Source organism: Osmerus mordax, chromosome 12 (assembly GCF_038355195.1).
Source record: "Osmerus mordax isolate fOsmMor3 chromosome 12, fOsmMor3.pri, whole genome shotgun sequence".
Lineage (NCBI taxonomy): Eukaryota > Metazoa > Chordata > Actinopteri > Osmeriformes > Osmeridae > Osmerus > Osmerus mordax.
In genome coordinates this window covers 17,989,103-18,061,191 of record NC_090061.1, presented here as the reverse complement: position 1 = coordinate 18,061,191, position 72,089 = coordinate 17,989,103, and the positions used below count along the sequence as shown (strand labels likewise).

At 42.1% G+C, this 72,089-nt stretch overlaps 2 protein-coding genes and 1 pseudogene across 4 annotated transcripts; all 3 read right to left on the bottom strand.

Annotated features, from left to right (window-relative positions):
- Positions 1-1,497: 1,497 nt before the first annotated feature.
- Positions 1,498-2,782, bottom strand: LOC136953773 (uncharacterized; annotated as a pseudogene).
- A 10,850-nt stretch (positions 2,783-13,632) lies between these two features.
- LOC136954729 (putative nuclease HARBI1) lies at positions 13,633-14,773 on the bottom strand. The gene is made up of 4 exons (XM_067248369.1): positions 14,512-14,773; positions 14,289-14,401; positions 14,094-14,205; positions 13,633-14,012 (listed from the first exon to the last, which is right to left on the bottom strand). The coding sequence occupies exons 1-4, from the start codon at positions 14,711-14,713 to the stop codon at positions 13,633-13,635; spliced, it is 807 nt and encodes a 268-aa protein (XP_067104470.1). The 5' UTR covers positions 14,714-14,773.
- An 18,365-nt stretch (positions 14,774-33,138) lies between these two features.
- Positions 33,139-64,158, bottom strand: LOC136954169 (F-BAR and double SH3 domains protein 1-like). Of its 3 annotated transcripts, XM_067247743.1 has the most exons (20): positions 64,019-64,158; positions 63,558-63,655; positions 63,019-63,064; positions 61,580-61,653; positions 61,342-61,486; positions 60,312-60,448; positions 60,049-60,112; positions 59,682-59,810; positions 45,203-45,325; positions 44,535-44,630; positions 44,283-44,399; positions 44,095-44,199; positions 40,821-40,982; positions 40,500-40,625; positions 40,283-40,366; positions 37,296-37,464; positions 36,997-37,211; positions 34,262-34,466; positions 34,065-34,123; positions 33,833-33,952 (listed from the first exon to the last, which is right to left on the bottom strand). In XM_067247743.1, exons 1-20 carry the CDS (start codon positions 64,037-64,039, stop codon positions 33,902-33,904), a joined length of 2,226 nt encoding a protein of 741 aa, XP_067103844.1. In that variant the 5' UTR covers positions 64,040-64,158; the 3' UTR covers positions 33,833-33,901. The 3 variants fall into 3 exon arrangements, 1 of the variants encoding a protein (XP_067103844.1); XR_010878089.1 differs by lacking the exons at positions 33,833-33,952; positions 36,997-37,211 and adding an exon at positions 33,139-33,263 and having other exon boundaries at positions 34,003-34,123; XR_010878088.1 differs by lacking the exon at positions 36,997-37,211 and having other exon boundaries at positions 33,923-34,123.
- Between the last annotated feature and the right edge of the window lie 7,931 nt (positions 64,159-72,089).

Below are 72,089 nucleotides of genomic sequence, written 5' to 3'. Positions count from 1 at the left end.
ATGAAGCCTATGGGTTTTTCACTTCCGTCTTCCATGATGTGCGACAGCACGGCGCCGACTCCGTATGGTGAGGCGTCGCATGCCAGCACAAGTTCTTTGTCTGCTGAATAGTGAGCCAGGACTTTTGCTGATTTCAGCAGCTGTTTAGACAAACAAAACGCATCTTCTTGTTCTTTCTTCCAAGTCCACTGAATGTCTTTTCTTAACAATCTGTATAATGGTGCTAGACGTGTGGCGAGATTAGGAAGGAACTTATTATAGTAGTTTAAAAGGCCAAGATATGCTTTCAGCTCAATCACTGTGGTTGGAGGTGGAGCTTCCTCGATGGCTGTTACCTTGCTCAGCACTGGGTGCAGGCCTTCAGCATCAATCTTGTGACCCAAGTAGTCAACCTGGTCTTGCAAGAGTGCACACTTGCTTCTGCGCAGTCGCAGTCCTGCCTCTTCCAGTCGCCTGAGTACCTCCTCCAGCGTGCTCAAATGCTCTTCCAGTCAGTAAAATGTCGTCAAGGTAAACAGCTACTCCGGGCAGGCCTTGCAACAAACTCTCCATTGTTCTCTGAAATATGGCTGGAGCAGATGAAACTCCGAACGGGAGCCTATTGTAGGTGAAAAGGCCTCTGTGTGTGTTTATCGTTAGGTATTTCTTGGAGTCATCATCCATCACGATCTGCTGATAGGCGTGGCTTAAATCAAGTTTGGAGAACCGTGTCCCTCTTGCCAGTGTATTGAACAGGTCTTCTACACGAGGAATAGGGTATTGCTCTAGTGAGGAGGCGCTGTTTACTGTTAGTTTGTAATCGCCACATATTCTAATGGAGCCCTCCGGCTTCAACACCGGAACAATTGGCGCCGCCCACTCAGTGTACTTGACAGGTGTTATGATGTCCTCTTTCAGGAGCCTATCTATCTCCTCTTCTACTTTCGCCCTCATGGCATACGGAACTGAGCGGGGCCTATAGAACTTTGGACGGGCATTCGCAGACACACGGATTGTTGCCTTCATGCCTTTTAACATGCCTAGTTCTTTTTGGAAAACATCCTCATGCTTTGACAGTACTTCCTGTAGCTCATGTGCATCTGTTTTTACATGTTTAATTTCATCCCACTTGAGCTTTAAAGCCTCCAGCCAGTCTCTACCTAACAAGCTAGGTCCAGTGCCCTTCACCACCACTAGGGGTAATGTCTTAATTTGCTGAGCATAGTTTACTTTTACTTCAGAAACTCCCACTACTTTGATTTTTTCTCCCGTGTATGACTTCAGAGACATTTTGCTTTCCTTTAATTTGGGGCGTTTCTTTTCTTTCCACATCTCATTGAATTTATTTTCATTCATAATGCTCACACTGCATCCTGTGTCTATTTCGAAGTGTACTTTCTTTTTATTCACTTCCACGTTGACTTCGAATGGTTTAATTCTCTGCATGGTGAAGGATTTTAAAGACTGTGTGTCTATTCCAATATGTAATGATGGTATTGAATGACACAAATCTGTGTTCTAGAAAGAGTGGTCTGGAGTCGCAGAGGTCCGATAATATCAGCTTTAATGCAGCAGTTGGAAATCAACAAGTACAGAGCTCTGGAGTTGTCTAAGTTTCTCTACCTGCAACAGAGTTTTGGGCTGGTTCACGAAGTCCAACTGGCTATCTGTCCCTCCCCAGCATATATTTATACAGTGCAATTGAAACACAAGTATCAAAAAAGGGTTGAGCTTGTTCTCTCGTGCATCAGGGAGTTGTCTTGCCTACGCGTCCCACCTGCTCGGGTGCCGTCTCCACCCGGTTTCAAGGTTGTTTCTGAAAATGAAGAGATAGAGACACAAAGAACAGACTGCTTCCCACACCCAGTGTAAGACCCAATGTTTAAGCCTGAGCACACTTCTAAGTTCATAACTTTAATAAGCACAATGCATAACTTTAATAAGCACAATATATTCTTTAATGGACGTTTCTGTATTCAGGCATGCCAGTATGAATGCTTCTTCGTCATCAGAGCTATCATCATCATTTTGTCTCTCACACACGTTGTGTGACCTGTGTGGACGGGGTTGAAAGCGTGCGCGCCGCTCTGCTCTGTGTGCTTTGGTTTCACTGGGACAGGCATCATCCTTACTTTTATTCCTACAAGCCTTAGCGATGTGCCCTACTCTCCCGCAGAAATGACACTTGGCATCTTTAAATCTACATCCGGCTGCACTGTGTCTTCCGTGACAACGATAACAATCTCTCTTTGTTTCTCCATTCTCCTCTTGTCTCATTTCCCTCCGTTTTCATGCTGTTACATGCTACGGCCGCCTTTTGTAGGTCTTGGGCATTTTTACTTGCAGTTTCTGCAGCTACTGCTATCTTAAATGCTTTTTCAAACGTCAGGTCTATTTCGGAGAGCAGACGTCTTTGAATCCGGTCGTCATTCATACCGCACACAAGACGATCTCTTAACCTTTGCTCCAGTGTAGTGCCAAAGTTACAGTCATGAGCTAGTCGTCTGGGCTCCGCTACATATGCACTCACAGATTCCGTAGGCTGACGTGAACGCGAGTCAAACACATATCTCTGCACCATCTCGCTTGGTTTAGGATTGAAGTGCTCTTTCATTACTTGTTTTAACTGATCGAATGTTTTCGCAGATGGCTTATCTGGACTCACCAGGTTTCTCATGAGCTTGTACGTTGCTGGACCGACCACGCTGATTAGGATAGCCCTCTGTTTCTCTCCATCATCGATCCCATTAGCTTCAAAAAACTGATCAAGAACCTCGCAGTACTCTTCCCTGCTCTTTTGCATCAAAAGTTGACAGGGTGCCTATCATCATCGTAGTCATCTTTCCGTTTTGCTCGTCACCTCCAGTCCAATAGCACTTTGCACGTTCCTACCATCTGCCACCTGTGGTCATCCCGACGCATCCGACTTCAATCAGGCCCTTTTTTTTCCATCCAGTATCCTCGTCGCCAATATGTGATAACGTAGTGTCCATTAAATGAGGATTCAATCCAGATGATCATGTTCCGTCTTTAATATAAGAACTCACAGAGATTGTGGATGACAGACATCACTCAGGTTGGGACTGCTTGATCTACTGTCAAGGTCTTGACCTTTAGGGTTAACTGTGCCTCCTGCTGGAGTGGGGTGGTATTGCAATAGTATCTATATGAACCAGATGATCACGATACCACAGTTCAATAAGATGTACTTGTGTTTATTAACTGTTTATTAGATTAGTTAGCTTGGCTGATAGAGCTGTGCTGACTGGCTTGCCTCGGTTGCACTCAAACAGTAGTTTGACGACGACTCTTCCCCTGCGCTACATCAGTGCTTGGCCCGGCATCTTCCGCATTAGCTAAGGGATGCTTTGCGTTTAGGTGGTATTTGAGACTGGAAGAACTCCTACAGTAAACTAATTCCGCATAGCACAAGGTGCAAACAACCTTAGTCTTGTCGAGGTTTCCATTGGGAAGCTTCTTAAAAATACATTTTCCCTGTAGCAAACCAGGCGGCTTCATAGCTGCATCCATGTTAGAACGTTACGTTTGATGTGATAATTTCATACACAAGGCATACACACAGGTTCAAAGACTCGTTCTCGCCCTCTACAGTGCAATTCGGCAAGGTATGCATCCGCGCTAAAATATCAAGGTGAAAGTCATTATAGCTTGCGTAGTACAGACCCAGCTCCCAACCCAACTTTGAGAATAGATTAACGGCGATATTTTTTTATCGCCAGATAAGAGTCTCACGTTAACGCGCTGCGTTAACGCCGATACCGGACCACCACTAGTTAAAAGTATTAAAGAATGAAAGATTGAGAAACAGAAAAAAGTTTGAAGTTAGAAAAATGAGTAAATATAGTGATGAAGAGTAGGGTGAATACTGGTAAAGTGGGACACTTTCTGATAATTTACCTTCTGCACAATTTCTTTATTATGATCCAAATGTCTTAGCCCCTCATATGATACCATTTTAAATAGCTTAAGAGCTGTACTGTATTATACAGAATAAAAAAGAAAGAAACATTAAACACAGGATGGATGACTCTTCCTCAAACACACATTGACCCCAAACCACATTTTTCCAGGCGGTACTGTCAAACTGGGACACCTTTCTTGGCAAACTGGGACACAACTCAAACACATTAAATTCTTATTCAAGTGTAGGCCTAATGACACTATAAAAATATAAACAACAATATAACAATATTAACATCACTTTTTTAAGGGAAAGCAGTTTCACCCCCTCCCCCTCGCCTGCCCACAATATTTAATTTAGTTTCATTTATTTCATATACATTTACATATAAAAAGAGAGGAACCTTCATAAACATATCATCTTATAGGCTAACTAATTTCACACAGGTAAAATTTAATTTCAGCTTTTTGTATAGTAGGTTAGTCTACGCGTCAAAACAGCCAGTACAAGTGAATGCCTCCCCATCTTCAATGATGCCATTCTCCTTGCCACACATCTCATGGAACCAGTCCTCGCAAACAATGCACATGATCCAATCCTCTGTCTTCTTGGGATCATTTTCATCAGCAAATTTGGCTTTACAAATGTTGCAAATGCCCTGGTCATCCAAGCTTGTACCCTCCATCTTTCTTTTTTGTTTGTTTGTTTTGTTTTTTGTTTTGTGACAAAACAAAAAACAAAACAATAAAAAGGGAACTAAATTTCCCCCATTAGAATTATTTAAATGACTGTCCCAGTTTGCCAGTAATACCGTGTCCCAGTTTAACAATACACTATTGGTTGACTGGGACAGTGTCAAAATCGCATTTTTATAGAAAGTCGATGATTAATATTAATGATATATATTTTTTAAGTATTCACCATTACATCCCATAACAAAATATGTAACAATTACAAACAATCCATACGTTTTTTATTTTTTATAACCTTAACATTATTTACCTCAGAATGCTATGTCTTTTTACTTACCATCGCGATTCACTGCAAGGTTGTTGAATATGATAAGCCACACCCCCCAGAAGTGATGTCATATACAGGTAACCTATATTTTTTTTATCACATACTTGCTTATGATGAGCTCAGTGTTGATTTTTATGAATGGAAACATTTACATGTAAATATAACAATTATAAAGCTTAACTGTCCCACTTTACCCATTGTCCCACTTTACCAATATTCACCCTATATTGCATAACAGTTATCAATATCATAGCAGACAAAAGTATGTCAGCAGTATGAAGGTGAAAAAAAGTGTTGCTTTGAAACCAAAATGGTGAGACAGTGTTAAAAGTATATCTGTCATTGTTATGCATTGCAATATTTTCTCACGGTTGAAAAAGGAGAAAAAAGAGTGATGAAAAGGGTATCTTATTTAATTTCATAAATGTTAAAGCGTTATGTTAGAGCCATTTTATTTAATTCTAAACCTTTTACATTTTTAAACCTTAGTATTAGTTTGACTTGTACACTTCTTATTTAAGATTCTTATATGTTTAATGTGTGCACCTTCCTGCCACAGTAAATTCCTTGTCTGTGTGATGTTTCTTGGCGAATAAAACCCATTCTGTAAAGTATTAATAATTGAAAGATGTAGAAACAGAAAAAAGTTTGAACAGTGGAACAGTGAAGAGCGTTGGCCAATCGGATTGGTTCCTTGTTTCTTGTAACGTAGCAACTGTTGGTCATTGTCAACATTTCTAACCTAGAATCTAGGTTTTAGGTTCAAGATGAAGGAGAAACTAATCATGTGTGCCTGCACAACCAGTCCTGTTCAGACACTTAATTTAAAGATGACATCAAAATAATAAACCATAGTCCAGGGTTGCCGATGTTGTCGTTGTCCCTGGTGAGTTTTTTAAATTCAATCTCGTCACATTATGTGACTTTGTTGTGCAACTGGAAAAGCTAGCTACTCTAACTCAGAATGCTGCTGCAAAAAAAGCAGAACTATTGTGGGTGGTAAATAAGATCATGCTACATCTAGCCAGCGGATCATTTCTTGCAAGTGTGTCAAAGTGGTATTTTTACAGACTGTATTAACACCGTAGGCGTGAATAATGCATGCATCGTCATTGTCGTCCATCTTTAGCCGAAGAAGCTAGAGAGAGGATGCAATGGGAGATTTCCTACAGTAAGCTAGATAGGCTACTGCTTCAAATTGAAAACGGAGACGATCTTTTGATTAAAGACAAGTTCCTTAACCTCTGTTGTCAATATCGCCGATAAAAAGTAAATACTGTCACGAAGCATTTGTTTGTAGGTAACGAACGATAGACGTATACTAGTTTCGCCGTTCTATGGCAGCTACAGTACTGTATGATGACAGTCGTTGCTAGCGTTGTAAGCACTCGTCACTAGAATGGGCATAACTTTAAAACAAAAGATCATATTTCAAATCTGTCTGCTGTTCTACATTGCCCACACATATCTTGTATTGAAAGTGCTCGAAAATTAGCTTGTCTAATGTATGGTGGACTGAGAAAACATTTGTCAAAGCGGAGTGAGCGGATGTCGTGGGAGAATTCCTACTGTGTTAGATTTACTGCTTCAAATTGAAAACGGAGAATATATTTAGAGTAAAGACACGTTTCTTAACGTCTGTGTTCAATATCGTCAACTAAAAGTAAAAACTTTTCAGTTACGAAGCTTTTGTTGTAGTAACGCCAGCTGCAGTAAACCTTTCGTGACCCCGGTTTGGCTGTTCGTGACAGTCGGATATGACAGTGTTGAGCCTAGATTTTTGCAGATTTCTTTGAAACTTTCTTAAAGAAAAATAATCTAGCTAGATTATGTACACTTTAAATTCAATGTACATACCTAGTTTGGCCAATTTGGTCGATTGTGGAAAAAAGTAGATCCGTTTTTAGTTATGGAGAGCCATCGCGCTAGCTTGGAATTGCGTTATCCCACTCATCACTTCAGTGGTCATAACTTTTAAACAAAATAGTCTATCTTAAATCTGTCTATTGTTCTGAATTCACGACAAAAGTACGCACATTTCATAAGCTCTAACTTATCCTCTATCTTGTAGTGAAAGTGGTTAAAAATTAGGTTTTTTAAAAACGTAATGCAGACGTAGAAGATTTTTGTCAGATTGGCTCCATGAAATCGTCTTGATAAAGGATGATTTGCCTAACATGATCATATAAATATTTACATAATTAAAAAGGCCTAAATCTTGTCTTCAAAATGGTATAAACAGTTCAGGTATATTATTTGAAAAAGTCTGCATATTCAGGCAGGAAAGTGTTAAACAGTGTCAAAGATTGACACGGTGAGAAACAGTTCTGTCAGTGCATGACGTCACAATTGAATTTGACTTGAACATTCTGAACCATTGAAACCCATTCATTTTTTTTTTGCACTTTAAACTTTAATACCTTAAAAACTTTAAAAGTTATCAATGAGAAAAGTAATAGCACACTAGAGCAGTTCAGACTTTATCAAATGAAGTTTGAACGGTGTTTCTAGCTTAAACGGTGTGAAAGGAGTAGGCGACGGAAAAATAGGGAGTCAGGTGGCTGAGCGGTTAGGGAAGCAGGCTTGTAATCATTAGGTTGCCAGTTCGAGTCCCGGCAGTGCCAGATGACGTTGTGTCCTTGGGCAAGGCACTTCACCCTACTTGCCTCGGGGGGAATGTCCCTGTACTTACTGTAAGTCGCTCTGGGTAAGAGCGTCTGCTAAATGACTAAATGTAAATGTAAAAAAGTGGGAGTATGCAGAATAACAATAGTGTTTTTGCTTGCAGCAAACACACTAATAAGTGTGGAGCTCATGTGCATATTCAAATTAATTTCAAAAGAAACTTGTAATACAAAAAAAGTTACTTTTCATGTATACTTTTACTATGTTAAGTTTTATTGTGGTAGGAGTAAAGGAAAAAGTTAAGCCTATTTGGGTGTATTTTGGGCATATTCGATTCGTGTATAGCTCATTTGCATATTAACATTCATTTTTAAAGAACTTGTAATACAAAAAATGTTACTTGTCATGGGTAGTTTCAGTGTGTAAAGTTTCATTTTGATAGGAGTAAAGGAAAAAAGTAGCCCCATTGGGGTGTAATGTTGCCTTACAGTAAGTACAGGGACATTCCCCCCTAGGCAAGTAGGGTGAAGTGCCTTGCCCAAGGACACAACGTCAGTGGCACGGCCGGGAATCGAACTGGCAACCTTCGGATGACTAGCCCGATTGCCTCACCGCTCAGCCGCCTGACTCCTATTTATGCCTTTCATCGCTTTCCCAAAGACCCTGACAGGTAAATTTTGTCGGTAGCGTAATCTTATGCACCTGCTAACTTTAACGTTTTTTTTGGTCTAGTAGTAGGCTAGTAAACTTAATTCCTTCTAGGAACTGCAGGTCCTATCCATAGAAACCAGAATAATGATTTATATGGATATGACAGTAAATTAAAATGAGCTTCTTAAATTAATTTGCTGAATTCATATATTTCATTGATAAATTATTTGTGTATGTACTGTAGGCTAACGTTGTAATGTGTAGAGCTAGCGTTAGGTTACCTCCTGGGAAACGGTCTAACGTTAGGCTATTATAACGTTATATAAACTCATCACTTTATTCTTACCTGTCACACTTAGCCTAATGTAGAGAGTAATATAATTTATAAAATGCTTTAACTTCTCTGTCAATATAAGTTCTTTGCATCACCTAGCGCTGCAGATGTGTACGGAAGTAAGCGGAAACGATTACATCTGTTTTCCGGTTCGAACGCTGGGCGCTCCGCATAACCCCTATACCACCTACATCCACCGGGGCCGTTGCTTCAAGCCGAGGGGCGAGGGGTGGGGGTCTGAGTCGAATGTCCGCACATGGCGGCCATCTTGCTACAGTCAACTCGCTCACCCATAACATTGTGTTGGTGCTACATGTGTAACGACATCTCTGACGTTGATAACAAACCAAACCGTTTCAAAATCGGTTGAAAATTGAGCAAGTTGTGGTCATTTAAAAAGTACATGTAGCACCAACACACTGGCTGTGTCTACTACCGCGCCCTTGTGCACTTCGAGCACTGACTTTCAGTGCTTAGGGCGCTTACACTCACAAAACCAGCAGAATTCAGGGCACTGAAAGTACCCGGATGGCGCACTGCAAACGGTCAAAAAATGCAGTGTACAACGATGGACACTACTCGCCTTAAACGGGCACCATATTGGCTGCGTAGCAGAAGAGGAGGAGCCCTTTCAGCAGCTTTTCATTTCATTTCTAAAATAATGGCGGAGGATATGACTCGCAAGCAGATTTGAGTCCGTCACTTTCGCCTTAGATTCGCAGGTGTCACAATCAGATTTGCGTCCGTCACTTCCTGCCACTTTCTGAACAAAATTAATTCCGCTTCAAACCCCCACAAACATTTTTCTACCTTCTCCACCCTTCTTAACCCACCTCCCCCACCCCCTCCCTCCACCCTGACAGCAGACGACTTCTCCTCCTTCTTTGAGAAAAGAGTCGCTGACATCAGCAGTCGGTTCCCTAAACCCACCTTTTCTACCCTCTCACCCTCCATGAGTGACCCAACTAAATGTCTAAACTCTTTTTCTCCCCTGTCTGAGGCAGAGATCTCTGACCTCATTCTCTCTCATCGCCCCACCTCCTGTCCCCTTGATCCTATCCCCTCCCCTCTCTTTCAAACCATCTCCCCCTCCATCATAACTTTTCTTCTCCATGCCCTAAACTCCTCTCTTACCTCTGGCACCTTCCCCTCTGCCTTCAAACAGGCTAGAGTTACCCCTCTACTCAAAAAACCCTCCCTTAACCCTGCCGTTCTCCAGAACTACAGACCGGTATCACTGTTACCCTTCTTTTCAAAAACAATTGAACGTGCGGTATCTAACCAACTGTCAAACTTTCTCTCTCAGAACAACCTGCTTGACCCCAACCAATCGGGCTTCAAGACTGGCCACTCCACAGAGACTGCCCTCCTTTCAGTCACCACTGCCCTCCAGTCTGACAGAGCGGCTTCCAGGTCATCCGTCATCATTCTGCTGGACCTTTCTGCAGAGTTTGATACGGTTAACCACCAGATCCTGCTCTCCAGACTTTCTGAGATGGGCATCACTGGCACTGCACTCCAGTGGATCTCATCCTACCTGTTGGGAAGATCCTACCAGGTCTCCTGGGGAGGCAAACTGTCAGGCCCTCGCCAGCTCTCCACTGGTGTCCCACAGGGCCACCAGTGGACACCATCCTCTGCCAGTAACCTTGGGGTTACCATGGACGACAAGCTCTCCCTCACGGCCCACATTGCTGCAGTCTCCCGGTCGTGTAGATTCACCCTCTACAACATCCGGAAGATCAGGAGGTACCTATCTGAGCACTCCACCCAGCTGCTAGTCCAAGCACTTGTCCTCTCCAAGTTGGACTATTGCAACTCGCTGCTCGCTGGTCTCCCAGCATGTGCAACCCGCCCTCTTCAGAGGATTCAGAACGCAGCGGCCCGCCTGGTCTACAATCTACCCAGACGCTGCCATGTTACCCCGCTCCTCATCTCTCTCCACTGGCTACCTATCATGGCCCGTATCAGATTCAAGACCCTGGTACTGACCTTCCGAGCAGTGAACGGGACTGCATCCGTCTACATCAAGTCTCTCCTGCAGCCTTACACCCCCACCCGTCACCTAAGGTCTTCTTCAGACAACCGCCTGGTGGTCCCACCGCTCAAGACCGCCCGGTCCCAACACAAGCTCTTCTCCTGTCTGGCCCCCCAGTGGTGGAATCAACTCCCCACCTCCATCAGAGACACTGACTGTCTCTCCACCTTCAAGAAAAGGCTCAAGACGCACTTGTTCCGTCAGTACAACGGTACTTAGGAATGGTTCGCTTAACCCGATGTTAGTTTCCTCAAGGATCACAATGACTCTTGCTTAGAGACTTGTTGCTCTTGTGGTTAGTGGTAACAGATTTAAATTTTTTGTACTCGCTGTGATATATTGTTTTTATTATTGTTGCTTGTTTTTTCCACAGGTACACTTGCACTTATAGCGGTTCATGTTGTTTAATTGTAACTTGTTTAACTACATGCTCTTATGGTTCTTCCCTTTGGCACTTACTTTGGTTGTTCATAATGTGTGCTTCATGTTTTGGCTACTCGCAATGTTTTTGTGGCTATCTTGTTGTTATGATCAGTGACATATATGCACTTTGTAAAGCTCGCTCTTAGAAGTCGCTTTGGATAAAAGCGTCTGCTAAATTAATAAATGTAAATGTAACTCAGCTCTGCCTGCCGTGATCGTGACATTTGCTCTGTAACGGTAACATTTGCTCTGTAATGGTAACATATCTGCAGTCATCCAATTTATCTGCTAGTAATCCGTGTGCGCACATATGTTTTACTTGTGCCATTAATACCACCGTACTACATTATTTTGAATAATCAAATCCAGTAAATCCGTCATGATACCAAACATTTTCGTCTAGTTTGATAGCTAGCTCTAAGTCTCACATGGTCGATGCTAGAACCTTCAGATAGGGTGGCTAATTTGCGGCTGGCGTCAGTAAAATAGGAACATAGAGTATGTTGCCTGAGCTAGAGACAAGTAGCAAGTACTGTTCAAATTATATATACAAATGTGTAGGTTTTCCCGGCTCCAAATTTAGGATTAACTATTAGTTAACTCAGCTGTGGGTCAGGCGAATGCAAATAAAAATTTTAGAGCTAAGTATTAACATTGGAGTGAACTAGTGTTGCACAGTAAACCTGTACTAAAGAGACACTTGCATAGCTTCAGTGTTCTTGTGCATACATAAGAGACAATCACTGCAAAAGAGCTGCAGTTCCTGTGCAGACAGGAGAACCTAGCAGAACGCCATCTCTGTAGCATTCCATCCAGTCCAGAACCCGGGGTCCTGAAGTCTCGACTTTTACGATACTCAAACGATGCGATGTTAATATACCTCTCTGATCTAACGAGTCTGGCTAGCTGTCGTGACCTCTCAGGTGGGCTTTGGCTACGATGGAGAGTTGGAGAGATGGTTGTTCTGCTAGGTTCTCCTGTCTGCACAGGAACTGCAGCTCTTTTGCAGTGATGTTAAGGAGCCTAATGACGAATCATGGTCATAATTATGTTGGCCCATGCTAGAGCTCTTCACCAGATATAGATATGTAGATACATTGTTCAAAAATCTTGGCACATTGTTTTTTTATGGATTTTTTATAGTCTTTAGTAACAGGTCTCCTTAGATGTTCTTTTCTTCATCAAAAAATGACTTGAGTAGTGCAATACATTTACATTTAGCAGACACTCTTATCCAGAGTGACTTACAGAAAGTACAGGGACATTCCCCCGAGGCAAGGAGGGTGAAGTGCCTTGCCCAAGGACACAGTCATTTAGCACAGCCAGGAATCAAACCAGAATCAGAACCAAATTTAATGTCCGTTAATATTACAGGTGAAAAAGTGTTGGAATTGTAATTTAATCAAATACAATGTTCATATAGGTGCAATCCCACAGGCGTGAAGCGCACTTGGCAACAACTGAAAATGAAATATAAAAACGTAATACAAACAGGTAAGGCATATTTAGCCTTTTGGCCTATAGGTTCATGATTGTAGCTTCCATCACTTTGGTATCATATTTGACATACAAAGTGAATATCCTCATTGCCTATTTTATCCTGTAGTGGCGGAAACACACAATGTCCTGTCGCCTGATATCTTGCTTAAATTAACACTGAATTCAATTCAGCAAATAGAAAGAAGGCAGAGGCACGCAAAACGGGTGGAGGGCCACCACCAGCACCTCTGACCTCTGCAGAAGAGCTGGCTCTGAGCCACAACATTGGCCGTCCAGTGGCTGAAGGCATCCCTGGAGGAAGCTCATCAGAGCCAATCACCCCACAGGACACAAGTGCCTACATAAGATGTAAGTATGTGTGTGAATGTGTTTTCATTTTCCACTCTGGTCCACTTCTAGTCACTGATGGTGTAATCCGAGTGGTGGAGCCTCCTGCAAGCCTTTGCACAACGGTACCACTTGTGTGTAGGCCACTCAATACTCCATTATGCATAGTAGTGTTGACTATCCTGAAACAATACCTTTCATCACAGGATGATGATGATGATGATGAGGACACATTGACTGCTGCCACAGATGGGGTTGCAGAGAGGCCTACATATATGGTAGCTACATATATGATAGTTCTCTCTCCATGTACTTTATTTACAGTCTTGGGTGTAATTGTCAGTTTAAAATGTACACTGAAGTGATGAGAGTAATGAATGTAAAAACTAAATGCACAGTCTGATCCTGTTGAACAGAGCATGGATGAGCCTTGCCAGGAGAGGGGTCCATCAACCTCCAAAGCACAGCTACAGACAGTGAGATGTTCAGTAAATGGCAAGTGAATTCTGTGTGTAGAACTGGGATTTAATGTAATCCTAATGTATTCCCAGTTACCAGTTAAGGACTTGTACAAACTCCATTTGTTAAAACAAATGGAGAAAACTGACCAAGAGATGGTGTATTTGGGGCGGAAGATAAAGAAGACGGATCTAGAAATTGAATTGCTAGAACACCATCTGCAGGTGGGTGCATGGTCACAGGTGAGTGAGTGTTAATTGTCAGAACAATATATTAATATTAATTGTTGCATTTCTATTTGTAGGCAATAAAGAAGACAAAATGAAATGGTAATGATTTGTGTTTATTTCAGTGTCAGGGTTGGTGGAAGTGTGTGTGGCACAGTATGTCTCTGACTTCTCTCCCATTTTGGACATCTGCAGGTTGGAGGGGATGGTCGTCCTCAGGGTCGTTTTGTACGGCAGGGTGTTGCTCTCCTCTAATAGTGGCAATATTATGAAGAACAACACATGCCACAATAATATCACATGCCCTCTCTGGTTTTACCCTCAGTCTACGTAGGCACTGGAACCGGGCTTTGAGAATGCCTATGGTCATCTCCACCCGGGCTCTAGTCCTGCAGTGGGCCACATTGTACCACTGCTGAGGGCCCGGCTCAGGGTCATGGTAAGGGGTCATCAGAGTGGGCTGGCATGGGTACCCTCTGTCACCAAGCAGGTGGCCATGAAACTCTCCTGTAAGTATATAGTGGGTACATTGTGAGTGTGGTAGAAGAGGGAGACAAGGGAATGTTATTTGTTCAAAGCTTAACTTACCATTTGCAACTCTGTTGCTCAGGGTAGACTCGCGATATATCCTTGAGTCATGTACCGAGCCAGGCCATTTGGCCTCCACATTTGAGATCAAATGTGCTGCATCACATATAATCTTGCCAGTGCGGAGAAGAGATATTAGCTGCAATATTTTAAAGTTGTGCTGTAGTCTTTATTATTGTAAGACAGTAAATCTACCTGCACATTAATATTGTGGAATGACTTCCTATTCACATAGTCTCCTTCATTAATGGATGGAGCTATGATGGGGATGTGGGTGCCATCAATGCAGCCAATCACATTGGGAAATCCTGCAAAATGGAAAGGATTTACTCATCCCAGTCTGAGATTGCAACATTGTCATTTGCATGATTTCAAATTTCTTCATTGACTTAAACTGAATGTGTGCTACATCAGTCACCTGAAATCATGTGAAATTCCTCTTTGATGGTCCTTAGAGGTTTGTGCCCAGGAAAGACTACGTAGGTCTGCAGTAGGCCTTTCAGTGCCAGGACCACTTTTCTTATGGCTCGGCAGACTGTTGCTTTTCCGAGATGTTCTGCATCGCCAATGTTGTATAGGAAACTCCCGTTGGCAAAGAAACGGAGAGCAACGCATATCATTTGGTCTGTTCTGAGAGCACGTCCACGGTGTGTTACATTAGCAATGTATGGATGGAGAATGTTGGTGAGATAAATTATTGAATGTGATGAAAAACGGTAACGTTCGCGTAGGTATTCATCGGGGAATTAAAGTACATCCAATCACGGTCTTAAAATCCTCTCCTGGCGTAAGGCTATGTGTGATAATGTGGCTTAGACAAATTATTATCTACAGGAGCCACTAGGTGGCGCTAATAGGAATGATGTTAGGTTATCGAGCTTGCTTTGGCAGGTGGTTTTTGGGATAGAAAACGACACATGGAAACTGGAATGAGCAGTCAATAAATCACCTGTGTTCTAGACCTTCCCTGATAATTATTGCATCTCACAAGTGTTCTTTGGAATTATTACATTGGCGACGAGGTGAACAGCTGACGGGAGACGTCAACGTTTTTGCGTTTGTGCGTGCAGACGTCGAAGGAGCTCGTTTCTGGAAGGCTAACGCTGGCTAGTAGTGATGGGTCGTTCGTGAACGATCCGGCTCTAAGAGCCGGCTCTTGAAGGTGAACGTCGGGAGCTGGCTCGCATATCTGAAGAGCCGACTCTATTTTTAATAGATTAATACAGCCTATAAAAACTAAATGAATATGAAATAACTAATTTTAATTGTATTTAAAATAATTGACTAATTCAAAGAACAACAAAAAAATAATTGTAGGCTTAAAGGCGCACACGATCATCCTCACATTCTGTTCCTGTCAATCCTGCATGAGGGAGGGCCGAGACAACTCACACAGTCAGAGAGTAGTCAAAACTCGGAGGAGAGCCATGACAAATCAATGCATTTTTAAAGATATGTGGTTACAGTCGAGTATGATTTAATTTCATAATTTAATTCAAATTGTTTTCACACCCATCATAGTCAAATTCATAGTTAAAACATGTATTTTTTAAAGAGCCGTTCGGGAGCCAAAAGAGCCGGCTCTTTTTGGTGAGCTGAGCCATACGAGCCGGCTCACGAAAAAGAGCCGGAATGCCCATCACTACTGGCTAGCTGTTAGCGGAGTCATGGCTGCCACGGTAGGATCACTATCGACCTTTGATCATCAGACACAGTCTTGGGAAGAATACTGCGAAGTGCTGGGCCATTTTTTCGAGGCGAACAGCATTGATGATGAGGGCAAGAAAAGAGCAATTTTGTTGAGTTCAGTTGGAAGTCAAACCTACAGTCTGATGAGGAATCTGCTTAGTCCTGTGAGGCCGGGAGTGAAGCAATTCGCTGAGCTAGTGGACTTGCTAAAGGCGCATTTCAACCCGAAGCCGAGCGAAATCGTGCAACGGTTTAAGTTCAATTCAAGGAACAGAAGCGGGGATGAAAGTGTGAGCGACTATGTAGCGGCGCTGCGTAGATTGGCACAGGATTGCCATTATGGGGACAACTTAAAGGAGATGCTGAGAGATAGGTTGGTCTGCGGTATAAATAATGACCGTATGCAACTGAAGTTGTTATCCGAGACTGGACTTACTTTTGAAGGGCCATTGGTCCTTGCTCAAGCGATGGAGACTGCTACCAAGGATGTGAGAGAAATACAAGGTAAAAGCGAAGACAGTGCTAATATGACGGGGAAGACAGAGACGGGTCAAGGAAGTGTGTTCCAGTTTGGCACGCGTCAGAGTGATACACCAGCACAAGAGGGGTCCATAAGGCGGTGTTACAGATGTGCAGGAAATCACATGGCAAATGAGTGCCGTTTTCGGGAGGAAAGGTGCCATCAATGTGGTAAACAAGGTCACATAAAAAGGGCGTGTAGGGCAAGATCATCTACCGGAGTGTCTAAACCAAGAGAGGAAGGAAGGCAAAACCAAGGAAAGGTGAAAACCAAGTATGGGGCACATCACATCAGCAGGGAAGCTGAACAGAGCAATGTGGAAGAAGTAGAAATGTTTACAATGTATAGCATGTCAGAGGACATCCCGAAAGTATCACCTATCAAAATAACCTTGAAGGTAAATGGGTCGGATGTGAAGTTTGAGGTAGATACGGGATGCAGAGTTACTATTATGAACAGATCAGAGTACTCAAAGTTGGGAGGCAAGGTCGGAGTTCCTAGCTTAAAGCCTTGCTCTTTACATTTGAAAACATATACGGGTGAGAGAGTAGACACATTGGGTGCAGTTAAGGTGACAGTTAAGCACAAAGAGACATTGACACAGCTGCCTGCAGTAGTTGTGTCAGGCACTGGACCAAATCTGTTGGGTCGGGGATGGATAAAAGAACTACAGTTGGGCTGGGGAACAATAAATAAAGTACAAGAGGTACAGCAGTTGACATTGGAGGAAAAGTTAATGAAACATGAGAATGTGTTCAAGGAGGAACTTGGAACACTGAAAGGCCCCCCGGCAAAAATATATGTCGACAAGGAGGAACCACCAAGATTCTACAAACCAAGACCTGTGCCTTATGCTATGAAGCCAAATGTGGAGACAGAGATTGACAGACTTTTGAAAGAAGACATAATAGAACCAGTTAAATTTTCTGAATGGGCCGCACCCATAGTGCCTGTGTTGAAGCCGGACAATACTGTACGAATCTGCGGGGATTACAAATTAACAGTTAACAGGGCATCCAAGTTAGAGCAGTATCCAATCCCCAAAACGGAAGACCTTTTTGCAACTCTTGCAGGAGGACAGAAGTTCACAAAGTTAGATATGAGCCATGCATATCAACAGATCACATTGGACGAGGACTCAAAGACATACTGTACAGTAAACACACACAAGGGTTTGTTTATGTATAAACGTTTACCTTTTGGTGTCTCTAGCAGCCCTGCTATTTTTCAGAGAACAATTGAGGGGGTTCTCCAAGGAATTCCGCATGTGGCCATTTACCTGGATGACATCCTGGTGACAGGGAGGACTGATCAAGAGCACCTGAGAGCACTAACTGAGGTGCTGCAGAAGTTGGAGACTGCAGGCTTGCGTCTGAAGCGAAGTGAGTGTACCTTCATGGGGAACAAGGCTGTGTTCTTAGGACATAGAGTGGATGCAACAGGCATCCATCCCCTGAACGACAAGGTACAAGCAATTCAAGATGCACCAGCTCCTACTAATGTGACTGAGCTAAAGGCTTATTTGGGACTACTCAACTATTATAACAGGTTTTTGCCAAACCTGTCTACAGTGTTAGCTCCTCTTCACACACTACTGAGAAAGGAGACAAAATGGCAGTGGGGGGAGAAGCAGCAGGCATCATTTACCCACTCAAAGGAACTAATGCAGTCATCAGAGGTGTTGGTTCACTATGATGCAGGGAAAGACGTCATTCTCTCTTGTGATGCATCGCCCTACGGTGTGGGGGCAGTGCTGTCACACCGTATGTTGGACGGGACAGAAAGACCAATAGGGTTTATGTCCAGGACACTGAATGCAGCAGAAAAGAACTACTCTCAGCTGGACAAAGAGGGGTTAGCTGTAATGTTTGGAGTACAAAGGTTCCCACCCATTGATGTGGGTGCCATCAATGCAGCCAATCACATTGGGAAATCCTGCAAAATGGAAAGGATTTACTGATCCCAGTCTGAGATTGCAACATTGTCATTTGCATGATTTCCACAAATACATATATGGCAGGAAGTTTACCATATGCACAGATCACAAACCGTTACTGGCTCTTTTTAATGAAATGAAGGCAGTGCCACAGATGGGTTCTCCAAGAATCCAGAGATGGGCCGTGACTCTGAGGGGTTATGAGTACGAAATCATATACAAGGCAGGAAAGTACCATGGGAACGCGGATGCTTTGAGCCGTCTTCCGTTGCCGTTTACACCCAGCATCAAAGCTCAAGAGGACCGAGTTCTGATGTTTGATGACACAGACCTGGGATTAGTGACATCAGAACAAGTAAGCACTTGGACAGGTAAAGATCCAGTACTGTCTAGGGTCAGAGAACATGTGGTCAGAGGTTGGCCAGCACAGACAGAGGGAGCTGAATTTGCACCATACGCAGTCAGGAAAACAGAGTTGAGCGCGCAAGATGGTTGTGTGTTGTGGGGAGCACGAGTGGTTTTGCCACAGCCAGCACGTAAAGTTACATTACAGCACCTACATCAGAGTCACCCGGGGGTCTCAAGAATGAAAGTATTGGCAAGGAGTTATGTGTGGTGGACAAAAATGGATGAAGAGATTGAGAGTCTGGTTAGGACCTGTACTCTGTCAGGAACACAGGAAAGCTCCAGCAGCGGCTCCACTGCACCCATGGGAGTTTCCCGAGAAGCCCTGGAGGAGATTGCACATGGATTATGCAGGCCCATTTTTTGGGAAGATGTTCTTGATCATCATCGATGCACATTCAAAATGGATGGATGTGTACCCAGTGAATTCTGCTTCATCTATCACTACTATGGATTGCCTAAGACAGAGTTTTAGTAACCAAGGGATACCAGAGATGGTGGTGAGCGACAATGCAACTTGTTTTGTAAGCGCTGAAACACAAGACTTCTTTAGAAATAACGGGATAGTGCATGTTACCTCAACCCCATATCATCCTTCATCAAATGGATTGGCGGAACGAGCCGTACAGACCTTCAAGGAGATTATGAAAAAAAGTGCAGGGGGGAGTATATCAGCAAGGGTGTCCAGGGCATTGTTTGCCTACAGAATAACACCTCAATCGACAACAGGACTTTCACCAGCTGAAATGTTAGTAGGTCGTAGGCTACGCTCCACTCTGGACTTGGTTCTTCCAGATCTAAAAAGGAAGGTGGAAGGTAAACAAAACAAGCAAAAAGAGGACCATGACAAACATGCCAAGGACAGAGGCTTTGCAGAGGGGGACCTGGTCCTTACCCGAAACTTTAGTCAGGGACCTAAGTGGATCCCAGGATTTATAGACTCAGTGACTGGTCCTGTCTCCTTTAAGGTCAGGGTAGGCAATGGCGAAATCCTTAGGAGGTTGTTACTAGTGTTAACTCAGGATACAATGGTACTACCATATTACGTAGACATGTGTTATATTAGTTTAGAGTTTTATATTGTCCTATTGGTTATGGTTTTACCACATGTTCAAATGGGAAGTCCATAGTGATGTCTTAAGGGGGGAGGAATGTGATAATGTGGCTTCGACAAATTATTATCTACAGGAGCCACTAGGTGGCGCTAATAGGAATGATGTTAGGTTATCGAGCTTGCTTTGGCAGGTGGTTTTTGGGATAGAAAACGACACATGGAAACTGGAATGAGCAGTCAATAAATCACCCGTGTTCTAGACCTTCCCTGATAATTATTGCATCTCACAAGTGTTCTTTGGAATTATTACACTATGCAAATTATATTTTGCTCGTAATCGATCGGCCGACCCAGGAAAGGACACCCCATGTCTGCAAACTGTTTCAAGATCCGAAAGTGGGTGGGGATTGCTAGGAAAACGCAGAGTTTTTCATAGAAAACCTGCTAGCGAGCAGGTTAGTTTCACAGCGTAAGTTACCATGGCAACTTACCAAAAGGTTTCGTTACCTCTCTTTCTGGAACGTGGAACTCGGAGTATGCCTCTTTTCAGGGTTAAACAACTCAAAGTTTTCACTAAACCCGCTACTTGGAATACCCCCCAGATGTTATCTCTGGCCTTGACCACACAACAAACAACCATCAACGCCCAGAACATCAGTTGGGGTGAAGATACATAAAGATATGTTTAGCCCGAGAATATATCACAGTTATAAGTTATAGCATATTGTGTGTCCTAAATGATTTCACAGCAGGCTGTTTATCGTAAGCCTGTAAACTCAATAGGTTGGAATGGGCCTGGGTTTTCCTTTATATTGCAGTGTTTGGTTTAGAAAAGGATGGCTATAGCAATAGTTATGTTTATATGTGTACTTATGCAGTGTTTCCTATCATTTTTTTTTGCAGTTGGGGAAGGTCTGTCCGAACCCCTCACCCCCCGCCCATAACAAAGTTCTAACCCTAACCCAAGAATTTGGTTCATTAATCCATTCTGTAGAATGCGTTGTCTTAAGGTTATTGAATGTGTGGCTTTCTGGTAAAGATTTCAATTATTCAAAATGTTTGTTCTGCAAGCTGAAGCCAACGTCCAAAGTATGTATTGACTTTGTGGTATTTAAATAATGAATAAATGTAAATAAAAAAGTATTTACTTTTCATACCAGTTTTGAATGTTTTTTGTAGCAACCAAAACTGCCAGTTTTTACTGTAAATGTTACAGTTCACTTTTAAGTATACTGTTAACAGAAGAACATTTCGACCATATTTTTTACAGTAGATTTCAGGAAACCACAGCTGCCAGTTTTTTACCGTAACTTTTATGGGATTTAAAATCCTTAGGGTATTAATAAAAAGTACATGCATCTTATCCATTTTGAATAAATAGGGTTTATCCTGTAAACCTGCCTATAATGCATTTCAAACAAATAGTCTTTATTAACATAAACCTGCTTTTATGCATTTCAAACTAATACATTTTATTACATTGACAAATACAAATCATATTAAGTTTATTAGTTTGTTTAAATTCAAGTTTATTAGTTTGTTTAAATTCAAACTATGTAATGTAAATGAATGGAAATTCTATATGCAATTAAATTACATAAATCTAAAAGATTAGGCTTAAATATTTCTGTGAGTGATGTTGATGTTGGTTACTAAAATGTGAATGAATAGGCCCATTCAGTGCACAACACGGAAATTAACCTAAAACCTCTCATACTTGTTTTCGTACTTGGTTAGAATTTTGGATGTCGACTTTGTAGGAATATTGATTCGTTTTACAATGGCTTGGTGGTGCAAACTTTGTGCTGCTGTCTTTGATCAAAGGGCACAGTTGGTTGAGCACTATCGTTTGCGTCATAGCAATTTTTCCTCAGTAAGTCCATTGCCTTGTCTCTATGATGACTGTATCTGCACATTTCAGTCATTAAGTGCATTGAAAGCTCATTTAACATGGATGCATAATTAGACAGTTGTGCCCAGTGAAAATCAGGTGGAATATATGTCATTCATCTGTCATTCATCTGTCCTGTGTGTAGATTCAAGCAACCATTCAATGATAAAAATCTTGTTAGTCATTTAAGGACACATTTAAAACAACACGAGATGGTGGATTGTCCATTCAAAAATGGTCAGTACCGTACTAATGTGTATTCCTCCTTCAATACCCACAAAAGTAGGAATCACCCCCACTGTGATGTCTCATACTTTAAGAATGAGATAGACAGAGAACCAATGCACGTTTAATCTGATGAGGCTGGTCCCTCTCAGAATTCTCCTGAGCTGGCTGTAAGAGCTGAGTGTAATCCTCCTGAATCCAGAGATGACACTGGTGAATTGCAAGCTCAGTTGAGAAACAATTTGGCTACTTTGTTCTTGAAAATGCACAGTGTTCTGCATGTATCACAGATGGCTATACAGGACATAGTTGAAAACTTGGCACAAATATTCTCATCGTCTGAACCTCTTGTGAGAGACTCTGTCATCAGGGTTTTTCAAGAGCATGATCTGACAATCTGTGATGCCCTTGTTCATGAATTAGTGGAAGCTATCATGAAAAGTTTGTCAGTACATTTTTGTCAGTGCAACTTCAGAAGGTGCTGAGCTGTCCACTGCTAAACGGAGAAAATCGTTTGTAAGGAGTACCTAACCTCTGGTAATGCCAGTGCAGTATACTATAGATTCCAGTGGACACACAGCAGTGTATGTTCCAATATTACAAATGCTTCAAACAATGTTTAAAAATACTGATCTTCTTGACAAGATCCAAGAAGCCCAACCATCGCCACCTGGAATGTACATGTCTCATGAAGATGGAACAGAAGGAAAATCGATTATTGTCCGAAGCAGGAGAGATGAAATTGTCACTGATTTTGTATGTGGATGACATTGAACTGGCTAATCTTTTAGGCACATCTAGAAGGTTTGCACAAGCTTTGTGCAGTATACTGGTTGCTTGCCAATTTACCCAGTAAGTATAGGTCAAGCCTGCATGTCATACAGCTAGCTCTGCTATGCAAAGTACCTGATCTGCAAAGGTGTGGTTATCAAAGTGTTCTTTCACCTTTGTTAAAAGACTTGCAGACTCTTGAGCAGGATGGCATTTTCATTGAGACTATTGGCCAGTGTATCAAGGGCACTGTGTTGTGTGTTGCAGCTGATAACTTGGCTGCCCATGGTCTTGCAGGTTTTTTGAAGTGTTTCTGAGCACACTATGTCTGCAGATTCTGTTGCTGTACTGCAGACCAGAGACAGTCCAGTGACGTTTCTGAAAGAGAGTTTACTATGAGAACGAGAGCCAGCCATGATCTTCATGTGCAGAATGTTGTGCAAGGAGAAAATGCAACTCACTTTGGTGTTACAGGAGAGTGTTCTCTCAGCAAGGCATTGCAGCATTTTCATCCCATTACTGGTTTCCCCCTGATATACTTCACAACCTGTTTGAGGGTATTGTGCCAGTTGAGTTGGCCTTGTGCATCCGTGAGATGATTCCTCTGAAGTATTTCACTCTTGAATATCTGAACACACAAATTCGCACATTTCCATATCAGCACTCTGATAGGCTTGATAAACCACAACTGATACCAAAGAACTTTGCAGCTAAACTAAGCATTGGTGGGAATGGGCATGAAAATTCCACATTGCTGAGGTTATTACCACTCATGGTCGGAAGTAAAGTTCCCGAAGGAGATGAAGCATGGGCCATATTGATGGACCTTAAAGAAATTGTGCAACTGGTGTTGTCCCCATCTTTCACAGAGGAATCCATTCAGTACATGCAGACTAAAATAAGTGATCACAGACAACGTCTTCAAGCGACCTTTCCAGATTTTAGGCTCCGACCCAAGCATCATTATGTTGAGCGTTACCCAGAACTGACAAAGCGTTTTGGACCTCTTGTTCACCTATGGACTATGAGTTTCGAGGGAAAACATCGCTTTTTCAAAAGGGTGATACATGACACACACAATTTCAATAATGTCTTTAAAACTCTTGCTACCAGGCATCAGCACATGATGGCGTATCATTTCAGTGCCTCATCATTTTTCAGACCCCACACACAAGCTTCAAGTGTCACCCCATCCAAGTTGCCACACTGCCTCAAGTGGCAAAAGACTTCGTAGCAACAAAAACAGATAGCCAAAACATATATCGTACATCAAAGGTCTCCATACATGGCACAGACTATGCAAAAGGAATGTTTGTTTCTGCAGGCCAGACTGGAGGACTTCCAAAATTCAGCAGGATTGAGCATATACTGCTTGTGAGTAACTTGGTTTCGTTTTATTGCAGAAACTACGAGTGCTGGTACACAGAGCATGTGAGATCATTTGAGCTGATATCCTCAGACAATTTCTCAGTGCATCAGCTGTCAGAGCTAAAAGACACAGTAAGTCTCACAGCTTACAATATTGGTGGGCATTTGATGTTACATTTACATTCAGTCATTTAGCAGACGCTCTTATCCAGAGCGACTTACAGTAAGTACAGGGACATTCTCCCCGAGGCAAGTAGGGTGAAGTGCCTTGCCCAAGGACACAACGTCATTTGGCATGACCAGGAATCGAACTGGCAACCTTCAGATTACTAGCCCGCTTCCCTCACCGCTCAGCCACCTGACGCCCCCCTGTTGACACAAAAAATATTTATTTCAATCACAGACATGTAGGATTAAGTGGAGTAGAGTAAAAAACAGGTGTAATGTCACAGTAAATGTCACCACACCAATATGCCATTAGTGACACTTCCCATCATGACAAGCCTAGAAAGACTCACTGAACTGAACCGCCTTTTTAACTACTCATTTTAGGTCAGTAATACTTGATCCAAACCATTCATGTTTTTCATTCAAAATGAAAAAGAAATCTGGAAATTGCCTGATTCTGTTTTGCAAAGCTGAATGTTGATCATAGATCCATTCTTCTCTTTCTAATTATAGGAAATGACAGCTCAAAACTTGCTACTGCATGTACATATCTCCACAGACATGATCAGAAAGATGACTCTAGCTTCACGTCCAGAATCTGTGGATGAGCTAAAAACCATGATGATTGATAAGTTTAAGCTAGACTTTGACTTTAGCTTATCATACCAAGATCCAGACTTTGACGGGCAGTTATGTTCCCTTGTAGACATTGAGCCTACAAAGATGTCCGTGGCAGAGACTCAGGAGAACTCGAGCAAAATGTCCGAACCAAGCACCAGCGAGGATGTTGGTAGCTAGGAAGATTAGCCAACCCTTCTACATCCCTGGCCGTACCTGGAAGAATTTTTCGACATGTTTGGATGCAAACACAACTCCTTTCGAATGCGCTGCAAGCTCTGCGCACCCAAGTAGGCTACCACGAGCTAATGGCTTTCACAAACTCGCCGTCTAATTTGAATAAAGTCTATTGATAACATGCCTCTGAAGTTTGACTTTTTGCAGCATTATACTTAAAGGCAACTAGTCATCATATCTTCCGCTCCACGAAACACATGTTAATGCTTAGTAGTAGGCTACACATATATGGTTCTTTAATGTATTTGCATTGAACTAAAATGCGTTCATTTTCAATGGGCATAAACAGGTGATAAAACTTTTATACTTTCAGTAGTTTTGAAACCAGTACTTTTATACTTTTTTACTTGAGTAAAAAGCTTGAATTGATACTTCAACTTCTACAAAAGTAATTTTAAACCCTAGTATCTATACTTCTACTTGAGTAATGAATGTGAATACTTTTGACACCTCTGCCTGAGAGTGATGCCAGTTCAATAGCATCCGATGACACCATAATATTACCCCATGCAATAACTCCTGACAGAACTGAGAGATGGCCAGATGTTTTTCCAGTGCCCACTTTTTCCTATGAGGTAGAACTCATACTGGGAGAGGGAAATGTCACATACGAGAGAACAGGGAAAACTCTGAAGTTATCTAGGGGCCAAAAGCACAACATCCTAGAGATCCTTGCAGCCAAAATGCATAGCTTCAAAGCATACCCCAATGACAATGAATCTGTGTCTAAAAGAGCCAGGATCTCGGACAGGAAGGTATGGCTGGAAAAATAGTTTAAAGTTTAAGATGGGGAACTACCGCACAAAGTTGAGTCGAGCAGGATTTCATGAGGTAGCTGTAAATTCTTGGAAGAGGAGTAGGAACAACCCAGACAAACAAGCTCCCCACAACTAACATCAAAAGAGCAAAGAGAGCAGAAGCAAATTTCCTCCCTAATTTCCCAAGAGGGGAAGATGGTGCAAGCCTTGAGCAATTGAGGCTCCAAATTTTAGAACAAGTTAAGATGACTGACAAAGACCTTCACCTGAAAGTTAATGCAGACTACCTTTGCCCTGCGCGCAAAGAGGTTATCAATGACAACCTACCTCTTGGTGACATCCTGGAACGCTGGCCTGCCCTAAAAATAGAGTCACAGGTGACAATATTTTCCTTAGAATATTTGTAATTCTTTTGTATGGCTGTGATCAAATCAAAATGTATTTGTACAGCCCTTTTTACACGCAAGCATAAATTGGACAGGTTTACTCAGATTTACATCAATCTTGGCATGTATTTTTATATTTGTGCAGATTTGTGTAGAGTTTCACAGAATAACAAACATCAACCTGAAGAACCACTTCTATGCCAAGTTGGATCAACATGTCCCCCGTCTTCAGAGCTTGTTCAGGAAGAAAGCTGCACGCATAGGGAGAGTAGCCGAAGTTCGGGATCAGCTCTTCAGCACTTATGACCGCCAGGTGAGTTGGTTATGCTTCTTGGATGATTGATATTACAGTGGATTATCTTAGAACTCTCATCTGGACTGCTCATTCTTGTGATATATATTGTGTGGCTATACTGTTTTAGCATCCCAAATCAAGCAAGAATATGTTCTCACACTCAAGGAACAAGTTGATGTCCATGTCAGACGTGCTGCTGTCCTCCGTGGTCTCCCTGCATATCTGCATGACGATGACTCCAGGTTTCTTAAGCTGTGGGATGTAAATCAGCATATTATTGGAGCATGTAGAGCAGCTCAGCCGTGGTTATTCAGGGACCTCCTGTCCTGCATGTTTTGGATGTTTCCCATTTCTAAGACACATGATTCAAATGAATGGGTCATTATCAGCCATCTTCTGAGCTAGATAATGACCCATTCATTTGAATTGGGTTTATGGAAGCAAGGAAACATCTAAAACATGCAGGGCAGCAGGACCCTGAGGATCTGGGTTGAGAATCACTGATGGTGTAGAGTATGAACTATCCTGTAGTCATCAAAGCTTGATTGTGTCATTGCGGAATAAGTCATTCAACATTGTATCACTTCTGTTCTTGAAATCTAAGGTTTTAGTTGCAGGTTTTGAATGTATAACAGTTTTCTGTTCTTGTCTTCAGGTGACGCAGTCTGGTGAACCAAACTCAATGACATACCGGTTGGGCTCCTTCTGATCACAGGCAATTCAACAGATGCCACGTTCTTCTGCCCAGAGAGGATTGCTGTTGTGCTTGAGGGTAACATAGTTGTCGAATTCTCCACATTGGCTGAAGCCTTTTTCATGCTTTTTGCACTCATGTACGCTCTGCATCTGAGTTACCCAAAAGACTTGGCAAATACCTTTGACTTTACCCAGAAAGTCTTTATCGGCTTGGAGGATGGGAAACTGAAGCCCAGGGTGTTGAGCCTTAAAAATGAACTTTTGGCAGTGGAGTAATCTCACTGAACAGAAGTTGCTCCTTGACTTTTCATATGAACAGGGACTACTGTCACTCCAGAAATGTTTGAAGCAAAACTATGGAAAGTTTTGAGTGTTATTGTTCAAGTTTTGAAAGCATTATTGTTCATCTTAAAATTTGAGAAAATGGTTTGTATGGATGTCTAAAACAGTAATGTTAAACTTTTTCTGTATCCTTTAAAACTTGGCCCAGGCCTTTTTCTTAGGCCCTTGCACAATTTTTTATAGAAAAATGTTAAGAAGTGCAATCTTTTTGTACGGTGTAAGAGAGTTATCAACCATATTTGGCCTTATTGCCTAAACTGATGTAGATGCTTGTTTACGACTTACGATCTTCGATGCCGTGCATGGATATGCCATTTTCCAACAGGCCTGGTTGTGATTGAGATATCAACATATTTAAAATGGACACCTTCAAGTCCTGTCTAGTAAAACGGTTGTTTAGATGGAGAACACCGGACCTATGACTACTACACTGCATCTTGTTTCTAGAATGTACTTCTAGACAGGAGAAGTTTAAAGAAGGACCAAACAGAAAATATCTCTTTCTCTCCATTTGTTTCTCTTTCTCTGCATCTCTCTCTCTCAATTATTAGGACATTATAAATCAGTGAGCAGATTTATGTATTTACACATTTATATACTTTTTATGCTATTTTGTATTATTTGAGCAACAATGCAATTCACTGAACTGTTAATTAAACATTTACCTGCATTGAAACTGGGATTTTGATTTAAAGCTACTTTCAACAAATCATTTAATTAAACCAACATCCAGTTTTGAGTTGAAATGAAGCAACATTGTTAATTATATTGGAGTTCATATAGCTTCATTGATCTTAAAAAACTTATGTGAAGATTAAGTAAACAATGATGTAAAGAGAAATTAAACATTTTATTTCATAGGTTGTGAAAATATTTAAGTGAACTATAATAGATTTTTTTTTTGTACCGTGAAAACAAATTTCCTAGTATAAAGTACTTAATCAGTAATGTTTCTTTAACTTACAAAATCAAGTTTGTGTTACTTAAATTGACTAGTAAAAGGTACTTAATAATGAATACTTTTTTAACTTACAAATCTGAGAACGATTTACTTAAAATGTTCGATGTAATCAGTTACAACAATTATTATTATTATTATTATCGGGTTTTACAGTGTGGTCTTAACTTCGAATGCGCCAAACACCCTCCATGCCCTTCGCCATCCACCAGGATGCCCGGCATCCAAACATTCCGGGCATTCCCGTGATTGGCTGATAGCAGGTTGATTGGCATGTCGGACCCCGCGAACACTACTGGTAAACAACCAACTAACAGCCTAACATATAACACACATCTTTCTGTGTGGGTCGCTACACTATTTTTGTACTTTAACTGCTAATATTCCTTGATGAGATGCCTTATCAATCTATTAACGTCACAAAAGGTTAACACTGCAGTCAGATAGCTACCCTGTTTGCTATTATATAATGCTGTTTGAAATATGTATTTCAGAGTAAGGCTAGCCATGATCTAGTAACTTAAAGGCTGGTAGTTGATTGAAGATAATAATGGGGATATGTTTACGATTGAGATTGGACTCAAATGTTGGTAATTGAATGTGTAGGCCTACATGTTATTATTGCTTAGGGTTCACTTCAAACATTAAAAGAAAGGTTAAGATAAGATAGCAGATTTCTTCAAAAAGCTGAGCAAACAGGATCAGGTGGAAATAGACCCCAGTCCTTGCACCACCCCAAGACCTCAGAGCAGCTTCATCCCCGAGGCTACAGGCACTAGGTCAGAGCATACCAGGCAGTCAGTCACATGCCAAGTTTAGCTTGTGTTTGTAGGCCACACATGTAAGCCTACACAAGTTGTACAGATGTACAGACAGCGTATTCATAGTAAATGTAGAATTTCATTAAAGTAACCCTGGTGGGCCATACTAAGCCACACTGAAGAACTTAGGCTTAAGTGAATTTGAATTTCATCAGCAATCATATGAATAATTTACACTGCTTTGATGCCAGGCTAAGGTTACACACATTTTCAGTCTTGGTCTGTGGACCCCCTGAAATAGCCCTGACCACCCTGTGGCCACCCCATATATAAAAGTCTGGTTCCGCCACTGATTGGCTGGACCTGATGTTAGTTTCCTCCCGGATCACAATGTCTCTTATTGAGAGACTTGTTGCTTTTGTTGGTTTGTTGTAACCGTCCTAAAATTATTGTACTCGCCGTGAAATATATTACTGTTGATTGCTTTTTTCCATAGGTACACTCTTGCACTTTTGAGGTTCTTGCTGTTTAATTGTAACTTGTCTAACTACATGCTCTTATTGTTCTTCCCTTTGGGACTTATTTGGTTTTCACAATGTATGCATCATGTTTGGCTACCCGCAATGTTTGGGGCTATCTCGTTGTTATGATCAGTGACCTATGCTCTTTTGTAAAAGTCTCTCTTGGAAGTCACTTTGGATAAAAGCGTCTGCTAAATGCATAAATGTAAATCTTCTGACTCCTCAGCCTCTTCCCTCTCCCTTTTTACTGACACTCTTTTCTCCTCCCTCCAAAACTAATTCTACTCACTCCTTTCTCCTCTCTCCCACCCTAATTTTAATCCTTTCTCCTATCTTGTAGGCCAGTGGTTCTCAACCCTAGTCCTTAGGGACGTCCCTGCCCTGCATGTTTCCCCTGCTCCAAAACACCTGATTCAAATGAATGGTCGTTATCAGGCTTCTGCTGAGCTAGATAACAACTCAATCATTTGAATCAGGTGTGAGAAACATCTAAAACGGGGGTCTCCAACCCTGCTCCTGGGGAGCTACCTGCCTGTAGGTTTTAGCCCCAACAATCTAGCACACCTGAATCTAATAATTAGCTGGTTGATCAGGTAACTAGTGTAGAATGAAGTTAAATGAGTGTTGTTGGAGCAAAAACCAGCAGGCAGGTAAAAAAACATAAATCAAATTATAACAGCCCAAACAGTTGTTGCAGATGAAGTGTTTTCAAGAACATCAAAGTTGCAGTACTAGAATAAATTGTGGTTGACTTAAAGCCAGTGACGCATGATGTCCAATTTAGTGGACAGATGATCAATTGAAATTTCCTCCCAAAATAAAAGCAATACTTCGAAGATTTTACAATAGTATTGCTCCTTAGTAGTTACTTTATGTTACAACATTTTATTTACCTACGATGGTCTACTTCTACAGAAGGATTAGCAAGATATTTATGCGCTAGCTAGTTTTTGAAAATCCATCGGCCATCTTGGAATTTCGAAAATTTTGTTTCTCTTAGAACAACTGGCCAAAGCGTCCACTAGAGTGGCTGATGTGCAACTAAACCACCAAAACCCATGCATATACAAGAAACAGAGTTTTGAATAGCTGTCCACTGTAGTGACAACTATGCGTGAAAGGGTTCGCTCTTGACTGTTATTGGTTTAAAACAAAGGCATGCAAATGTCCCATAGCTCTTCCTTCATTGGCTCCCTTGCATAGACCTGGCGCGCGTGTGTGCATGCGTGTTTGAGTGTGTGCGCTCTCTGACCCCTCTAAGCTTGACCATATAATTAACTCTATTATGGCCTCTCCAGTAAGATAGTGGTCAAGCCCAGGTCCCCTTGTTTACTTAAGCCTAGTGTTACCCAGAGTTCAGATTTTGGGTTAGGCCTTTGCACACAATGAATACTGAACACAGAATCATTCTTATACAAGACAACAGTTACATCTTTAACTTTTCTAACAAGAGTAAATTTAATTCATGCTTGGCAAACAACATCAGGCTAAATGGAGATTCGAACTCAAGAGCATGTGATCGCAAATCAGCCTTGTTGTGTCCAGTATATTCTTTCTTGTTACATGTTCATCTTATACCACTAGAGGGCGTTCAAGTGTCTGTAGGTGATTGAGTTAAATTGTAAGAGAAAGGAAGAGTAGACGAGAGAAGACAAGTAAAAGACATGTTTCCAAGTTCCTCTGCTTTGGTGTCAAATTACTTATAGTCTACGCACAACACAACAAGCCTCTCTATCCCCTCTGCTACACATCAACTGTTGAGTTATTTTGAATTGAAAGGGGTGAGTATTAGCTTTGGTCAGCTTTGGGACAAAGTTCAAGCAGCTGTAATTCAGTCATCTTTTGACATATCAAGGTGAAATTGTGCATTGTACTTCAGAATGATGTCATCCTGTTTAACTAAATAGATAATTTAGAACTATGACATGCCCAATGGCTGTGGCTGTATTTGAACCTATGACCTTGCACTTCTCAGCTCATTGAGCTATTCTCAGTGTTGGGAAACACTGCGGTCAGTTACTATATGAAAAAAAGTAATCCGTTTCTCCTGTGGCAAGCACTGTTAGATTTGGCCAAACTTTAAACAGCTGTAATTCAATCATATTTTGACATACCAAGGTGAAATCATTTATGGTACTTCAAAGTGATGTCATCTTGACCCTTACTAGGTCTAAAAACCATCAGTCAAAATTATATTTGATTTATTGACACAAAGATATTGAGGCAATGTGGACATTTACATAAATACACTTCTTTCAGCCATTTTGCATTGCATTCCTTATTCCTTTTGACCCTATAGGAAGACATGTATTCTACACATGTATACCAAGTCAGATGATTGGACTTACGGATCAAGAGGAGAACAGTTTTGTAGGTTTACCCAAAGGTTCACTGAACAGCTAAATCTATCATGGGGGACCTTATGGGTCCTTGAGGCTTTTTTGTTCCCCATAAGAAATAAGGCATGTATTCAAATTTTCAGTAATTTTGGAGAAATGGGGTGCAGGGGAAATCACGTAGACTTTGGGCGTGGCTTATGGGCATATGTAGGCCATTAGCGTTTCCGCTGTTTTCACGTGTTTGTTGTGCATTACTGTCAATGTGATAACGTCATTGGCCGGGTTTCAGTGCAATTAGCCTACCACACCTGACAGTGTGGTAGGCTATTTATATTAATTTGGTGCATGTCAATAACCATTTATAGGCCAATTATGGGAGTTACTTGGGTGGGACAAGACGCTCGCACACGTGCACTTAATTTTCTAGTAAGTTGTGATTTATAAAGGAAAACCGGAGCAGAATGTGCATATAAATCTAAATATTTTGTGCGCACGCACTTTCTGTGTTTCATTCGAACGCAACGTTTTCACATTAATTCTACGCGCAGTTGTATAAATGAGCCCACAGGACTTTCCTGGACAGCTACAAATGTTTGCTTCAACCACCCAAGTTGTAACTAACCTGGTTCAAACGCTACAACCAGCAAATTAAGATAATGGGGAATGCTGGAGGAGGAGGGTTGGAGCAAAAACGTATAGGAAGATAGCTCTTGAGGAACCGGGCAGGTAAGCCAATTATAGGCTGTTTATCAATCAGCATTTCTTTTCCGTTCTTGTGTTCTGATGAACTTGTTTGATGTCATGTTTCAAGGTCAAGTATAGTTCCAATACCGAAGAACACAATTAACCAAGAACGCAAAAAATGCCTGGATGCGTTTTCGATCCGCCGCATTTATCAAGGACTTGGTCGTGATTTGGCCAGCGGGAATGCAGCTGATATCCAAGAAGTCATTGCATTGCATTCTCTGTGTTTGCAATCTTGCAAGACCATTCTCGTCAAGAACGTTCTTCTCAAGAACTCAAGTAAGTTCTTAGCGTTCTTCAGATTGATAAACGGCCATAGACAGTAAAAAAAGTTTGTTCTGTAACCGCAGAGTTAGCGTCAATGGTGTCCTCAAGCGAATGTCTCCTTTCTAAAGTATTTTGCACATACACAGCTTGATTTGCAGGAAAGCCTTCCTCGATTCCACATGGTCGACGGCAGCGTGTTTTCACGGCATGGGGAAGTGTCACTGGGGGGGGGGGGGGGGGGAGGCAGTGCATCAACTTTTTCTCGCCTTAATGTCCTTTCCATATGTTGCCTAGAAACAAGACGCGCTGCATGTGCGATCAAACTGTTGTACATTATAATTACCATGGATATTAGTCCGATTTTCCAACTTACGCCTGCTCCCCACTAGGCGTAAAATATACACCCAGGTGCAGCACATAAAGGGCTTAAGTCTAACTGGTGCACTAGTCGTAACTTTAAGTTAGTCGTAACTTTCAGTTCTACGTCGGACGTAGCGTTACACCCAGGCGTACGCCCAGCTGGTGCACTCGGCTCCTGGTTAGCATACTTTACAGGTGCCTGGCAGCTTCGCATGATTTGCCTCTCTCCAGCAGTGTTGCCATCTCCTCAGTAAGGAAAGTAGCAGTGCTGCGCGAGGCTATAGTGAGACTGTTAGGTTGTGTTTTCTCATAGATCCGAAAAACCGCGGTTTACATGTAAAAACCGAACCGTGGTTTGTGTGTTGAACAATTCAATTTTTTCGGTTCGGTTTTGCACCCTTAGGGAATGGGGAAGTGTCGCTGGGTGGGGGGAGGAGGCAGGTGTGTTCTCACGGCATGGGGAAGTGTCGCTGGGTGGGGGGAGGAGGCAGGTGTGTTCTCACGGCATGGGAAAGTGTCGCTCGGTGGGGGGGGGAGGCGGAGCTCGGGTCTGAGACATAAACAAATAGGCATGCGACATACATCAGATTAAACGCTTACACAACTGTCTGACATCAGATACATTCATAGCATTCCAGAATTTGAATTTGGTTTGTACAAACCGGTAGAATTCTCCGGACAGAAAGGTCTGGTGAGCTGTGGCTGCTGCCTCCTCCCCTCTCTGACAGGACCGGAGAGATGGAGAGATAGAGATGGAGGAAAATTTGAGGATGGACGTAATGGAATGTAATCTTAAACTTCGGTCCAGATAGTCAAACCGTGGCATGTCTGTGTTAGGTTTCCGAGTGATTATTCTCACCTGCTCTACTGTCTGCCACTCTCTGGAGCTCCAAGGGCATGGCCTGAAGATGCTCCTCCACGTCTCTAGGGGGCGTGCTGTGGACAGACCAGGACCCTGACCTGGGTTTGGGGCTGAGGCTAGGGGAGGAGACTAGGAGCGAGGCTGGGGGGATAGCGATAGGGATGGGGGGAGAAAAGGGCGGAAGAGTGGGAGTGGGAAAGCTCTAGATGGGACGAAACAGAGAAAGAAAAACAGATTATAGAGTTTTATTTCTATTTGTAGGATAACCCCTTGAGATGTAGCATCTCGTTTTCGAGGGGGTCCTCAAGACACAAGACAAAGACAAATACATGCACATTCAAACTCAAGTTCCCCCACCCCCAGACCTCACCCACCCCACCGACTCCCTATTGAATACATATCATATTATTGAGAGGCATATATATACACATATACATACATACACATATTCATACATACACATATTCATACATATATACATACACATATTCATACATATACATACATATTTATGCACACATATACACAAACCTTCACCCATACACACGTACAGTATTTATTCATAAATAAAAAAAGAAAGAAAAAAGAAAGAAAAGTCCAGTCAAACATGACCAAAACATTTACAGCAACAATTTGCTTGTAAGTGATTATAAAGGGATATTTTAAAGGAGTGCAAAGAGGTGATAGATCTTAGAGACCCTGGTAGACTATTCCAGTCTGAAGGGGCTTTAAATTTAAAGGTACGCCTGCCACTCTCTTTTGAGATGTTTGGTACAGTAAAGAAGGGGTATTCGGTGTGTCTCAGTCTGTAGATAGGTCTATATGGAATTAAATATTCCTTCAGGTAAGGAGGATAGTCAGAGTAGATACATTTGAATATAATCTGGTACCAGTGAAACTGTCTTCTGGCTTTTGGTGATAATAAATTCAGTGTGTTATACATAATACAATGGTGAGTAGTGAACGGACATCTCAACACAAATCTGCACATACTATTGAAAACAACATTTAGTGCTTTTAGATTGGATTCTGATGTGTTTTGATAGACAACATCTACATAGTCTAATATATATATTAGCTGTGTCACAATTCTTAACCTAATCAGTTGAGTGAAACAGTTAATAGAACGATACAATATTCGTAAATTACAATTTATTTTATTGACTACTGAATGAATGTGACGCCTAAAGGAGAGTTGTGAGTCAAGTACAAGGCCCAAATGTTTGAGTTCATCAACTTTAACTAGCGGAGTATCATCTAAGAATTTAAGTAAGAGATTGTTGTCTTGATTCAGTGTAGCTGATCTGGTGGGAAACAGCATACTATATGATTTTTTCTTATTGAGTAGTAGGTGGTTGGAATGGAACCAAAGTTGGATGGCATTGAAGTTAGATTGCAGTGTGGATTGAATCCTAGAAATCGACGCGTTAGATGCATAGATCACTGTGTCATCTGCATATAGATGAATAAGACAGTCTGAGCATATTTGAGAAAGATCATTGATAAATATAGAAAATAAAAGAGGCCCTAAGGAAGAGCCTTGAGGGACACCTTTTTCCATTATTAAGGATTCTGATAGATAACCCTGAAAAGAGACACGCTGACGTCTAGAATGGAGATAAGAGTTAAACCAAAGAAGAGATTGTTTAGAGAGGCCTATCGCATGTAGTTTGTCAAGAAGCATATAATGATCAACCATATCGAAGGCCTTAGTGAGATCTATAAATATTGCACCAGTCGACATGTTATTGCCTAAGGAGGATGAAACATCATTGGTAAATTTTAGAAGAGCAGTAGTTGTAGAAAACTTAGGTCTGAAACCAGATTGATTAGGTGACAGAATGGAGAAATCATTCATATATTTAAATAGTTGATTAAATATTAATTTTTCAAACACTTTTGCTATACTACTTATGATGGAAATGGGTCTGTAGTTGTTAAGGTCAAGTGCATCGCCACCCTTGTGTATTGGTGTTACTCTGGCAGACTTCCACATTGATGGAACCACACAGGTGGATAACGATAAGTTAAATAAATCCGATAAAGGAAATGCCAGTACATGAGAGGCGAGCTTGATAAACTTGATCTCCAGACCATCAGGATCAGTACCATTACCTGCCTTTAGATCAGAGATTGCCAGTTGGACGTCAATAGGATTCATTGTAGCGAATGAGAAGGAGCTGCTTAACTCATCTATCGGATTAAAGTAAGAGAGGTTGAACGATTGTGAACTACAAATAATGGAGAAGTGTTGGTTAAAAGCATTGGCAACCGCAGAAGGATCACTAATAATGTCATTGTGAACTTTGACTTTTGTGGCAATGCTTTTAGTCGATTTGTTGAGTAAAGAATTGTGACTTTTCCAGAACTTCTTAGGACTTCTGAAGTTATTAGACAGAGAATTTTTATAATAGTTCGATTTAGCGTTTCTTGTTTTAGTTGTACACATATTTCTTAATTGTTTATATACAGCCCAGTCTGTTGAGTCCTTTGACAGGCGGTACTTTTCCCATGCCTTATCTCTTTGTTTAAAAAGATGTATTAGATCAGCATCAATCCAAGGTAAGTGTCTGCCCTTAACCCTTACTGATATCCAAGGGGCATGTTTGTCAATAACTTTAGAGATAACAGAGAAAGAAAAACAGATTACCAAGAGATATTATGATTTTCAGTAGATGCATAACTTGGATATCAAAAAGTAGTCTTCCCTGCAAAGTATTTTAAATTCTCACTTCTTCCTCCTCTTCCTCCTTGTCCCCAAGCATCTCCACTACCAGGGACGGGAACACCCCCACCCGTCCATCCAGCTCCCCCTCCCAAAAACCATCATCCACCTCCCCCTGGCCCCAGCCCTGGGCACGCCTCCTCAGCCTGATCACTGCCCCCTCTGGGAACGACAGCTCCTCCCCACTCTGGGCCTGGTAGTCATACAGGGCCCGCACTAGACCTGGAAACACACACCCACCCAATATGACACACACACATCTACAGTTTCTAATACCAAATATAAAGATGTTGTGGTAGTACTGACCTGCTGCCTGTGGGAGGTACTGTGGGCCTTTATGGGAGTGCTCAGAGGAGGAACCAGAACTGTCAAATGACCAATCCAATGAGTGCCCGACAGTGCCCTCACCTGGAGACCAATGGAATTGCAGGTACCTCTCAGGCACATAGCCCACTTGTCCAGACGCATTACACACCTACACAGGAACACACACACACACACACACACACACACACACACATAGGACAAGAAGGAGGAGAAACAAGCTGATTAGCAAATAGTGTTTATTATTGTGTCTCAATCAGTATGTGTGAGATGGAACACCATATTTAGCTGCGAAAAAACAGGAAACCGACAGTTTATGCTACACAGAGATAGGAAGTGGGGAGACCACAGCAGTTACTGCGAGGAGGACTGATGTAGTGGAGATGTGACATCTGAATGCATCAATACTAACCACTTGACCTGGTCTACAAACCCCATTCCCAAAGGGAGGGATCAGATGGCTGAGCGGTTAAGGAATCGGGCTGTTAATCAGAAGGTTGCCGGTTAGTGCCAAATGACGTTGTGTCCTTGGGAAAGGCACTTCAACTTACTTTCCTCGGGGGGAATGTCCCTGTACTTACTGTAAGTCGCTCTGGATAAGAGCGTCTGCTAAATGACTAAATGTAAAAAGTTGGGACGCTGTGTAAAATGAAAATATAAACAGAATGCAATGATTTGATAGATCTCATAAACTCATGTCATTCACAATAGATAATTGAAAACATATCAAATGTTTAAACTTAGGAACTGTACAATTTTAAGGAAAAAATAAGGTAATTTGGAATTTGATGGCTGCAACAAGTCTCTAAAAAGTTGGGATTTTAATATCTCATCATTTACAGTACAAAATATCTTTAAATAATTCTGAGAATCTTGAGAAATCTCTGTCAGGGACAAGAGAGAAAATAAATACTGCATTCCTGTGATCTTCAGGCACTGCATAAAAAACTGGCATGATTCTGAAATGGAAATCATTGCATGGGATCAGAAACACCTCCAGAACTCATTGTCTGTGAACACAGTTTGCCATGCCATCCACAAATACAGGTTAAAGCTCTATCATGCAAAGAAGAAGCCGGGGTCAGATGGCAGTTAACCCTTGTGCTGCCTTCGGGTCACATGACCCAAAGGTTCATAACGAACCATCGTTGTGTTTACCCAATTTTACCCAACAAAAAACAAATAAAAATAATTTTATTTTAACCTTCGCAATGTGGAGGGTCTGAGACAGCCTGACGGTTAAAAGAAAATGCTTCACTTTGTTTTTGTATGCAGTAAAGTTGTCGCAATACGACGGTGGGTAACAATGACGGGTCAGAATGACCCGAAGAGAACAAGGGTTAAGAACTCTGGCTATTAATCAGAAGGTTGCCGGTTCCACTCTTGGCCGTGCCAAAATGACGTTGTGTCCTTGGGCAAGGCACTTCACCCTACTTGCCTTGGGGGAATGTCCCTGTACTTACTGTAAGTCGCTCTGGACAAGAGCATCTGCTAAATGACTAAATGTAAATGTAAGCCATGTTGTATTGTTATGTTCTGAAGTTTAAGCATTCCATGAACAGTTGAAATAACGGAACTAAAAGCTAAAAGCCACTTCACATCTGGGCAGATCTCAGGACGACGCCCAGGTGGGGAGTAACTGACCAATGAGAGAGGTCCCCCCCTGTTCTTTGGAGTATAAAACCCCCAAACGTACAATCACCCCCGCTTGTTCGTAGGATTAAACTGAGGTGAACGCGTCACTCTCTAACCTATTCCTCTCAACCTGCAAATTCACTGAGCGCCCGGAACTTTGACGAGAGATTCCACTTTCTATTCATTGGACATAACGAACCATTAACTCCTTTCTTCAAACCGACAAAAGTAACTGCGATTTGCAATATTTCTTACTTGTGACATATTGGCATGTTGTGATTTAATTGTTGATGTTTGATTGTATTTTACAACTGATTTAACCTAACCATCGTTAGGTCAGTTGCCATTGATCGTCCATTGTTACTATAAAGGCCTACCTCTCCCTGTCTCCCACTCTCTCTCTCCCTCCCCCCTTCACACGCGCTCTACACAGCCATTGTGTAGCTCGCTCTCATTAGAATCTAGCCACTGTACTACTCAAGCCAAACTAACCCATAACTTATCTGGTATTTGTTCATTATAATTACATTTTCCGAAATAAATCATTGTGTATAATATTCGGGTATCTCTCATGTTATCTGATCTGCCCTACTTTCATAGAATACACTACTTAAGATTAGACTGATTATTACGAAGGCTATTATTCAATAAGGTTAAACAAGGTTTCCTCTGTTCCTTTAACAAATAAGAGGTGGTGCCCCCAAGAACTAGATACTTTATTACAAATTAAGTATTGCTAATCTTAAACGCGCAAACCCCGCTACACTACACATGGCCTTGTCCTAACCTTTTTGAGACGTGTTGCTGCCATCAAATAAAAGATTACCGTATATTCTCCTTAAAATTTTACATTTCATCAGTTTAAACATTTGATATGTTTTCTATGTTCTATAGTGAATAACATATGGGTTTATGAGATTTGCAAATCATTGTATTCTGTTTTTGTATTTAATTTTTCAGAACATCCCAACTTTTTTGGAATTGGTGTTCCCTCTATTTTAGAAGTGGTTATAGAGTGGTGCTCTGTAGGTATGCTGTTGGTAGTGTATATCTTGTTGATTAGATAGCAGTTAGGTAGCAGTGGATACTAATACTTTTAGATTCGTCAGTAAGGAGCTATGGATCTCCTCATCTCTATATGGAAAGCATGGTGATTTGTAAATTCACTATAATTTATATGTAGGGATTGTTTCATGACCAAGAATGAGGTCATTTGTAGATGAAAGGGGGGACAGCTAAATAAACAAAAGGGGCAGCTCCTTCCACCGCCTCTCATCATTCTCTATCTTTAGCCCTCCTCCCCTCCTCCTGGTTTGCGCTCCTTTTCCTCTCACCTTAAGCCAGTCCTCCACATCCCCATCCTCGATCACCTGAAGCTCCTCCCCTTCGGTGATCGACAGCTCATCGGATTGGCTGGCCTGCAGGATATAATGGGAGACCAGGCAATTACACTTCAATTCCTTCAACATTACATGCCTGCCTCTCTGCAGAGGTAGTCACGTGGCGGGTCAGACAGAATGGTAGGTGTATGTGTGCAGGTGTGGTCTTCACCTGATAGCTGTAGAGGACAATGCAGAGGAGAGGGTATCCACATGGTCCTGAACCAGATGGTGAGTCTACAAAAGTGTCACTGTTGTCATCATAATCCTCAAAGTCTGTGAACTCAAACTCCTCCTCCTGAGGAAGTAGGAATAGAGACAACTCTGAGGCTCTGAGGCAATTTCACACAGGAGGGGCATATTGTCATAGGCTAAAATCTCCTCTTCTCCTTTCCTATGGTGAAGGACAGGAGAATAGCAGAAAGAGGCCTCTCTGCCAGAATTGAGATCCACCCTAGCAGCAAATTCGAAGACTTGCACACAGGTTACATACCAGGTTGGAAATGTCACCGTTGGACATGCGAGCTTCACTCAGCCTCCTCTCTCTCTCCAGCTGCTCCTCCGCCTGGCTCATGGCACTGGTCAGCCACGGCTCCACATCCACCCCCGCCCCCTCCAGCAATGCCAGACAGGACTCTGCCTTCACACGGCTCACCTAGGGACATTTTTTCTTTATATTTATTTGGAGATAAATACTGTCGATCATAAAAAAGCTTCCTGAAATTGCCATACATTATTATTCAAATATACTGTTTATATTATAAAAATCTGTAATGGATTATTAGTTGGGTGTGGGCACAACCTTTGTTCTCTCACATATCTTCTTCTTATTTTCCCACCCCTAAGGATCAGTCAATATTTGGACTACATAGAAAACGGCGGTGTCAAAATGTTCGTCTTGGTCTCGATTACGGTGCTCCTATTGGGATTAGTGATGGGTCGTTCGCGAACGATCCGGCTCTAAGAGCCGGCTCTTGAAGGTGAACGTCGGGAGCTGGCTCGCATATCTGAAGAGCCGACTCTATTTTTAATAGATTAATACAGCCTATAAAAACTAAATGATTATGAAATAATGAATTTTAATTGTATTTAAAACTAGAGAGGGTACAATTTCTGGGGAAATTGTAGGGTGTGCTTGCTTGCGTCGGTTGCACAGGGGTCCGTTTTTGAATGACATTTTTACAACTGATATTTCTGTATATTTTATATAAAAATGCATACTTATTATTTATAAAGATTACATAGATTTAAAAGCATTTTTTTTTGCTGCTCATTTACAACTGAAAATACGAGTGAAGTGTAGAATGAAATAGATGTCTTCTAATTTCACCTGCAAGAGGCAGCCTCATCGTTGAATCAAAACGAATAAATTTGGCAGACCGGTGTAAAAATGGACCTAATCTCTATGACTTAAACGTCCTTTTAAGTTTTTCCCTTATCATCTCACATTCTCATATTGCATTCATTCATGAATAAAGAACCCCCTTTGAAGATTATTGTACGACGTTACCGGCAGTAGAAGATGGAATCGCGATTCAAACAGTACCATCTGCTAACTGAAAATATGCCCCCAAAAACGTAAATAAGCTTGACATTTATTTAGTGGAAAATCGCTTTCATAAAAAGCTCACTGGTAGCGATCATTGTCAGTAACAACGCCAAGTGCGATATAGCCCTGTGTGGGGAAGCTGCCCCGGTAAATTGTACTACTACGGTACAGTACTAGACTGCTGTGTTCGTCTTGGTAGCGATTGCGTTGGTTGAATTGGATTTAACGTTCCGTTGTACGGTTTAGGCTGAAATTAATTATTTTCATGAACAGATTGACAAAGTTTAGGCTGTGGCAATGAAGTTAAGGTTAGTAGTTAGATAGATTTTTTATTTAAGTAAGGGGAGTGCCGAACATGTTCTGTCGCCGTTTGACTTCCTACAGCTGTGTAGATGTTTTTGTAGTGTCTCGCGTAGGCTACAGCGTTTCAGTGAGCAACACTGGTTTGAAACCACAGGTAATGATAATTTCACCCACAAATCGTTTACTTGTAATGTAATGTCATAATAAATCCTACAACGAAAATGTATTTGTGAGGAATGTTTATTTTAACGATTGAAAACAGATGCATCATAGACCACTGTAGTATGTGTTACCCGGGCAACAGAGGCTAATGTCATGATGCTAATACTTCAGTGACATAGTAGACTACTGTTTCCGAAAGTAGATGTACTTCCTTAATAAAATCAGCTTATATTGTACATTACACGTCACAATTGTGTGTCATATCACAAAGTAAAATTAGTAAATAGTTATCACCCTGGCCTCTTTGCTTGTGGCGTTTCTGCAGCTGCCTTGCAGTAAAGCAGTTAGCTTAGCTATCTGTTTTCAATCTTTAAAATAAACATTCCGCACAAATACATTTGTTGTAGGATTTATTATGACATTACATTACAAGTAAACGATTTGTTGGTGAAATTATCATTACCTGTGGTTTCAAACCAGTGTTGCTCACTGTAACGCTGTAGCCTACGCGAGACACACTACAAAAACATCTACACAGCTGTTTAGGAAGTGAAACGGCGACAGAAAATGTTCGGCACTCCCCTTACTTAAATCAAAAGTCTTTCAATAGGTGAAACTATCTGACTACTAACCTGAACTTCATTGCCACAGCCTAAACTTTGTCAATCTGTTCTTGAAAATAATTAATTTCAGCCTAAACCGTACAACGTAACGTTAAATCGAATTCAACCAACGCAATCGCTACCAAGACGAACACAGCACAGTAGTCTAGAACTGTACTGTAGTAGTACAATATACCGGGGCAGCTTCTCCACACAGGGCTATATCGCACTTTGCGTTGTTACTGACAATGATTGCTACCAGTGATCTTTTTATGAAAGCAATTTTCCACTAAATAAATGTCAAACTTATTTACGTTTTTGGGGGCATATTTTCAGTTAGCAGATGGTACTGTTTGAATCGCGATTCCATCTTCTACTGCCAGGTAACGTCGTATAATAATCTTCAAAGGGGGTTCTTTAATCATGAATGAATGCAATATGAGTAGGCTAAATGGCTGAAAATATCACGAGAAGGGAAAAACTTAAAAGGACGTTTAAGTCATAGAGATTAGGTCAATTTTTACACCGGTCTGCCAAATGTATTCGTTTTGATTGCTGCCTCTTGCAGGGGAAATGAGAAGACATCTATTTCATTCTACACTTCACTCGTATTTTGAGTGGTAAATGAGCAGCCAAAAAATTTGCTTTTAAATCTATGTAATCTTTATAAATAATAAGTATGCATTTTTATATAAAATATACAGATATATTAGTTGTAAAAATGTCATAAAAAAACGGACCCCCCTGTGCAACCGACGCAAGCAAGCACACCCTACAATTTCACCAGAAATTGTACCCTCTAGTTTTTGTTGTTGTTGCAGAAAACTAATAAAGATGATATCACTGTTCTGAGCAGCAAGAGGGTGAGCTATGACTCACCCTGCTAGCAAAATTTGCATGAGTCTCTCTTTGCCTATCCCTTCCACCACGCTCTCTCTTTCTCTCACGTGCAGGACTTCTCTTCACAGAAACCCCCCCCCCCCCACACACCCACACACTGACTCATGCATTCCATGAAGAAAGCCTGGTTTGTCATCAGGTCCTTATGAAGAGGAGGAAGGTGTAGGAGGCTTCACTTTGGAATAAATGCATCTAATAAAGTGAGTAACAGGTTTGGTGAACCACAGGTTGCATATTTGATTCCAACTGACCTTGGCCTTTCGGACGGCTTCTTGGACTTCCAGAAGCTTCTGCTCCACACTGGCCCCTGTGTCTCCAGACAGCAGCTTAACACGCTGCTCGAGAGTCTGCACCGCCTGAAACACACACGCACACAACACCCTGAAAATCAAAACTATGCTTGCTGTGACTTGCTGCGTCCCATGACCTCTGTGCCTACCCTCTCTCCTTGGGTGATGACCTTGTAGTCTTTCGCAGCCTTGGAGGACCACTTCCTGGCCTCTTTCTCCAGACAACTCTCTCCCTCTGGGTTGGTGCTCTGCTGCAGGACACACACCTTGGACATGGAGGGAGATATCATTAATACAGGCTGGATTTATATTTTCCGTTACAGTTTAGTTACTTATGCCAGGACAGTGTGTTATGTATATTTATATCTGTACAGCTATGAGGTGTATTTGTTTTGTCTCACCTTATCATGCGGGGAGAGCTGGAATATGAAGTCTGTGATCTTGGTAAAAGCAGGAGCCTCCTGTAGAAAGAGCTGCAGGCTCCTTTCTCTGCTTACCTGGTAGACCAAAGAAGCACTCACTGAAGTTCAAATGTGGTAAAAAACAACCAGTCTGTCTCTGACATCCATCACTTATCTGGGTTTTCACTAGCACTAAGGTGAGGAATATTTCAGGTCTGGGGATCACAGAAGGCCTGTAATGAAATATTCCAGAATGTATGGGGATCACAAAGGGCCTTTTATGGAATATTCTAGAATGTCTGGGGGTCACAGAAGGTCTTTTATGGATTTTTCTAGAATGTCTGGGGATCACAGAGGGCCTTTTATGGAATATTTTAGAATGTCTGGAGATCAGAGAGCAAAGATATATCCATAAATATATATATCTATGTCAGAGAGGGCCTGTTGTGGAATATTCCAGAATGTCTCAAGTTCAATAGGGGCTACTATGGAACATAGTAGAACGCCTGGAGCTCACACAAGAAAAACTGGAAAGACACAGAAAGTCAAACGTGTTTACACTGCACGATGATAAAAAACATTTGCATCTCACTAAACCATCCTTTTGGGTACAAGCTCTGCATACCGCAATAACTAATAATCACAAGGTGATTTCTGGAGTCTAATACCTGGGCGGCGTGCTCCCACACCCTGCTGAAGGCTGCCTGAGAGGAGAGACACGCTTCTACCTCCGTAGAACACAGCAGACTGAAGAGGCCTCTCAACTGCTCGTACAGCTCCCCATCCAGCCTCTGGGAGACACACAAACATCACAGATACACACACGCCAATATATATGCACAGAGAAATACACACAAGCATACGTGCACACCAGGCGTGTAGCCAGTAATGGGCCAGGGCGGCAATGGCCCGCCCACATTACTCACCGGCCCGCCCAGGCATGTTTGATGAAAATATATTTTTAGCTTATTTTTATTATTCAAATGTATTTAAGAAAATATATTAATATAAACCTGATTTATTGTTGACTGGTGTGTGTGTTTAATTTGTTTTCAGAATAAAATTGATCTGTTGAAGCAAGTTGTAGGAAGCCGCCGGAACGTAATTGGTTGCTATGGTTGCTAGGGGTTCCGAGGGGGCGGCCGAGCATAAAGAGTAAAAATAGGCCCTGGACTTTGATCCAGACCGGCACACCAGAACCGGCCCCCGTATACGCCACCACAGCTAACTTGTTAATGCATGCACATTCTGTGTTTGATGTGATGCTAGTTCGGGAGTTCGATAGTTAATGCATGAATTTTTTGGCCGTTATTTACATTTACATGTAGTCATTTAGCAGACACTCTTATCCAGAGCGACTTACAGTAAGTACAGGGACATTCTCCCCGAGGCAAGTAGGGTGAAGTGCCTTGCCCAAGGACACAACGTCATTTTCCCAGCCGGGAATTGAACCAGCAACCTTCGGATTACTAACCCAATTCCCTAACCGCTCAGCCACCTGACTCCCTATTTGAGCGCAAAATAGTTTTTGAGCTTTGTGTAAAATAAACACACACCGTTTTTCAATTGTTAAAACCTTGTCTAGTGAAGGTCTTTTTGTCTCTTAATTCTTCAGCCCCACCCTTATGTTTATTAGCCTGGTTTTCCATCGTTATTCTTCTCCCGGTGCTCCCGATGGCCAGTCCGCTACTGCGGGGCTGTTTCCGTGGTGGTGGATTTTCAAGTCATATTATTTTAAATTCTCGTGCTGTCAGGGGGTGCTGCAGCATTCTCAACACCCCTAGTTCCCGCGGCCATGGGAAATGGCCACTGAAATCCAAAACTCAGCCAGTGTCTTGGCTGGGAACGCTGCCTTTTAACGTTCGGTCGCTTGACAGTTCAACTAATGCGTCCTCCTGGTCGGATGTCCGATGGTTTGCCGTACTTACAGAAAATGGACAATCAAAAGGCTGATGGCTTTTTTATTTGCATGCATTAATTTAACCCTCGTGCTGCCTTCGGGTCACATGACCCAAAGGTTCATAACGAACCATCGTTGTGTTTACTCAATTTTACCCAATACAAAAACAAATTAAAATAATTTTCTTTTAACCTTTGCAATGTGGGGGGTCTGAGACAGCCTAGCTGTTAAAAGAAAATGCTTCACTTTGTCTTTGTATGCGGTAAATCTGTCGCAATACGACGGTGGGTCACAATGACTGATGGGTCAGAATGACCCGAAGATAACACAAGGGTTAACTACTATTTTTAACTTGTTATAATTTTGGCTAAAATATGCTATTTCTAATCGTTTTAAAATGTTCCTTGATTTCTGGAAATCATCTCGCGGCAACCCCCCCGAGATCATCTCGCGACACACTTTGGGAACCACTGCAATACACGACCAGCAACCCCCCCCCCCTTATAGTCTGTCAAATGAGTTCTAGGGGAGTCAGGTGGCTGAGCGGTTAGGGAATTGGGCTAGGAATCCGAAGGTTGCCAGTTCGATTCCGGCCGTGTCAAATGAAGTTGTGTCCTTGGGCAAGGCGCTTCACTCTACTTGCCTCGGGGGTAATGTCCCTGTACTTACTGTAAGTCGTTCTGGATAAGAGCGTCTGCTAAATGTAAATGTGTTTGTTGGCATACAAAGTTGGTCTTCTCTTATTAGCCTAGTACATCTGATTAGAGCTAGCAACAATGAATTGCAGATTAAGGGGTCCCTTATCGTCCAGATAGCTCTCAACGCTCGACAGGAATTGCAGGTCCACTCACTAAAAACAAACTTGACCCTCTCACTGGCAGTGGCTCATTGAGAGCCCCAAGTTTTAACTACGTGGTAAAGGAATCCCGTAATGTAGGCAACGTAACAGATCTTCATCCACTTCCATGGGCTAAATGGTCTCAAAATCCCTAAATCTGGCAACAATGGCTTTTGCCATTACGTGCAGTATCTTACGTGCAGTACTACACCATTATGCCTCTTGAACCGAACATTTAAAAAATGCTAATCATTACGTTTTGCTAGATGACGGTAGAGACATAGCCTAAGTAAAAGAAAATATGCAAGCGGTGCTCAAAAGCACAGCAATAAACTGTTGTCTGAACAAGGTAGTAAGTAAGTAAGTAAGACTTTATTTATATAGCACATTTCATACAAGAATTGTAGCTCAAGGTGCTTTACATAAAATCAATAAAAACAATAATACAAGTGATAAATAATTCAAACAATAATAAAAATCCCAATAAGATCTCTGTTAAAGAGAGAAAACAACTTTAAAAAGTAGGAAAACCCTTTTGAGATAAAATTACTTAAATGCTTCGGTAAAAAGGTAGGTTTTAAGCTGTCTTTTAAAAATGTCTAGAGTGTTAGCTTCCCTAATATTTATGGGTAATTTGTTCCATAGTTTTGGGGCGTAATTGACAAAGGCCGAATCACCAATCTTCTTATGACTGCTTCTGGTGACCTCTAATAGGCCTGCATTTGATGATCGCAGTGTTCTAGCTGGTGTGTAGTTTATAAAGGAGTTAGCAATGTAGCTAGGTCCTTGTCCGTGTAGAGCTTTGTATGTGAGGAAAAGGACCTTAAAGTCAATTCTGAAGGTAACAGGGAGCCAGTGTAAAGTAGCTAGGACAGGACTAATGTGTTCTCTCCTTTTAGTTTTGGTTAATAATCTAGCTGCAGAATTTTGAATGAGCTGTAGTCTTTCAGTGGTTTTCTTGGGAAGACCAGTGAAAAGTGCGTTACAGTAGTCCAGCCGGCTGGATATAAAAGCATGAATTAACTTCTCTGCATCATTTTGGTTTATGAATGGTCGTACCTTTGCTATATTCCTCAGGTGAAAGAAAGCTGTTTTGGTCACTTTATTAATGTGAGAGTTGAAATTCAAATCTGAGTCCAGGATTACGCCGAGACTCGTCACCTCTGGTTTAAGACAGGGGGTTAAGCCTCCAAGATTCTTAATAAGCATCTCTCTTTTGGAGAGCAAAACACCCAAAGATTACACACTTAATTAGACCAGCCAGAGAGGAAGCTATCATCAGCATCTCCACAGACGAAACACACAGACGTGCCACCCCTGGCCAGGGGTGGCACTGGCCACCACTGAAAAGTGATTGGCCACCACTGGTGCCACCCCTACCATGCGATCGGCTATTTGCTGACAGTCTTGTCCATATGTATGAATACTGGACAATGAAAACACTCTCAAATATGAGGGGTGGGAGTTCAGGCTGAGCGTCATGTTCAACAACCACACTGGAGAAGACTGAGAGAAGACGCTGATGATATTAACGTTGCATCTATCGGTAGCATGGATGTTATGTGACTGAAATCACAAAACGTGATTAGTGTGGTGTCACAGAAACAAGCAGTTAATCAGGAAGCTCCGATGAGAAAATGAATGCAAAATAAATCCCAGATTACCCAAATTCACCCTACACTAAAGGTATTTTCCATATTATGTGTGCTGGGAGAAATTCGTAAGGATATAAAGATTCAGAAACTAAACATGAGCTAGAAATTAGTAGTACGTTATTCAACACCATGCAGCCCCTTTACTTTCGGTGTATGGAATACAGTTCGTTTTCCAAAAATAGCCTGATGTAAACTAAGTCTCTACAGACTGTAGCTTGCTTTGCTGCAGTAGCATGCTAGCTAGCAAGCATTGTATTTTTAAGATGTTAAATACCCATGCCATTTGTCTTTAAGTGTTTCACATGATAATTGGTTTGTATAGTAGTTAACATAAGTAACAACATTTGTATTGTTCTTCTGCTAAGCTTAGGATAGGTGGAAATCATGATCCTGGCTGACTTCAGTCAAAGCTGAGATCTATACTGACTCCATATTGTTTAGACATTTAGGCTACGTCAATTAAATTGAATGCAAATCCATAAATACTTGTCAGTATACAATACAAAAGAAAAAATACTCAGAATTCTAGGGCTGACGTGAGGTGAACATAATATTATTATTGAGCAATGTGAACTTTCTTCTTCAGGGTCTGACTCTGAGGCTCAGTCAGGGTTATAGGGAGAGAACAGCCAGGCAAAATGAAACGTTCCCAAAAATATAGTTTGTTCCTTCTGAAGAAACAAAGAAATTACATTTTAATTATACCTCCAATTACTGTTCTAAAGATATTATATCTAAATGCACACTCAGGTATAAGAGTTTACAATCAAATTTGTGTTAAGAAACATTTATTTGGTACAAATGTGCCATATGTATTTAAATAAAACAATAATACAAAATGTGGGGGTTTAAAGTTATGGGTCGACAGGGGAGCCCGGGGAGTCAGGTGGCTGAGCGGTTATAGAATCGGGCTAGTAATCAGAAGGTCACTGGTTCGATTCCCGGCCGTGCAAAATGACGTTGTGTCCTTGGGCAAGGCACTTCACCCTACTTGCCTCAGGGGGAATGTCCCTGTACTTACTGTAATTCGCTCTGGATAAGAGTGTCTGCTAAATGACTAAATGTAAATGTCGAACTTCACCTTTAGAAAATCACACTTTCCAATGCCCTATTACAGAATATATATATTGTTTATGTTTGTTATTACTCTAGGAATCTATAAATAATGGTAACATTACTGAATAAAGGGTTCTAAATGTATGAGTAAGCCTACAAATAATACATCTGTCATTTCAAGTTTGTAGTTAGAATGTTTCTGGTGTGTATGACTTGTAGACTTTACGGAATCCATTGAAAAAACTGTAGACTTATTTCTAGATTGTTGAAAAATCTTATAAATACATTAGAATAAATCATCAAGTATCAATCATGGTAGGCTCAAAATCCTACCATGAAGAAAAAGAACAATGTTTCCCAGTTGCCCCTGCCCGGAAGCGTGTCACCGGGAGCCAGGCCCGGGGGTGGGGCTCGATGGCGAGCGCCTGGTGGCCGGGCCTTTTCCCATGGGGCCCGGCCGGGCACAGCCCGAAGAGACATTGTGGGACCCCCTTCCAGTGGGCTCACCATCTGCAGGAGGGGTCATGGGGGTCGGGTGCAGTGTGAGACGGGCGGCGGCCGAAGGCGGGGGCCTTGGCGATCCGATCCTCGGCTGCAGAAGCTAGCTCTAGGGACGTGGAACGTCACCTCGCTGGCGGGAAAGGAGCCTGAGCTGGTGCGCGAGGTAGATATAGTCGACCTCGCCTCAACGCACAGCATCGGCTCCAGAACCAGTCTCCTTGAGAGGGGCTGGACTCTCTTCCACTCTGGAGTTGCCCTCGGTGAGAGGCGTCGAGCTGGGGTGGGAATACTTGTTTCCCCTCGGTTCGGCGCCTGTACATTGGAGTTCACCCCGGTGGGCAAGAGGGTAGCCTCCCTCGGCCTTCGGGTGGGGGGACGGGTCCTCACTGTTGTTTGTGCTTACGCACCAAACGGCAGCGCAGAGTACCCACCCTTTTTGGAGTCTCTGGTGGGGGGTGCTGGAAAGCGCTCCTCCCGGAGATGCCCTCGTCCTCCTGGGGGACTTCAATGCTCATGTGGGCAATGACAGTGAGACCTGGAGGGGCGTGATTGGGAGGAACGGCCCCCCCGATCTGAACCCGAGCTGTGTTTTGTTGTTGGACTTCTGTGCTAGACACGGCTTGTCCATAACGAACACCATGTACAAGCATAAGGGTGTCCATATGTGCACTTGGCACCAGGACACCCGAGGTCTCAGTTCGATGATAGACTTTGTAGTCGTGTCGTCGGATCTGAGGCCGAATGTCTTGGACACTCGGGTGAGGAGAGGGGCGGAGGCAGGAGGGTGTGCTCCAACTTTAGGGGGATCACACTCCTCAGCCTCCCTGGGAAAGTCTATTCAGGGGTCCTGGAGAGGAGGGTCCGTCGGATTCTGTTCATAACTTATATGAACAGAATTTCTAGGTGGACCGAGAGCGTTGAGGGGGTCCGGTTTGGTGACCTCAGGATTGGGTCGCTGCTTTTTGAAGATGATGTGGTCCGTTGGCTTCATCGGGCCGTGACCTTCAGCTCTCACTGGAGCGGTTCGCAAACGAATGCGAAGCGGCTGGGATGGGAATCAGCACCTCCAAATCTGAGGCCATGGTTATCGACCGGAAAAGGGTGGAGTGCAATCTCCGGGTCGGGGAGGATATCTTGTCCCAAGCGGAGGAGTTCAAGTATCTCTGGGTCTTGTTCACGAGTGAGGGAAGGATGGAGCACGAGATCGACAGGCGGATCGGTACGGCGTCCGCAGGGATGCGGGCTCTGCATCGCTCCGTCGTGGTGAAGAAGGAGCTGAGTCGAAAGGCGAAGCTCTTTATTTACCAGTCAATCTACATTCCTACCCTCACCTATGGTCACGAACTGTGGGTAGTGACCGAAAGAACGAGATTGCGAATACAAGCGGCCAAAATGAGTTTTCTCCGCAGGGTGTCCGGGCTCTCCCTTAGAGATAGGGTGAGAAGCTCGGTCATCCGGGAGGGGCTCAGAGTAGAACCGCTGCTCCTTCGCGTCAAGAGGGGCCAGTTGAGGTGGCTCAGGCATCTGATAAGGATGCCTCCTGGACGCCTCCCTGGTGAGGTGTTCTGGGCACGTCCCACTGGGAAGACCCAGGACACGCTGGAGGGACTATGTCTCTCGGCTGGCCTGGGAACGCCTCGAGGTCCCCCAGGAAGAGCTGGTGGAAGTGGCCGGGGAGAGGGAAGTCTGGGCCTCCCTGCTTAGGTTGCTGCCCCCGCGACCCGACCCCCGGAAAAGCGGCAGATGATGGATGGATGGATAGAATAAATCATAATTTGCCATAGGGAAATCCCATATGCGGGATGCTCGATTTAGATTAAGGATGTGACCATTTACTAATAACTACACACAGGAGGAAAATGTTCATATAATTTATTGAGCTATAACACGCAGTGTTTCATTACCTACAACAGAAAGGGTAGATAAACATTTTTTTACTCGAGTCTCGATACATGATTGATGGCCACCCTGCTCTGGGGTTGTGCCCCTGCCTGGCCACCCTGTTCAAAATGTTCTAGACACGCCCCTGACAACCGCAGCAGCAGGTAGCTAGCAGCACCATGTCTTCACCAGCAACCAATATCTTACTTATTGTCAAGAATGAATGTTTTCCTTTTCCTCTATTGATTGTGTTATTTCAGTGGCGGTGCTGAACTATCAGAAGGCTATAGCGCTGTCTTTGGTTTTGAACAATGACGAATAAGCTGCTGTTGTGCTGACGCAATTGTGCTTTTGTTATTTTTAAACTTTATTTCTCTCTCACATTGCTGAAAATATGCTATAGTTAAAGGTCGACAGCAATCAGTCTATTGGCAGTGGTATAAGTAGATGTAGATATATTTTGAATGGATTTAGGGGAGGGGCCTCGAGCTCCGACTCTGCGGGGAGGCCTCTGCAAAGTCCCAGCCGCCACTGCTCACTGGACATATTGTATAATAAAAAAGATTATTGAATGCAATTGGTTGCCTTGTATATTCTGTTCTATTTACCAAACTCCTTGTCTTAAATTGAGCAGTAGCTGGTGTTATTGCTATCTATTTTAGATTCAACTTGCATCAAGTACTACAAATATAATGTTAACTTAGTCAATTGTAAGTAGGCTGATGAATAAAAACACGTGTTTAACAAGTCCCAATTCAGGGCTCGATATTAAGGCTTGTCCGCTTGTCCAGGACAGGATTTTTTTGTAGGGCAAGTGGAAGAGAAATGTACTTGTCCCGCTGGACAAGTTAAAGATCCTGTAAAGTGGAATTGAAAACGAGTTTTAAGTTCACCACACCACAGAATGTGTTATTAACTACCCATCCAAATTCGAATGGAAAAAAAACACAGACAAGTTTGTTAAATTAGGCTTTGAAATCGTGAGAAAATCATCAGTCTTCTCTGCTTGAGACTGGGGGGGTGTGTCGCCTGAAGGAGCTGAAGTTCCGCCCCTCGCTGCCTACCTACGACCCAGATAATGGACGCTACGTCAAGCCGAACAAAACCGTATAGAACTAGAGAGGATACAATTTCTGGGGAAATTGTAGGGTGTGCTTGCTTGCGTCGGTTGCACAGGGGTCTGTATATTTTATATAAAAATGCATCGGGCCTACTTATTATTTATAAAGATTACATAGATTTAAAAGCATCTTTTTTTTGCTGCTCATTTACAACTCAAAATACGAGTGAAGTGTAGAATGAAATATGATGTCTTCTCATTTCCCCTGCAAGAGGCAGCTGACAGGCTGAATCAAAACGAATACATTTGGCAGACCGGTGTACAAATGGACCTAATCTCTATGACTTAAACGTCCTTTTAAGTTGTCCCTTCTCGTGATATTTTCAGGCATTTAGCCTACTCATATTGCATTCATTCATTAATAAAGAACCCCCTTTGAAGATTATTCTAAGGCTTTACCGGCAGAAGATAGAATCGCGATTCAAACAGTACCATCTGCTAACTGAAAATATGCCCCCAAAAACGTAAATAAGCTTGACATTTATTTAGTGGAAAATAGCTCATTCATAAAAAGCTCACTGGTAGCGATCATTGTCAGTAACAACTCAAAATGCGAAATAGCCCTGTGTGGAGAAGCTGCCCCGGTAAATTCTACTACTACAGTACAGTACTAGACTACTGCTGTGTTCGTCTTGATAGCGATTGCGTTGGTTGAATTCGATTAAACGTTCCGTTGTACGGTTTAGGCTGAAATTAATTATTTTCATGAACAGATTGACAAAGTTTAGGCTGTGGCAATGAAGTTCAGGTTAGTAGTCAGATAGTTTCCCTACTGAAAGACTTTTGAGTAAGGGGAGTGCCGAACATGTTCTGTTGCCGTTTGACTTAAACAGCTGAGGAGTTGTTGTTAGCTACTCACACTAGTGTCTCGGGTACAGTAGGCTACAGCGTTGCAGTGAGCTACACTGGTTTGAAACCACAGGTAATGGTAATTTCACCAACAAATCGTTTACTAATGTCAGAATAAATCCTACAACGAAAATGTATATGTGAGGAATGTTTATTTTAACGATTGAAAACAGATACATCATAGACCACTGTAGTATGTGTTGCCCGGGCAACACAGGCTAATGTCATGATGCTACTATAATATGTCAGTGAAATAGTAGACTACTGTTTCCGAAAGTAGATGTACTTCCTTAATAATATCAGCTTATATTGTACATTACACATCACAATTGTGTGTCATATCACAAAGTAAAATGAGTAAATATTTATCACCCTGGCCTCTTTGCTTGTGGCGTTTCTGCAGCTGCCTTGCAGTAAAGCTATAGTTAGCCTAGCTATCCCCCAAGTTAACAGATGCGAAACGAATGTTCTGCCAAAGGTAGTCACGCGTGTTTTCGTGACATTATTGCAGACCGGTGTAAAAATTGACCTAATCTCTATGATTTAAACGTCATTTTAAGTTTTTCTCTTCTCATGATATTTTCAGGCATTTAGCCTACTCATATTGCATTCAATCATGAATAAACAACCCCTTTGAAGATTATTCTACGACTTTACCCGGCAGTAGAAGATGGAATCGCAATTCAAACGGTACCATCTGCTAACTGAAAATATGCCCCCCAAAACGTAAATAAGCTTGACATTTATTTAGTGGAAAATTGCTCATTCATAAAAAGCTCACTGGTAGCGATCATTGTCAGTAACAACGCAAAATGCGATATAGCCCTGTGTTGAGAAGCTGCCCCGGTAAATTGTACTACTACGGTACAGTACTAGGCTACTGCTGTGTTCGTCTTGGTAGCGATTGCGTTGGTTGAATTGGATTTAACGTTCCGTTGTACGGTTTAGGCTGAAATTAATTATTTTCATGAACAGATTGACAACGTTTAGGCTGTGGCAATGAAGTTCAGGTTAGTAGTTAGATAGACTTTTGATTTAAGTAAGGGGAGTGCCGAACATTTTCTGTCGCCGTTTGACTTCCTAAACAGCTGTGTACTGTAGCTAGATGTTTTTGTAGTGTGTCTCGCGTAAGCTACAGCGTTGCAGTGAGCTACACTGGTTTGAAACCACAGGTAATGGTAATTTCACCAACAAATCGTTTTCTAATGTCAGAATAAATCCTACAACGAAAATGTATATGTGAGGAATGTTTATTTTAACGATTGAAAACAGATAACGCTACATCATAGACCACTGTAGTATGTGTTGCCCGGGAAACACAGGCTAATGTCATGATGCTAATACTTCAGTGAAATAGTAGACTACTGTTTCCGAAAGTAGATGTACTTCCTTAATAATATCAGCTTATATTGTACATTACACATCACAATTGTGTGTCATATCACAAAGTAAAATGAGTAAATAGTTATCACCCTGGCCTCTTTTCTTGTGGCGTTTCTGCAGCTGCCTTGCAGTAAAGCTATAGTTAGCCTAGCTATCCCCCAAGTTAACAGATGCTAAACGAATGTTCTGGCAAAGGTAGTCACGCGTGTTTTCGTGACGTTAGTGACGCAGTGACGTTAGTAACGTCAGTGACTGTGGCTAGCAAATTAGCCACCGTTAGCTTCACTTTTCGCCACAAAAACCTAATTTAAGCTTAAACCATGCAACGGAACGTAAATTCCAATAGAAGCAACTCAATCGCTACCAAGACGAAACTTTTGACACCTACGTTGTCTATGTAGGCCAAGTATTTACTGAGTTTTAGGGGGGCAAAAAGAAATAAAAATAAAAATAATAATAACTAGAGAGGATACAATTTCTGGGGAAATTGTAGGGTGTGCTTGCTTGCGTCGGTTGCACAGGGGTCTGTATATTTTATATAAAAATGCATCGGGCCTACTTATTATTTATAAAGATTACATAGATTTAAAGGCATCTTTTTTTTGCTGCTCATTTACAACTCAAAATATGAGTGAAGTGTAGAATGAAATATGATGTCTTCTCATTTCCCCTGCAAGAGGCAGCTGACAGGCTGAATCAAAACGAATACATTTGGCAGACCGGTGTACAAATGGACCTAATCTCTATGACTTAAACGTCCTTTTAAGTTGTCCCTTCTCGTGATATTTTCAGGCATTTAGACTACTCATATTGCATTCATTCATTAATAAAGAACCCCCTTTTAAGATTATTCTACGACTTTACCGGCAGAAGATAGAATCGCGATTCAAATAGTACCATCTGCTAACTGAAAATATGCCCCCAAAAACGTAAATAAGCTTGACATTTATTTAGTGGAAAATAGCTCATTCATAAAAAGCTCACTGGTAGCGATCATTGTCAGTAACAACTCAAAATGCGATATAACCCTGTGTGGAGAAGCTGCCCCGGTAAATTCTACTACTACAGTACAGTACTAGACTACTGCTGTGTTCGTCTTGATAGCGATTGCGTTGGTTGAATTCGATTAAACGTTCCGTTGTACGGTTTAGGCTGAAATTAATTATTTTCATGAAAATATTGACAAAGTTTAGGCTGTGGCAATGAAGTTCAGGTTAGTAGTCAGATAGTTTCCCTACTGAAAGACTTTTGAGTAAGGGGAGTGCCGAACATGTTCTGTTGCCGTTTGACTTAAACAGCTGAGGAGTTGTTGTTAGCTACTCACACTAGTGTCTCGGGTACAGTAGGCTACAGCGTTGCAGTGAGCTACACTGGTTTGAAACCACAGGTAATGGTAATTTCACCAACAAATCGTTTTCCAATGTCAGAATAAATCCTACAACGAAAATGTATATGTGAGGAATGTTTATTTTAACGATTGAAAACAGATAACGCTACATCATAGACCACTGTAGTATGTGTTGCCCGGGAAACACAGGCTAATGTCATGATGCTAATACTTCAGTGAAATAGTAGACTACTGTTTCCGAAAGTAGATGTACTTCCTTAATAATATCAGCTTATATTGTACATTACACATCACAATTGTGTGTCATATCACAAAGTAAAATGAGTAAATAGTTATCACCCTGGCCTCTTTTCTTGTGGCGTTTCTACAGCTGCCTTGCAGTAAAGCTATAGTTAGCCTAGCTATCCCCCAAGTTAACAGATGTGAAACGAATGTTCTGGCAAAGGTAGTCACGCGTGTTTTCGTGACGTTAGTGACGCAGTGACGTTAGTAACGTCAGTGACTGTGGCTAGCAAATTAGCCACCGTTAGCTTCACTTTTCGCCACAAAAACTTAACTTACGCTTAAACCATGCAACGGAACGTAAATTCCAATAGAAGCAACTCAATCGCTACCAAGACGAAACTTTTGACACCTACGTTGTCTATGTAGGCCAAGTATTTACTGAGTTTTAGGGGGGCAAAAAGAAATAAAAATAATAATAATAATATATATGTGAGAGAACAAAGGTTGTGCTCTCGCCGAAGGCTTGAGCACACCCAATAATAATAATATATATGTGAGAGAACAAAGGTTGTGCTCTCGCCGAAGGCTTGAGCACACCCAATTAGAATTTATTTGTTCAATGAGTGAAACATACAGATGCATATAAATGAAATGTTCCCCTGAGCTGTAACAGTAAAATTGACACCAGAGACAGCAGACAGTGAGCTCTCCAACTAGGCTACTTCTAGCACATTAGCTACCATTTCACCAAAATACCATCATTCTACACCGAGTAGCCTAATATCAAGTTAGCGGTTAGCACTAACTCATAGCAGAGATACATCTGGAAAAGTTATCTAGTATAATTATAACAAACACACAGAACTGAGTGATGAACTGCTGGCGGCGGTGCGACCGGAGGAGGAACGGCCGGGAGGGCGATGCTCAGTACGGCTCCTGCAAGAGAAGCCGTGTGTCCACGAACCCCATCTGTCTCTGGTCCATGTTAAAAGTATCCGCCGTGAAATGGTCACTGTAGAGGCGGCTGTTTATCCGAAGCTTTCCATCAGCGTGGCTCTTCACAAAATCAATCCACCTATTTTTCCTTTCCTCATCAATAGGGAAATTAAATAGTGTTGCAGCTGAAGTTTTTGCATCCAGGGAAGATGCAGTTGCGGGTGGAGGGAGACTTCCTGAAGCTGGCTAGCTAGCTGATGTAGGCTACAATAACAGTACAGCAGGAGGAGTCATTCAGTGATCTGATGTAGATGGGTCGAAATGACGGAGTGGCTGAGAACGATGACGTTGATGTCGTGCATTAGTTTGAGTTGTAGTTCAGTAATGGCGGCGGAGAAAGATGCGAGCGAAGCTATTCTGCGGTTGTGGCAACGCAGCCGAATATCCATAAGTTAAAGCCGGAGCAAGAACGATCCTTGCTGAGTTTTGTTGGTGATCATGATGTTGTTGACCTCCTCCCCACGGGGTTCGGGAAAAGTTTGATTTTCCAGCTACGGCAGCTAGCTCCTTGGTGAAGGAGTTGGCTAAGGCGAACGCTAGCGATTGGTTATGGCAGATCAGAGTGGCTCTGGGCAGATCCAATAGTTTTAAACTTCAACAGAGTACCCGCCTTCAAGGAAGTTAACGCTTGTCAATGGAGCGATCCCAGACCCTCTATACAAATGAAATGTACGAGGGTCTGATTAGGAACAGGCTATAACTTTTTGTCCCCACCCATTAAAACCTGATCTGAAAATGCTTTCAGGAACTCATTTCACACGTATATAATGTACTGAGAAGCAAATCATGGAATTTACTTTACAGGATCTTTAAACCTCAAACAAAATAAAATGCCATGTTACTTAACGTTATGTGCCACTCATTAGGCTACGTCTATTTAACCGATTTTAAAGTAGCTAACTAGCTTTTTTCCTCTGTTTCGGTGAAGTTGATACTTTCATCTTGGTGAATTCTGCAGCAAAAAGGTCGAGGAGGACAACCGTTTAGAGAGAAAGCAATTCCCCATTAATCTGTCGCATCAAAATTTTGATTTGGGTCACAAAAGTCTTGAAATTTGAGTGAGAATGTGTCGCCCGCATAGTCTTAGGCGGCAGCCATGTCTTGGCCCCCGTTACACTGTTTTGACGTTAGCCTCAGTCAGACTCGGGTCACTCACTGGCAGTGTTCACAATGTTGTATTTCACTCCATTCTACACCAAAAACGTCAGGGAGGACTGCTTTTTGTAGATACGAGCTTGCTGAAAACTATAGGCCCACTCACTTTTGCACTGGCCCGCCTAAAATACCACTTCTGCCTACGCCCCTGGTGCACACACAAGGTCTGGTCAAGGTAGGGTTCTGGTTGTGTGTTTTTTATTTATGGATGAGTTCAATGTACGTGTGTGTGTGTGTTACCTGCATGATGCTAGGCAGCTCTGCGGTGTAGTAGTATTGGTGATGAGAGTTGGTGGCTGCCAGAGAGAGATGGTACTCATTCCGTACCTCCATCAGTTTCTGGTCACACTCCCCCAGTCTGACACTCAGCTGGGGGGACAGAGGGAGAGAAGGAAGGAAGGAAGGAAGGAAGGAGGGAAGGAGAGGTAGAAGAGGGAAATTGGAGGAGTGGGGTTATAGTGAAGTAGGGATACAGAGAAGGACGGGAGGGGGGATGTAAGGGAGGATGGAAGGCTGTGTTAGAAGTGCTGGCCTGTTCTCACTTGCAGCCTAGGTCAGTTTACCTTTGGCCTGTATGAAGCCAGCCTACCAGCCTTCTATAGTCTACCTTGGTGCTTAACTTCTGCAGGCCTGTTCTGAAGTGGAAGATCCCATGCTCATTCCTCCGAGACCTGGAGAATGTCACACACACAGACAATACGTAACATGAACAGCTGTCAGACATGTTTCATACATCAACATGTATCCTGGCGTACAGCTGCCCTTTCTAGCCATAGCTATAAGATACTTAACAGACTATAATAAGAGGTGGTTAACTGGTTAGCAGGCTAACAGGCAGGCAGTGTATCAGGCCAAGAGCAGCCTCCCCACCTGGCCTGGGCATCAGCAGCCTTCTCCCTGGCTGTGTTAGCAATGTGGCTCAACTGGAAATAGCTCTTCTTCAGTTTGTGGAGCTCCCTTAGAGCTCCCACCACCTCCCTCTGGACCCTCTGGAGCTGTTCCAGACCCTGCACACATACAAACACACACTCAACACACATGCAAGTACACACACAACAAACACACTTGCAACACTCACACACAACACACACACAGCACATGTAAGCACACACACGACATATGCAAGCACACAAAATACACACATAACATACAGTACCAGTCAAAAGTTTGGACACATTTTCACATTCAATTGGAAAATGTGTCCAAACTTTTGACTGGTACTGTATGCAAGCACGTACAACATACACACAACACAGGCAGAACAGCAAACAAATAAAATCACATTAATTTGCAAAAATTACACTGGGTAGGTCCAGTGAATGGTCCATTCGTGTTTTAATTTTGACTGACAGTTTACAAGTAGTCATAGTGATACCACAGTGCAGTCTGTGCTAACCCAGCACACAACACCCACACAGCAGCGCCTGACACAACATAATCCTTGTCTGTCTTTCTATCTTGAGAAAGTGATGGGTGGTAAACATGTGACACATAAATAAAGTGTTTCCTTGAGAATAATTTACAGCACAACTGAGAGAGAGAAAGAGAAAATAAAGAAAGTTAATCTCTGGTTAGCATCTTTGTGGTTTGATGAGGGGAATCTCTGTGGGTGTCAAACAGATTTACCTACTAAGGTAATCGGTGAATCAATTCTGCAAATCGCTATTATTGACTGTTTCAGTTCATTTCAACAAATGTATTTTATCTCTACATTCCTACAGACTCCATTGTATATTTCCCCAATGCGTGTCAGACTAAAGTGAGAAAATAATGGTTGGTGTGTGTGCCAATGTGTGTATTTGTGTGTGTGCCAGTGTCTTTGGGAGAGAGAGTGTGTGAGTGTGTGTCTATGTGTGTGTCAGTATACACCCGTGCATGCCAGTGTCTCTGTGTGTCTCACCCTCTTGGCGCGAGGCTCTTTGGCGTTGCGAACGCTCTTCAAGGCGTCGGTTGACAGGGAGCGATACCCCTCAGCCGCATTCAGCCGAGACACTGCGGTCTGAGCTGTAGCGTCCACCAGTGACCTCCACACTGAGAACACACTCCTGGGACACACACACATATTGTCCTTCTGAGGTGGGAGAGCACAGTCTACATGTAATACGTAAATGATTCAGTGGACTCTGCTGCTAACCCACCCAGAACTGAGTGAGTCTCCCTTGCCTCTCTGCCAGTCTCTCTTCTGGTACTGCAGTGCCAGCCTCTGAAGAGCCTGGAAGAGACACACAACACACCTCAACATATCCCTCAATATATATAAACGCATGGCCAACTCCTTCCCAATGAACACACAGATACCCCAACAACACACTGTACATGTAACACAGCTTACACCAGCAACACACTCTTTACCAACAACAGCAACAGATCAACTTCAACATACACTTCAGTACACAGAACTTACCTGTAAAACACACAACATACCTTAACCAACATCTACTTTACACACTACATTTAGCAGACGCTCTTATCCAGAGCGACTTACAGTAAGTACAGGGACATTCCCCCGAGGCAAGTAGGGTGAAGTGCCTTGCCCAAGGACACAACGTCAGTTGGCATGACCGGGAATCGAACTGGCAACCTTCGGATTACTAGCCCGCTTCCCTCACCGCTCAGCCACCTGACTCCCACTGACACTGACACCTGACACTATTCACCACACACTCACTTTACCAACACACACTCATCTCTCGAGTCTCGACATAGATACACCTCAACAAAAAAGGCAGGTAAGTCTTGTTTTCAGAAGAACTTGCATAGATATTTATGGCCAGACCAGCAGAAGACTGGTAGCTGTTTTGAGTAAAAACAGTAGAGACTTTTATCATCAGCATACTAGTCTGAACACCAGCACCTAAGTGTCAACACATACACACACAAGCGCAAACAAACATACGCCTACTGTTTACTTCCTATTCAAAGTACACAAGAGCTACCTGTGTAACTGACCCCAGCAGGGTCAGAAACACACACAAACGCGCATGCACACACACACACACAAAGCTCTCTAGTCCCTGAAGCTCCTGGTTCACAAGGTCTTTGCTCCCCATCACCTGCTTGCTACATTCCATAGTCTTTCCCTAGGTCTTCCCCTCTCTATTCCCCTCTCTCTTCCCCCCTCTCTCTCCTTTGTATGAATTATTCCTCTTTCAATCTCTCTTGCACTTTGTTTCTCTCCTTCAGTATCTCACAATCTCTCATCTCCACAGTCCATCTCTCTCTCTGTCTCTGGTCTATTTTATCCTGGGCGAAAGTGTGTGTGTGTGTGGGGGGGGGGGCATTCTCTTCAAGGACAGCAATCTCCATCGTCCCTCCACTTCCTCACCTCTGGACACCAACACACCACTCAGGAACTGAAATAGTCACCAGAGGGTCAATATTTGGGCAAGCAACATTACAGTAAAGTGAGGGCTTCCAGGAAAGGTTCTGGAGTCGGGGAAGAGAGCTGCTCCAAATAGCCCAGTAGGAGAAGACACAAACACACATTGTTCACTATGTAATTACTCGAGGGGGGAGGGGGGGGGGCAGACGTGATGTTATGGTTAACACACACACACACACATTACAGATCTCCCACCTGAGCATACTCTTTCTCTATGGCAGCCCGTTGTTTACTGAAGGACCTTAAGGGGGAACAAAAAATTGATATTAGCACACATTCAGTACACAGGAGGATACTGATCTCCTCTTCCGCTTTCTTCTAAGTTTCTAGATGGTGATAGGGGAACGGGGGAGATATGGTGCAGAGCGGGGAGGGTTGGGGAGGAGCAAGCATGAGATAGGGTGGGTGAAGATGAGTGAGGTATAGGGGGTAAAATTGCGGGAGGATGGGTGTGGTAAGGGGTGAGGGACTGGTAGAACATGGGTCAGGGGAGTTTCTAGACGCAAGCTGAGGCCAGTTGTACTGTTAGAGGGGCCAGTTACATTAAACATTATTGTTGTCATAGTTTTCTTCACTGCATTGCAGGCATGGGCAAAAGACCACGTTTACAATTATTTAGACTCTATGTTTAGGGGGGCCACAAGGGGGTCCGGGTCCAAGGCTATTGTCAAAGGGGTACTGACAGAGGGGAGACAGGGGGAGATAAGGGGTGAGGGCAGGCTAAGGAGTCAGACCTAATGTCCTCCAGGAGCTCTCCTTCCTGCTGCTGCTTGGTGTGCAGACGACCCAGCTGCTCTGCAAACACTAGCTTCGCCTGCTGGGTCTCCTTCACCTGTACACCCACACAACACAAAAATAGACAGACAAATACCGTACATATCATCAAAAATACACGTGGTAAAAAATATTTGCATTACTCTCTACATTTAAATGCACTGCCATTTAGCATAAATCTGACTTCTGTTCCGTTGCTACACACATTGAGGCATGATCGACTGCAGATGTTTGTATTTTATTCACATCATGATTCGTCTTACACAACATCATAGTTTTTATAATCGACATTATTACTTCTGATTATTGTTACAAAGTTCCGCATTAACATTGGACAGGAGTCAGACTTCGGAACCTCTCTGGCTACTCTTTGCTGTTCACCTCGCTTTAGATTAGATTATAGATTATGATGTCTTCTTACCTTTCTCGGAGGTGGTTGCATTCTACTTCACCAAGCTAGTATATCTTTGACAATAGTTCGCCCAAACTTATTATTGTCCTTCATGCCGCTATTAACGTTTGCAGCAGCAAGGAGACAGTACCACTTCCCGTGTGTTTCTGACAGCGGGCGGTGAGAGCATAGATATAGTCTTTATATATATCTATGGGTACGAGAGCATCACTGACTGCTTCTACATTCAATGCACTGGCGCCACCTAGCGGACATGCCATGCCACTGACAACCGCGTAATAGGGGTTATGCGCAACATTCTTCTTATAGGCTTCACTATTCCCGGTGTTCTGCCGGTTTTCATACCTTGTTAGATTTTCCTAATGCAGGGCAAAAGCGAACTTTAACTTGATGGGCTTTGTAGGACCATTCGATGGCTAGAATATAATGTTAGGACACCGGGAAAGCACAAATAAATTATAGTAGACCATACACAGGGTGAAAATATGACCCCTTGGGTCCTGTTCAAAAAGTTTAAAGATCGGAATTATCTGGATTTTGAAATCCCTTGTTTTGCTATATAGGATCAAGTAATCTAACTTACGTTTGTGCTGTTTTTTCAAAGCAATATTGAATTGGATCACCCTGAGCCAGATAAAAACTTTTCAAGATCACCAAATTTGGATTCCTAGTGTTATAAATAGGACTATAACAATGCAGGCAGAGCCATTATCTGACCCACAAACAAATAAAAACAAACAAATATACATTCTTCACAAATAGCCTACAATGTGAATATTTTGAACTGTGTTTCAAAATCAGATAAAGGCTAAATATCCAATAGTTAACTAAAGATCTTTCAGATTTCATCTTCGGTTGTGGATAGACCAGCTTTTTGAAACTCTTCTTTTAGGAAACTGATCTCAAGTCTGACTTTGGTTTGCTGAAATTGGAAAAAAGAGATGTGTTCCTCTGCCAGACAAATCTGTACTTCTGCTCTTTCATATACATTTATGAATATGAACTACATGACCAATTTCAAGTTTTATTATATTCGGCTCCTTAAATCCACCCTGAATCCATGTCAGAAATATTAATCTTTATCAAGTGTTGCACAGTCAGTGCAACACTTGTCAGTCAGTCTGTGAAGAAGTAAAGAAAGCTTTATTGCTTGCGGCCGGCTGCAAGGAGACAAAAACATCATGGTGGTCACAAAGTTTGTCTGTTAGCATGTTGTGTTAGCTAACCATTTACAGTTTTTCACAATTGCTAAAACACATTCTTGAAACAGTCACCCATTTTCTCAAAACTGTAAACACAAAACCTCATCTTCAAGCACTATTTACAAAACCTCTGAATCCTCTTGCAAAATGAAACTTTCGCCTCAAAACAGTTTTACCTGTGCTCAAAATCAAGCTTTCGCCTCAAAACAGATTTACCTGTGCTCAAAATCAAACACTGCTCTCAAATCATAAACAAAGTGATCAAAATGATATACACTATTAAGCAGTCAGTAAATACATAAAAAAATTGAAAACACATTGTTCAAAACATAACAAATTTTTACGTAACCTCAAAACAAATTTCATATTTATCCGTCATTGTCTTTTGATGAACGACAACATGTTCTATCATAGTAGCTCAAAATGTATCAGAAATTACTACTCTGCTTTGCTGTTTGCAATTTGTTTTGTTCTTTCTCCTCCTTGTACCCCTATACAGTACTGTACCCCGCATCTCACTACTCACAACTCACTCTTGTTCTTTGTTGATATGAACCTGCAACCAGTCAAAATCTATTGAGCAGTCATTACTGTTACTGTAACAAATGGAAAGCACAATGTTCAGGGCCATACAATTTGTTCATTGTACAGTATACAGCCTACAATGCACTGTACTACAGTATACAATACTACAGTAAAAGGGACAAAAATCTAAGGAGTAAACATGTGATCAATGTGCTTCTTCTTGTCTTTGGGCTGGGTCAGGCCAGAGCACTTCGTCGACATCACAAGCAATATTTTCCCATCTTCAACAACCTGTTTGCTCTCTGAACTGGCTTATATTGGTTGTGTCACATCATTTGAAACAAGTTAAATCAATTTGAGTGGTTGTGTTTTGTCAATTACATGTTTTCTCTATTTGTATTTGATTGTTGCCATTTGTGTTTACCAGTATGGATGACATGTGCATTAGAGTGCAGAATGTGTTTTGAGAATGAGAGTTTTGCTGAAAAGTCTATGTGAGATCTGCAAATTGTGTTTTACCATGTGAAATGGTTTAAGGTATTGACAACAGACTGCACAATTAGCTACATGAGTTCAGGCAACTGAGAACTTTGTTCAGCCAATGGGTTTTAGTGTTTTAGCAATTCAGAAAAACTGTAAACGAAACCGCTCTCCACAGTCATTGGTTCATACACAGACATGCAACTGTCACATGGCTCTTCTTTCATTGGTTCCTTTGCATAGATCTTGCACGTGTGTGTGTGAGTGTGTGCGTGTCTGCGTGTGTGCGTCTTGACGTGGCCCTGCTTAAGGCCGATATATGCTTCTCCGTTTTCCAAAAAACGGACACATGGGAACGCCCTCCTCTACGGGGAACGCCCTCTCTGAGCTCTCCGAGAGCCCTCGGAGAGCCCCGGAGAGCTCGACGTGCACCTCCTGAATTTTCTAACTATCTGTCGTAATTTTGGATAGTTACGGATACCCCCTTGGCTGTGATTGGTCAGTATTAAGAACCGTTTGCGTCAGGGGCGGGGTTGCCGTGATAAACAGGACGAACAGAATCCTTTGACCGCCATTGCTGTAAGTTTTTACAATTCATATTTCAGCTAAACAGTACATGTAAATCAGCATCTGAATTCAAATGTGCCGAGAAATGGGCAGTGTAGTTGCTGAAAATGTGCGTATTTTATTGATGAAACGGCTAATTTGTAAATTTGCACCGACTTCTCGATAACCTAGGTAAATAAACACTCGACGATGACTTACAAAAAAACGTTGCGCAACCTACTCTTCTGGCGGTGAATTGTTTTCAGCACCCACTGCCCTCGGAGTACTATAAATTCAACGAATCCGTCCGACTCCGTCCGTATGTCTGTCCGTAACGGAGTCGGAGTAGTATAATTCGGCCTTAAGAGTGAGAGGAGGAAGAGGAGGACAAGGAAGAGGACAAGGAAGAGGAGGGAGAGGATGACAAGGAGGAGGATAAGGAGGAGGAAGACAAGAAGAAGGAGGATGAGGAGGAGGAAGAGGAGAAGAAGAAGGAGGAGGAGGAGAAAAAAGAAGGAGAACGGTGATCTCTAATGAGATTTGGGGCACCGTGGTTGACCATGTGCTCAACCATGGTTTGAGCATGAGGGAGGCTGGCCAGAAGGTCCAACCAAATCTCAGCCGCTTCACAGTTGCTCCCATCATTAGAACCTTTAGAATGGAGAACAGGTATGAATTATATTTGCCTTGTGTACTGAAATACTGCATATCAATAGAATACAGTGTGCTCATTGTATTTGTATTTTGCAGGACTGAAAGAGAACCACACCGTGGAGGAAGAACATGCACTTTCACAGCCGAACAGGAGACTGACATTGTGAAAATGGTTCTTGAAAACAATACTATCACACTCCGACAGATACAAACCAGGATCCTGGCTGACCATGCCACATTCAGAAACATCCAGACCGTCAGCCTCTCTACACTGGACCGTGTTCTCCGAAGGAATGCCATGCGGATGAAACAAGTGTACAGGGTCCTATTCGACCGGAACACAGACCACATCAAGGAGTTACGCCAAGAGTTTGTGCTTTTACAGTTTTTCTCGATTGCTAACACACAAAAATGGTATGTGTAAGCCATCCCCACAAAACCATTTTGCCAAATCCCAGCATAAAGACCATGTACCCCAATCTTTAAACACAATTTACCATTTTTGACACATTTCTCAGGTTCATTCACACTTCTTTGCAAAAGTCTAAACACACCTCTTACTTTAAGACACAATTATCACCATTATGTCATTCAGAAAACACTGCCATTTGATAAGTAAACCCAAAACAGTGCAATTCAAACACCCGTAACAACCAATTATCCATGTGTAAGCATTAACAAGCAAATATACTCAACAAGCAATCAGGGGTTTGGAATGAATACAAAGGTAAGCTCATCTGTACTTTGAAATCATGGACGCAAATATCAGAAGAAAAGGAAGAATTGTCCAAATGAGAGGAGGTGGACAAGGGAGAGGAAGAGGCAGAGGAAGAGGAAGAAGAACAACAATCTCAAATGAGATCAATGCCACACTATGACAGAAATCCCTATGACAGAACAACCTTCTCCAAGCCATGGAAGAGGGCATTTTCCCTGCTGTTTGGCTAGAGAAAACATTGCCTGTGATGTTGAGGAAAATCTTTGGCCTGACCCTGGTCAGAGATAGGATGCTGACCCACAATGAACAGTACTGTACTCAAGCTCTGTTACCCAGGTAAAAATTATTTGTTTATTTCCTTGTTTTCTTAGCCTTTGTTCCCCAAATTACAATTTACAGCAATACATTTGTGTTGTTGACTAACAGTACTACTATTTCTATACTGTGACCACTACAGTAACAAGAGCTCAAAATGCAATTGCTGTATAATGTAAATAGAAAATAAACAGCCTGTAAGAAGGACAATTGCAGTAATTGTGAGTTTTATGATTTTCATCATGTCAAACTCATGAGGTGGAAGATATCTAGAATTCAGGGACACGTTATAGTCAATGGTTCTTGAAAACCTTTTTATAATAGTGTTTTCAATTCCTCCCAGCAGTGTCTAAAGGGTATTCAGAAGGTTGAATTTATTTGACGGCTTTGTGTGTATTTTGAATGCAAAGTTAGGTTTATACGACAGATAATATGGTTTTGACTACAGTGTTTGATTTTGGGTCAAAAGTCAAGGGTTTGGCCAAAACAGTGTAAGTATGAAGATGTGTGTATAGAGTTTGGAGAAAACACAGTACACATTCAAGAAATGTGTCTTGGCAATTGAGAAAAACTGTAAGTCCCATACATTCAGCACTGACATGTATTGTACCTGTAATCCAATATTGTTCCTTTTCTACAGTGTCTCACTGTAGTTCACTGTGTTGACCCATCTGTGTCCATACTATAACTTGCATTATCATGTTGTCTGTTCCAGCGGATCCAGGAGCATGACACAGCTAATGAGCTATATGTATACCTATTCATTGATGAGGTTGGATTCAACCTGGTGAAGAGGAGGCGCCGGGGCAGAAATGTCATTGGCCAGCACGCCATTGTTGAGGTCCCCGGCCAGCGTGATGGGAACATCACTTTGTGTGCTGCAATGGGTTGAGCAGGCCCGTTGACAGTACTGTACTGTTCAGAAATAAAACTTTTTTTGCCGCATATGTGTGCTGTTTTATGTTTGACTTTGAAAAAACTAGGCCTACACTGAGACATTTTACATTTTAAAAGCATCTTTTTTTTGCTCCTCATTTACAACTCAAAATACGAGTGAAGTGTAGAATTAAATAGATGTCTTCTCATACTGTACTGTCCTGTCACTGTACATACTGTCCTGTAACTGTACATACTGTCCTGTCACTGTACATACTGTCCTGTCACTGTACATACTGTCCTGTCACTGTACATACTGTCCTGTCACTGTAGGCTACATACGTTTGCACTGGCACCAATTACTGTTATATGTTGTTTTATATGGCATCATGGTCCTGGGGAAATAGGTTTAGTCCTTTGGTCCTAAAGGTTTAGTATACTCTATTGTTTATTTTGTATTTATTTAGGAGGTTTATTACATTATATGTTTGCTTGTCATAGGTGTAAACTTGTTCTGAGTACTTATATGTCATGTTATTGCCTTCTGAGTAGCCTACTTATATGTCATGTTATGCCAGGTTGCTTTGCGTTATCTTGTCCTAAGAATTTCAGTGCCCAGTCTGACCCTGTGTTGGTCTGTGCATCTTGAACTTGAAACTCTGTTTCGTTTTTAGTATGTACAACCATATGTAATTGAAAATGACAATAAAATACACTTGACCTGAATAGTAGCCAGTAGCCAACAACAATTGTATATTGCCACCAACTGAGTTTGCGCATTGCTTCTTACATTAAGGGATGTTGGCAGTGAAACCAAATTGCGCACAATACTGAGGCAACGCAAACGCAGCGCAAGGGAAGTTCACAAAGCTCCAAGCCAGACAGCCAGCCAGCCTGATATTACTGCATTTATTTGTCTGCACCCCTTTTTAGATCCTACAGTATTGCAATTGTGACCACCAACTTCATACTAATAGCTAACTAGCTAACCAACATTGTATTTGATAGTAGCTCGCACGAGTATCCTTAGACCTACTTTACGTATTAGTTGTTACAATTGTTGTCATAATTTCCCTTCGGAGATTCAAGCCAGCAGACTTTAATTTTGGAAAACCAGACGCTGATTGAGCCAAACCAGGCGTTAATTTCGTGTGGTTTGCTAGACACTTCTCAAAAAGCAGGCGTTTATTTAGACGCCTGCTTTGAACGTGTCACGTGACACGGTTCGATTTGAGGCGAAAAAGACGCCGACTTTGTATGGAAGTCGGCACAATGGACACCGTCTTTGCATGCAAAGTCGGCGTTAATTACGCGTGGTTGACACACGGGGGCGTCTTAATACTTGCCCACTAGGCCTGCCATAATTTTTGACTGTCTGTACACGGCCGTTTTTTAACGTCTGTACACGTATTGACGTCTGTACACGGCCGTTTTTAACGTCTGTACACGTTTAAAATTGGGTGCTACCACTTCATTCGTTTCTGAGGGGAAACCAGATAACGATCATTGCAAGAGAGAAAGCCTGTCCACACTCAACCAATCTTGATTGAATTAAGGTTAAGAAATAGGCTAATATAAATTGGCAGTGACATTATCAACAACTGTATGCTATTTGTAAGCTACTGAAAAATGTTTGTATACTAACTATATCTTTCACATTTCGAAAAAGGTATACATTTAAGTTCGCTAAAGTTCCCACTAGATGGCAGTGTGAGAGCACAAATAGTAAGGGCAAAGCCTCTGGTCAATGTGATGGGTATACCCACAACCTGACCTCACAATCTATTCGTAACATAGTGTACGTCTTTCTATGTCCCTCGATTTCGTATACTATGTTACGAAAAACCGAACCACAAGGTGGCGCTTCACCCGAAATGTCACCTAAAATTTGTGTAGCTTATCGTAAATTAATATTCAAATACTGCATTCATATCCACAATAACAATTATACAAATATAAAATATATATTACTGTACAATATTTACATATTGCTCTCTGCTTTAAAGATAAATTCGGAGGTGCTTTGCGAGCACCCGTTTGTGGCATTTTAACGGGACGGATCTTCAGTATTTTCAGTATGGAATTACGCCTTGACCTTCATCAATCGCCTGTCAATCAAAATGTGACATCCTTGGTTACGGCGCTGACAAGTGACGTCCATAGTTTTAGAAGTTGGCGGTAAGTACCTACCTAAAGATGTTCCGATTTTTTTTATTTATTGTAAATGCACCCTTTCAGGCCGAAGATGTGTAATAATTATGTAATAGTTAAGCAAGTAAACTCAAGGTAACCATGGGGATGCTCCAACGTGGAGTTCTAACTTAATTTTGTGAAAGTGCATGGTAATAAATGCATGTTAGCCATGCAACGTTAGTCAAATGGCTAATTAACGGTACGCTAGCTTCGTCAGAGCATTCATGAATGCATTAAGTTATTTAATTAAATACTAATAATATTTATGTCTCCCTTGTCCTTCCCCTGTGTGCACCTTCCCCTTCTATAATTGTATGTTTTGCTCCTTCCCAATATCCTCCCCTGTCTTTGCCCCCCCCCCACCCCCCCCCAACACACACCTGTCTCCTCAGATTCATCTGTCATCTCTCTTTAACATTGACCTCCATATTCTATTTGTCTACTTGTCTGCCTCTCGTCTCATTGCCTGTTGTCCATCTGTCTGTCTGTCTTCCTGTACTGTATATTTATTGTCTGTCTGCCTTGTCCTTTTGTCCTTCTGTGTGCCCGCCATTTCTGGCCCGCCCCAACG

Coding starts and splice junctions, on each gene's coding strand:
- LOC136954169 (XM_067247743.1), bottom strand. CDS start 64,039: ATGCAACCACCTCCGAGAAAG. Junction 61,487..61,579: donor GGAGACTCACTCAGTTCTGG/GTGGGTTAGCAG, acceptor TGTGTGTCCCAG/GAGTGTGTTCTCAGTGTGGA. Junction 45,326..59,681: donor AGCTGCCTAGCATCATGCAG/GTAACACACACA, acceptor TGTGTCTCCCAG/AGGCTGGATGGGGAGCTGTA.
- LOC136954729 (XM_067248369.1), bottom strand. CDS start 14,713: ATGATATGCGTTGCTCTCCGTTTCTTTGCCAACGGGAGTTTCCTATAC. Junction 14,402..14,511: donor GGAATTTCACATGATTTCAG/GTGACTGATGTA, acceptor TCCATTTTGCAG/GATTTCCCAATGTGATTGGC. Junction 14,013..14,093: donor GAGCAACAGAGTTGCAAATG/GTAAGTTAAGCT, acceptor ATATACTTACAG/GAGAGTTTCATGGCCACCTG.